The sequence below is a fragment of the Sus scrofa genome, chromosome 15, assembly GCF_000003025.6.
Source record: "Sus scrofa isolate TJ Tabasco breed Duroc chromosome 15, Sscrofa11.1, whole genome shotgun sequence".
Classification (NCBI taxonomy): domain Eukaryota; kingdom Metazoa; phylum Chordata; class Mammalia; order Artiodactyla; family Suidae; genus Sus; species Sus scrofa.
The window spans coordinates 20,456,758-20,528,846 of NC_010457.5; positions in this window are offsets into that span (position 1 = coordinate 20,456,758).

The following is a 72,089-nucleotide window of genomic DNA, read 5'->3' on the forward strand; positions in this document are numbered from 1 at the left end:
TGTTCCTCCGTTACAATGGAGTTTTCATGAAATTAACTATGCTGTTTCCCTCTCAGTAATGTCCTCTGATGAATATTTTATTTTTCTCAATTGCTGTGTGGTCGGCCTTGCTTGATATTTTGTGGTACCTTTTCAAATAACAAGATGCTCCTGAGACCTTTCAGAGCCTCTGCCGCAGCAGAGCAGAGCTCTGTGCCTTAATAAGAAATCCAGAGATCAGCCAAAGGAGCTCGTCCCTCTAAGAGCACAGAAAATGCCTAATATTGGGGTATACAGGGCGAAAACAAGATTCACTTGACCTCCCAAAGGCTATACATCAGAAATCCTCATGGCATCAGCAGAGAGAAGGAGAATAAATACAGCCCATCATTGAGATGTATGACCAGGCCAGTCGAATTCCATGACCTTGACTACTAAGAACTACAAGGACTTCCTACTTATTTCACCATAAGCATAGTTGGCTCTAGAATATTCATTATAGGCAACCTCCTCTGGCAACTCTAAGGGCTGTGTAGCTGCCTGTTTTTCTGAGGCGGGCATAAGTTCAGCAACAAGAAAGATGATACTGAAGGAGAGATAGGGGCAGGTGCAAGGCTAATAAGAAAGGGAAAAATAATGGAGCAGCTACTAATTGCCGGACACTGCTGGGTGTTTTAAAGCTATCTCATTTAATTGTCAAAATTACTTTGTATTTGAGTCATGAGCCCCATTATATATGTTGAGACCTCTGGTGTTCAGAGAGGTTAAGTAACTTGTCTAAGGAGCCCAGTGTCTAGCATTTAAATATTTGCTGATTCAGTAATGAGTGAATGACTGTTACACTGCCAATACAGGAAATCGATAAAGGAAGCTCATCTCATCTCCATTTTATAGGAATAAATATTTCCTGTGGCAGAAGGAAGGCTTAGCAAATGACATGGGAGCTTATTAAATGACATTATTGGCTTCAAATGCTGGCAGGATGAGAAGGGTGCTGTGTCCCTATTTTCCCAGTTGTGCCCTCTGCAGTCTCATCTGCTGTATTGGGAGTGCACAGCTGTGCCTGCCTTCCATTCCACCCAACTTGGTTGGCCAGTTAACCTTAAGGAGGCTCTCAGCTGAATTGCCGAATGTGATGCAATTCTACATACTGGGGACAGGAATCAAGGTCCTAAATGTTTTCTGCCTTTTGGGGCACCTCGAGGTAAGGAAAGTTAAAGAACTGGGAACTTTAGTGTTGGGAAAAACATGGGTTTTCTATTGAAATGACATGAGATGTGCCTGGCAGTCCTGCTTAGAAGCGCTTATTTCCTTTTCAGGCTCCATTTCTACTAAACCTTGTGGTTTTCCAAATTGTGCTGAGGACAAATCCCACATCCCCTTTGAAATGATTTGATTTCTGCATTCAAAACTGGTCTGGAGGGCAGACTGCTGAAAAAGCGGCTTCTTTCCCCTTGAATTAAATGCTCTTGGGCAGGGGAGAGGAGAGTGTGAGATTGTTGTGCCTGGTTGAAAGCAGGCGGGTATCTCTAGCATCCATATCAAAGCCTTCACTGCCCATGGAGACATTAATAATGAATCACGAGTTTCTTGCAGATTTTCAACTAAGCAATGTTGCTTTTCCTGTGGTTAGGCCAGTTTCAGTGTTTTTGGCGCAGTATTTTGGACATCTTCTGCCAAAATGAATGCAAAAAGAAAAAATTAGCAGCAAGCAATTCTTTTGCTTGCTCACCAGCAGTCTTTTAACCTAACAGAGTTTTCAGGTGGATATTGGTTATGAAGTCCTTTTCTTTCCAGAGTTCCCCTTGAGGCTCAGTGTGTTAAGAACTCAACTAATACCCATGAGGATACAGCTTTGATCCCTGGCCTTGAAGAGAAAGACACATGCCATAGATCCCACTTATATGTGGAATCTAAAAAACAGAACAAAACAAATAAAACAGACTCATAGATAGGACAAATGGGTGGCTGCCAGAGAGGCAGGAGATGGAGGTGGGGGAAATACATGGAAAGGATCAGAAAATACAAACATTCAGTAAGAAAATAAATAAGCCATCAGAATGTAATACACAGCAGAAGGACCATGTTCAATAATACAGTAATAACTTTGTATGGAGACAGATGTTTGCTGGACTTATCATAGTGATCATTTCATAATGTATGTAAATGTCAAATCGCTATGTAGTACACCTGCAACTCACGTAATACTGTGTGTCAACCATATTTCAATGGAAAAAAATACTCATAGTGTTTCTTATATTTTCCTTTCATAGCACTGAAGCCTAAGGCTGTTTGATAGTATGTATTTTATTTACATCTTAATTAAAAAATCCATCTCCCTGATTCATAAACTCATATAAGTCAGAACTGACTCTGTTTTATCCACTGATATGTCCTTAGCACCTAACAGAGAAATTGACACATAAAAGGTACTGTAAGTGTTTATTGAATGAATAAAAACTGGTTTCTTGTGCCACATGTCAAGTTTCTTTGCCCTCATTTTAAAAACCACTGTAGGGGATAGCTGGTTTTAGCCCTCATATTAGTGGGCACAGCCTTGCCTAGTCCTTGTATTGACTGGTTCTTCCATGTTGGCCTTAGTACACATGTTGCCTATACCAGCCCTGTCCTATATCTCTTCCCTCTCTTGATCCAAGTCAAACCCTGGGAACCTGACCGCATACCAGCTGCTCAAAATATGATTCCTGATTGTTCCCATCCTTAAGGCAGGGTTTTGAGTCCTTGCTCAAAGCCTGTTTAAATGGAACCCTTCAAAAATCCTTATATTTCTAAAGCTGTAGCATCTTGGTAGACCCCTCTGAGGAATAGTTGTAACTCTGCAGCATCAGAACAGTCAGCTAAACCTCACTCAACTTTTTGTTTTTGCTTATATGAAGAGGAAGTCCAAGTAGAAATATTTATAAATTAATCTGCAATGAAAATATGATGGTTGTTGCAGTTCACAGGAAGTCAGGCTTTTGGGTTCCTCCAAAGGCATAAAACTTAAGAATGTAAATGATATACTTTGGGAATAAAAGTATAAATAGAAGTGTGATGCATATACCAATTATGCATCCATTTAACATTCCTCTTACCCCTACTCTTACTAAAAGTCAAAGAAATCCTTTTCTCATAGAGTTCTCATTCCAAATTTTGTGAAAATTTAAGTTGTCTTACCCTTGACTCTTTACACCTCTCACTTGAAGCTGACCCTCTAGAAGAGCCTGACTCCATTTATTCCTGAAGTATCTTACAAATACTGAAGTATGTTTAATACCTCAAACATACTGATTTTGTTGCAAAGAATTCACTCATTATCCTCTTAACCCAACATGAGGTAAAGGGCAATGACAGAACAGTCAAGAATGCTACTTCAATACCTTTTCATTTTTTCAAACCAAACAATCCTCAACCTCTCATTAATAAATGTTATGTGCCAGTTGGAAAAAAGCTTCTTGGCTCTAATTTATCTGATGGCATTTTCTATCACAGTAAACAAAATATTAGTGAAAGGTTGAGCCTGCTTCTCCCTTTGCCAATTTACAAAATAAACATTTACTGGCTTGGTCATTAGAGTTCAAACTATTGAACTGAAGACAGATGTTCTTTGAACAAAGACTGAAAAGAGGAGACTGATCAGAAATTCTCAACAGAACAGAACTTAAAACATAGCTTCTTTTATCTGTCACCAGAGTTTCCAGGGGAAAAGATATGGCTCTAGATTTTCTGAAGATTCATATAGTGTATACCACCCAATGCTTCGGAAAACTTTCCTATGTGTTCTTCTAATGTACTGAAAAGAAGATCATTTCTGAGTTTAGTTTTATAAACTAAACTTTGTCCAACAAGTATATCAAAGTGAGATATACTTTGAAAGATTGATTGTTAAGGCCCTGTTCGTTTTGGGGATTCAGCAAGTATTTGAAAACAAACCAACTCAATAATGTCAGCACCTCCCAAAAAGATGTTACAATGAAATGAAAGTCTTCCTCTTTTTTTAAAAAAAAAAAAAAAAAAAAACAAACTACATGGAAAAGACAATGTGATAACTGGGGGGGGGGAGGTGTCAGTGCAGAGAATAGGAATTTTTTTTTTTTTTTTTTTTACTATAGTCAACCTCTGAAAGCATTGAGAATCTAAGTGAAAATATAGGATGAGTGGATGGATATTTTCTTCATGTCTGAGAGTCATACTAAGAATTAGGTTTGATTGGAGCTGTTGATTGCACACGGTGTTACTGAAATCATGGCTTTGTGTCTTACCCTCACTGGCTACTCAGAGAGGTGGGCAGAGAGAGAGAGAATATTTAACATTAGCACAACACGAAAATGTTCTTGATGTGTAGAATTCTACCATAAAGGTCTATTACTTTGGGAAAGCCAAGTTTCTGAGTGGTCATCTTGATTTAAAGTTTCTTTCCTTAAAAAAAAAACACAAACAAAATGTAGAGGTGGGTGAGAATAGGGAATGTGAGGAAGGAAGTTAAATCTAGAGCCATATCAGCCTTTTTTAGAATAAGAAGGCTGGAAAAGGTTAATAACACATTCCTGAGGGGTGGTCTGGAGGATGAGAATGCACCAGTCACAAGGTGACCTCCTTTTAAAAATTTTTTTTTTCACTTTTTTCATTTTAATTTTTTTCCATTTATCTATTTTATTCAGCAAGTTATTGGACAGTGATAATGCTGAAACAAACAAGGAGCCAGTCTCAAGATGCTTTATCAGAGAGAACACTTTGATAATTACCATAAAATCAACAAAGGTTGCATGCAATAGTTAGTATTAATCTGCTTGGGCTGCCGCAGCAAAATACCAGACTGGTGGCTTAAGCTGCAGAATTTTTCTTTTTAACAGTGTTTTGTCAATTTTCTACTGTATAGCATGGTGACCCAGTTACACATACATGTATAGATTCTTTTTTCTCACATAAAATTTTTTTATTACAGTCGATTTACAGTGTTGTGTCAATTTCTGCTTTACAGCCTAGTGACCCAGCCCCTCGCCCCCCATATATTCTTTTTTCTCATTTTCCATCATGCTCTACCCCAAGAGACTGGACATGATTCCCTGTGCTGTACAGTAGAACCCATTGCTTATCCATTACAAATGTAATAGTTTGCATATACTAACCCCAAATTCCCTGTCCATCTCACTTCCTCCCTACTCCTCCTGGGCATCCATAAGTCTGCTCTCCATGTCTGTGATCTGTTTCTGCTTTGTGGATAGGACATTTGTGCCATATTTTATTTATTTATTTATTTATTTATTTATTTTGTCTTTTTGCCATTTCTTGGGCCGCTCCTGTGGCATATGGAGGTTCCCAGGCTAAGGGTTGAACCGGAGCTGTAGCCACCAGCCTACGCCACAGCTATAGTAACACAGGATCCGAGCCACGTCTGCGACCCACACCACAGCTCATGGCAAGGCCAGATCGTTAACCCACTGAGCAAGGGCAGGGATCGAACCTGCAACCTCATGGTTCCTAGTCGGATTCGTTAACCACTGCGCCACGACGGGAACTCCTGTGCCATATTTTAGATTCCACATATAAGTGATATTATAAGATATTTGTTTTTCTCTTTCTGAGTTACTTCACTCAATATGAGAATCTCTAGTTGTATCCATGTTGCTGCAAATGGCATCACCTCATCCCTTTTTATGGCTGAGTAGTGTTCCATTGTATGTATGTGTGTATGTATGTGTGTGTGTGTATATATATATACATATATATATAATACCACATCTTCTTAATCCATTCATCTTTCTTTTTTTAATTATTTATTTTTTAATTACTCAAATGAATTTATCACATCTGTAGTTGTACAGAGACCATCACATTCCAATCTCACAGGATTTCCATCCCACAATCCAAGCACATCCCCCCACCCCCAAACTGTCTCCTCCAGAGACCATAAATTTTTCAACGTCTGTGAGTCAGCATCTGTTCTGCAAAGAAGTTCCGTCTGTCCTTTTTTCAGATTCCACATGTCAGTAAAAGCATTTGATGTTGGTGTCTCATTGTATGGCTGACTTTTCTTAGCATGATAGTTTCTAGTCCATCCATGTTGCAAAAAATGCCAGTATTTCTTTCCTTTTAATGGCTGAGTAATATTCCATTGCGTATATGTACCACATCTTCTTGATCCACTCCTCTGTTGATGGACATTTAGGTTGTTTCCATGTCTTGGCTATTGTGAATAGTGCTGCAGATAACATAGTTCATTGCAATCTCCTTTTTTGTTTAATTAAAACCAAGGACATCTATCTGGGTGGGGCATAAATTTACTTTGTGAAATAGCATTTTCCACTGAAGCCAAGGGATGTTTTCTGGCCATATATCTAACCTCCAAAGCTCTCTAAGAGGCACAGTTGAAAGTTGTAGTGAGAGATGCAGTTAGATAATAGACCACAGAATGGTCCATGCCTACTTGTGGCATTGTCTGAACTAGACAAAGAGAGAGGACAATCTGGAAAGAAAAGCTCCATCCCAGGAGCTAAGACAAATGGGGAAGTTTTATGAGTTCTTTCCTTCTTGTTCTTCCCCCTTTTACTTCTGTGTATATTTACAGAAAATTACAATCCTGCTCTGTATTTTGCGAGTGCATGTAAATCTACTGCCTCCACAATGTGTCACAGCCCACCATTTGCCACTGCCAACCACCTATAGATTTCCTATAAGCAAGGTTCATTCATTGTGAAAATTAGATAATTGAAACAATCTATCTGCTTCAGGCTGCTGGCTTCAGGGGTGATGCTTGCCTGTTGCCATGACAAGTAATTTTCAGAGTGCGATTTTAGGTACAGTAACTCACTAAACAATATGCTGTGGCCCCGTTCTGTTTAGCAGGAAGACAGGACGTTTTTAAGGATAAAATTATTTATTTATGTTTATTTATTGGCTTCTGGAGATAAAGCAACCTCTTGCTAATTAGTATTCTAGCCAGCCCCCTTTCTTCTGCATTATGATCATCTCCCTTGCTGCTAAGGAAACCATGATAAAAGAGTACAATTCTGTTGATGGTGGTCCTCTGGGATCCTCAGTCATCCCTTCTGGGTGGTGGGATATTGATTAAGGTGCAGAGGTCTTGAAGGGATGAAATCAGAGGAGATGGGAAATCCATAGCTTGCGTCGCTTCACAAATATGCATGTGACATCTTCACTTGGGGATTAATTATATTCTTCTATCTTCTAAGCAGAAAGAAAAGTCTTAAAATGAGAGTGACACAGGCTTGGAACATTTTTTTCCTTCTGTATTTTATAGCATTAAAATTGGTCAGTAAAATTAGGGAGGTCAGTAGAATAAGTGAGCTCTGTGAGAAATGGGACCCAGTTGCTCTTGGTCTCTGACTTGTCTTCTATGCCTGGAAGGGTTCAAGGTCCATTAAGTGTACTTGATAGATATTTTTCTGAACACATGTATGAATGAATTACTTTCTCCCACTTTATTTCATTGTATTCTAGTGTTTTCCTCCTTTTTCTTCTCATCAAAACCTGCTCTTACAAATTTATCCCCTTTTAGGCACAAGTCCCTATAACCTGCCCCATGAAAATAGGGCTGTATGTCCACATAAGGTCGGGAAATTATACCTGCTAGGTTCTATTCTTGGTAGTTGGAAATACTCACAGGAATACTAGAGGAATTTTCTCCTGCAGCTTAAGAACCTGAGTAACTTAGCCTAACTCAAACTATCCTCAGCTTTATTCATTCATTTCATTTGGTAAATATTAACTGAATATTTACTATGGGCCAGGAAATGGTCTAGACACAGCAAGTGACCAATCAGATAAAAGTCCCTATCCTATGGAATTTACATTTTAGTGGAGAAGACAGAGTACACAAATAAATAAAATATTTAGCCTATGAAATGGTGGTAAGTGCAATGAGGAAAAATAAAAAGGTGGGAGGGGTGGGGAGGATGGTGACGGGCAGTTACACTCTTAAGTTGTGTGGTTATCATTGTGGAGAGGTTTGAGCAAAGACCCTTAAAGAGGTGAGGGAGTGGATCACTGGGGAGAAAGTTACTCCAAGCAAGGGAAGCAGCAAGTGCAAAGGTCCTGAGAATGTCTGCATGTCTGGAGTGTGTGAGGAAACCAAGATGTCCAGGGCTGCTGAGTGGGTCTAGAAGGGCAAGAGTAGAAAGAGGAAAGGCCATAGGAGGTAAGAGGGGTGGGGATGGAGGTCAGGTTATATAGATCATATCTAATGGCGAAAGTGTTTTACTGGTTTTTGTCTCTTGAAAAGCTGAGAAATGTTTTTGCTCAGAACCCTGCTTGGTTCCTCTCACACATTAAAAAAATAAAATAAAAAATTAAAAAACTCTACAAACACACAGACAATTTGAAGGAAAGAAAAAGAAAGAAACCAAGACATTTCCTCATGGGGAAAATAATATCGCCTTCCTTTCAAAGATTTTTTTAAGAATAAAAATACAAATTTTATACAGCTATGGGCATTTAGTTAATGCTAAGTAAATTTTAGATCTTTGCCTTCTTTCTCTTTCTCACTTCATCTCCAAAAACCATGTTATCTGCCCACCCTACACTCGTGCTGCCATAAGCATGAAGTACAGAATCAAAGGCACAGGACAAGAAGTATTGGAGGTGGACAGGTACAACCCAAAACCTTAGTGGATAAAATGCAGTGGATTCCACTCATGAAAAAGACAAGAGAAACTAAAAGATCCCACACCAGAGGATCAAGAAAGCAGACTGGGTAGTTCCTGTTGTGGGTCAGTGGGTTAAGAACCTGACATAGTGTCCCTGAGGATGCAAGTTGGATCCTTGACCTTACTCAGTGAGCTGAGGATCTGGCAGTTGCCATAAGCTATGGCATAGTTCGTAGATGTGGCTCAGATTCAGTGTTGTTATGGCTGTGGTATAGGCTTCAGCTGCAGCTCCAATTCAACCCCCAGCCTGGGAACTTCTGTGTGCTGCAGGAACAGCCCTAAAGAGAAGGAAATGTATTTTTATTTAATCACTAATTACTATATAATATACTACAGGAACATATTATAATCTTTAAAAAGATTAAAGGGGTAAATTATAAAAAGTAAGTCTTCAATCAGCTTTTCTGCTTTAGTGATCCAGTTCCTTTTCCTGGGGACAAATATCACCCAGAAATATTGCATGTGTATAATAAGAAACTGTGTATGAAGAAAGATTCCTTTTATTTGGCAGATTTGTGTTTTCCTCTGCATTATAGTTTATAGGAAGGTGATAGCTCTTGCCAGGACATTGATTAAAACAGAGACAACAGGCTTTGATGTAAGCATTCTGATAGGAACATATTTCTTTATTGTCTTGTCATTTAGTCTTAGCCATACACTGTCACCATGATGGATGCCACCGATAAAAGTGATTGTTCCTTTAATTTTAGTATGCTTAACACTTCACTCTGGAGGAAAAGCTGGCTGTAAATAGGGGGCTCTGCCCGGTTCCTGATCACAAATTTTTGAGCCCCCTTCAAACTGGATTGGTTACTCTCTACGTTTGGTGCACAGAGTTATGCTGGGAACTCTCTTCACCATCATTCTGGTGGATCTCTTTGCTTGTTTTGCATCTCTTATTTCTTCTGTTCCATAAAATATTCTTTCCTAGTTTATTCTTCATTTCGAGGAAAAAAACTATCTCCTAGTAGGGCCGCACTTGGAGCATATGGAAGTTCCCAGGCTAGAGGTCGAATTGGAGCTGTAGCCACCGGCCTACACCACAGCCACAGCAATGTGGGATTTGAGCTGCAACTGCGACCTATACCACAGCTCACAGCAACTGAGCAAGGCCCACTGAGCAAGGCCAGGGATTGAACCCGTGTCCTCATGGTTACTAGTCGGGCTCTTACTGCTGAGCCATGACAGGAACTCCCTCCTAGTAGCTTTCTATGAAAGATATGTATGAGAAGTTAATAGCTTGAGAATGTATCAATTTGAGAATATTTTCAATATATTCTTATTCTTGATTGGTAGTCTGCCTTGGTATTGAATTCTATGTTGGAAATTATTTTTATTCAGAATTAGGAAGGCATTGATGCAAGTTCCAGTGTTGCTTTTCAGAAATCTGAAGGCTCTTTTCCTTTTAACTGGGAGAGTTAAATATCTCCTGATGTCTCCAAATGGTATGAGAAAACAGCTCTGAGTTGCTTCTGAAGCATTTTACATGTATGTATGACAATCCTGCTCACATCCAGAGTCTGGATATCTAGAAAGGACCTGAGCTTAGGATTCTCACCACAAGTTCTGCCCTTGCTTTTCCCAGGGCATTTTTTTTTTTTTTTTCCGGGCTACACCTGCAGCGTATGGAAGTTCCTAGGTTAGGAATTGAATTGGAACTGCAGGCCTACACCACAGCCTCAGCGACACTGTACCTGAGCTGCAGCTGTGACCTATGCCATGCCTTGTGGCAATGCTGGATCCTTAACCCATTGAGCAACGCCAGGGATTTTAAACCTGCATCCTCATGGGTACTAGTCAGGTTCTTAACCCACAGAGCCACAAGAGGAACTCCTCTCAGGGGATCTTTTAAAATAACCACTTGAAGTTGAGCCCACAAAAAATTAGTAGCCTCTGCCCCAACCACTTTATAAATAATAAGTGCTTGTGACTCTGCCATCTCCTGCTTGCTTGTGACTTGGGATGGAGGATTGCCCTTTCCTCAGCTCATTTCATTCCCTTCTTCTCTTTCTGGAATCTGCAATTAATAAACTTTGTGACTTTATGTCTTTCGTGTGAGCTTTTTGAAACTTGTATTCAATCAGAAAAACCCTTGGGTTTTCACTTCTCTGAAGTAGGAGCTTGGATGCTGAGGGAGCTACCTGCTGACCCATGTGGGTGGCTTGTGCATTCTCATTCAGCAGATCATAATCTGCATATTCTTAATTTAGTATACCAGCCCCTCAATCTTCCAATAAAGGGAATTTTCACAATATTATGCTTTGGTCTATTATCCATTTTGCTGGATTCTTATCGGACTTTTCAACCTGGAAACTTCTTTAGTTTTGAGATGTTTTCTTAAACTAGTTTATTCATGACTTCCTCTGTCCTTTTTCTTTCTTTTCTATTCTAGGAACTCATTTAATTTCAATTTGTTCTTCTGGGTCGGGCCTTCAGTTTTTTTATCTTTACTTTCTTATTGTCATCTCTTTGTTTATGCTCTATTTCCTGGAGATTTCTTCAAATGTATATTTTATACTTCTCTGAAACTTCTGATTCCGCTCATACTTTTATAATAGTTGTCTTAATTCATTCTCTGTACTTTCTTAGAACATATTGCTCTTGCTTCAAGGATGGTGTATCTTCTATTACTCCATTGATATTTTAAAAAATTATTCTGTTTTCTCATCTCAACAAATTTCTTCTCTATCCCTTTTAGTTCTTACATATTTTTTGTTTGATTGTGCTGTATCTACTTTTTATGTTAGAGACTCTCCTTAGATATCAAGTAATCCTCCAGTGTTGCCTGCTCATGATTAAAGATCAGGTTCTAAAAATCTATCAGAAGCTCTGAGAATGTAGCTAAGATGTGTCTTTGAGTTTTAATGTAGGGTGATCTGGATGAGTTATTTGCAAGAGAACCTCCAAGGGTTGGTATTTTCAGATTTTAATTTGATGGCAGGGGGGCCAATCATATTCTTCAGAGAAGACTCTTCTAATTTCCTGCCTAGGAGGTAGAATGTTGGTGGTTGTCTTTCTGTACTGAAATGGAGCCAATAGGCTGGCAGTTTCAGTACTCAGCTTTGAGAATGCATGCACCCCTTTCATCTCCATGCTTTCAGTGGATGGTCTGTAGGATAGGTTGGCAGGAGGATAACTTAGCCAGGGTTTCTAAGTTGAAGCCTCGAGAAGACTTTCTTTTTAGAAAATCTCAGTCTTTTTCTGATGACCTCCAACTGATTGGAGGAGGCCCGCCCACTTGGAGGCAGTATGTTTACTCAAAGTCTACTGATTTAAACATTAATAATGTCTAAAAAATGCCTTCACAGCAGCACCTAGATGGGTATTTGACCAAAAACCTGGGCACCATAGCTTAGCCAATGTGACACAAAAAATTAACCAGAACACTCTTTTATCCTCTTCATGGTAAGAATAATCTCTAAATTTCTACTTGGTTTGCAGAGGGACAATTACAAACCACAGGTGAAGAGGAGATCTTGAAATGTGATTAAACTTTGAGCTGATTTTATCAAATCCTCCTCATTTTTCATGCCCACCTTTTTACTCTCAGTTTCACAGATATCTGGTACTACCAGTTCCTAGGTCTTTTGAGGATTATCTAATATAAATTAGGTTGCTTCCTTACTTTTTTCACTGTAAGCTTAAAATTTTGTTGTCTTTCATCAGTTTGCTTTCCAGATTCCAAAATATTTATGCTGCTGCCTCTTCTGTTCTCATTGTCTTTGTGGTTCTATATCTTTTTATCTTTTTATTTTAAATTTAAAGAGGCATTATGAAGTGAATGTTTGTAACCACTCCCCCATCACCCCAATTCATATGTTGAAGCCCTAAGCCTCTATATGATGATATTGGCAGGGGAATGTGTCTAGTGAAGTAATTTGGTTTAGATGAGGGTATTAAGGTGGGGCCCCCATTATGGGATTAGTCTCCTTAGAGGAAGAGGAAGAGTGATCAGGGCTCTCTCTTTGTCTGCCTCAGTCATGTCAGGATACAGCATGAAGGCAGTTGTCTGTAAACTAGCAAGACGGTCCTCAAAAGAAACCAAATCTGCCAGAACCTGGATCTGGACCTTCCCAGATCCAGAACAGTGGGAAATAAATGTATGCTGTTTAAACTACTCAGTCTATGGTATTTTATTATAGCAGCTCATGCTGACTGCCACATACTTTGGTACTGAGAAGCAATGTGTTGTTGTAACCAATAACTAAAAGTGGTGAAAAGAGCTTTAGAGCTGGGTAATGGATATAGGCATGAGGAATTGTGAGAGGCATGCTGGAAATAGAGATGTTAAGGGCAGTTCTGGTGGGGGCTCAGAGGTAAAGGGGAAACATATTATTGGACAATGGAGAAAAGGAGATCCATGTTATAAACTGGCAAATAACTTGGTTGAAGTGTATTCCAGTGTTTATGGAAGTTAAGTGTTGAAAGAGTGGCTTCGTTCCTCCCAACTGCCTAGATTAAAATCCAGAAGAGAGAAATGAATTGTTAAACAAAATTAAATCAGAACTTAATTATTTGGAAACGTCTCTGCTTATCCATATTGTAACACATGAGGAAGCTTGTTCTGAGGTGAACACAAAGAGTGTAGCTGAGCCTTGTGTGATCAGGAAAATATTATGAGTGTGAACCATGGATCTACTTAGCCATCACTATCTAGTTGGCCATGGATCTAACCAGCAGAAATAGTCATTTGGTCTCATCTCTATTTCCCTCGATTCACACTGACAGTGTTTCTGCTGGTTAGATCCATGTCACATTTTTTCCATCCTACAGGACCAGACCATAGATTTGTTTGGCTGTAAACATGGCCTATTCTCCAAAAGAAAGAATGAATGACTTCAAAGCCAGTTCAGAGATCATCAGGGTTGGGAGTGGGGAGGCGGTGTCTCCTTGGTGTCAACCTGGGAGACCATTGTCTTGGTTTCAACAGGCCGGACAGTGGTCTTCAGAGCCTTGGGACTATGATTTCCACTTGGCAGAGCCACTGAGGTGGGACCATGGCCCCTGTGGATCTGAAAGGCAGATCAGTGAACTGAAAAGGACTATTTTCAAGCCTTAAGATTTTATGGTATTTGACTTGCTTGTCTTTGGACTTACTTGGTAGCCATCACCTCTTTCTACCTTCCATTTCTTCCTTTTACAGTGAGAATGTCTGTTCTCTGCCTGTCCTTCCATTGTACTTTGGAAGACAAAGTATTCGTCTGGTTTCTCAGGCTCAAAGCTGAAAAGAAATTTTGCCTCAGGATGATTATACCTTGGGTCTCACCTGTATTTAATAGATTATATTTCAAAGAGACTTTGGACTTTATTTTTTATTTTGAAATTGTTTTAATTAAACAGCACTGGTCTTGACTTGTTTTCTGAGTAGTTAAAGCAAAAATACTGTGCCATAAAATGACTTCTGAACCTCTTTGTATAGCCAGAAATATATTTGGTGTTGAAATGACTCCCTTGCCTCTTTTTTTTTTTTTTAAGTATAGTTGATTTACAACGTCGTGCCAACTTCTGCTATACAGTAATATGACCCAATCATACTGTATATACATTCTTTTTCTCATTTATCTTTCATCATAGTCCATCCAAAGTAATGAGATATTGGATTTTAGAATTGATGTTTGTTCTGTTGGGATAGAATGAATGCATTTTGCAGTGAGGACAGGAATTTTGGGTGGCCAGAAGCAGAATGTTATGGGCTTGATATCTGTGTTTCCCTTAAATCCTTATCCCTAATCCTCAACATGAAGTTATTTAAAGGCAAGACCTTTGGGAGATAACTGGATTTAAATGAGGGCATTAGGGTGGGGCCTCATGATGGGATCAGTGTTCTTATAAGAAGAGAGACTGGACCCTTGCTTTCTGTCCACTGTGTGAGTGTACAATGGAGAGAGTAGCTGACCACAACCCAGGAAGAGAACCCTCATCAAGAATAGAATCTTGACCTTGAACTTTCCAGCTTCTAGAACTGTGAGAAGTAAATTTCTGCTCTTAAACCATCTAGTCTATGCTATTTTGTTGGCGCTGCCCAAGTTGACTAAAACAGAGGATGTAAAATTAGGTTTGGTGTTTTAAATTCACCATGTTAACCTGGAACCTCCTTGCTGTGTTGATATTTTGGGAAGAGCAGAAATTGGGTGAAGTCCAGAGTGTGAAATACTGTTGGGAAGAAAAAGCTAAAATATGGTTAGAAGAAGGGGTTATGGATAGTCTAGGGGAAGCACGAAGATCATGGGTATCTTTTAGGTCCCAGAAAAGACAAGTGAGACTTAGTGAAGGTAAACCCCTCCTGCTTTAGCATCTGATTTATTAGACTTCCTAAGCCCGGGGAAAACTCAAAACATTTAGAAAATTGAGAGAGACAGGATATTTTCTGCTGTGAATGAACATGTACCAGAGAAGATGCCATTGCCATTTTTAAGAGAGAGTTGGATAAATTTAAAGTGGGATGGTTCGATGTAAGCCTTATGCTGGGTAATGAATGGTTCAGCTTGTCATCTCACAGCTCCTCATGGCATATTTTTAAGTACTGTACTTGCAGGTGACCTTTTACAGAGGTAAATTGCATATAAGGGGCTATAAGTGCCACATTTAATAATGCTTCAGGGACATTAGGGGGAAAGTAACAGTTATTATTCAGTGATAGGGTCCCATTATTAACTTAGAGGCTGCTGGGCAGCAAATCCAGCTTTAGCAACAGATGTCTCCTTCTGAAGCTTTAAGAATTGATCCAAGCTGGCAGAGCTATGTTCAATAAGAGGGAAAAGTTAAAAAAAAAAAAAAAAAGGGAAAAATGCATGGACTGAGATAATCTAATGGTTCACTTTGGAAAAAATCTTGATAAATGATTCACTTTTATGGAGAAGAGGCAACCTTAGAACTGGAAGGAGGTATAAGGGAATCCTAGGTTTTACCTGAGTTGATCCATTTCTGGTCTTCTCAATGCATTCTGAAGGCTGAAGTTAGTTTTCCTGGGGATTTGTTTAGTTTATCTTACATAGCTGCTAAATTAAAATAACACCCTCAGTGAAGTAAATCAGAAAGAGAAAGACAAGTACTGTATGATATCACTTATATGTGGAATCTAAAATATGGCACAAAGTCTATCCCCATCTCTTGGTATAGACCATGATGGAAGATAATTGAAAAAAAAGAGTGTGTATGTGTGTGTGTGTGTGTGTGTGCACGCGCGCGCACGTATATATGGATATATATGGCTGGGTCACTATGTTGAACAGCAGTATAGTGTTGTACCACACTATAAATCAGCTACATTCTAATAAAAATAAAAAATACTAAATAATTAAAAAGTAACACCCTCATAATACCAGTGAAAGACTTTTCAAATGGCTTTTTTTTTTTTTCCTTTCAGTTCTGTTTTTAGATTAGTGGTTGCCATAACCCCTAAGTCTCTCTAAGACCATCCAGTGCTTTCATTTCATCTACCCTTTCAGTCAGAGGTGCCGCAATTGTCACCTCATTGTCTTTATGGTTTCTGGTCAGTGTCAGCCTGACTGAAGTGTGCTTCTCCCACCTTTTTCAGGGTTTTTTCCTCTCTCAATTTTCCAGTCTCAGGTCAGAAGCTGAGCCAGAACTGAAACTGATTTGTTTGTTTCCTCCCATTCTCTTTATCACATCGTGTTGCTGAATTAAATCAAAGGAAATTTACAAGCTACAATCACTGTCCCACATCCATTGTTCTTAGTTCTCAGCTCAGCGTTCTTTCCTCACTTACATCAGACATTGAGAGTCAAAGAAATGGCCTCATAAGGGTTCTGACTCAGGGATCAAATCAGGGGTGGAGGTGGAGAAAAGTTCAGGTAGAAAAATTCTCTCTTCCTTCATCCTCTTTCAACTAAGCCAAAAGCAGCTACAAAATAAACCTGAACTACACAAGAAAACCCTTACCAGGTCTAATTTGAAAATAGTACTTAATTCCTTTGCTTTCCTCTGTCCTCTGAGAACTCTAATGCTTGAGTTAATAGATTATTATGGACCAATATTAATGAGCATGGAGGCATTTAGTCAAACCTGTGTATTCTGGTATTCTTAATAAAATACTTAATCTTGTATTTCTGTCTTGTTTCTCATAGTCCCATGTGATATCCTGAATATTTGAACTCAACTGGCATATGTTTGCTGGATGAGACATTTGAGGTGGGTGGTTTCTTGCTTGGGAAATCTTATTTACACATTATTCCATTTAGAAAGTTCTTCAAATATTCTATGAAAACTTACAGGGAAAAAAAAAGTCAAGACATACACACCCACGAAATTTAAAAGCATAAAGTGTAAACAGATGAGAGTCAAAATGATTTATTCATCACTTTAGCTATTAGATAAAACATGAATGTGAAATTAGCAAATTAAATTAGATTGATATCTCATCTGGTTAGCAGCATAGTATTAATGGCTCAGTCAAGTCCATTAATTATTTTTACGCCCCATATGACTAGATCTTATTTATAAGATGGCCTCTGAGGGGAGGAAATGCAGAGCCATCCGTTACCAACAGGCAGAGATGCTGTGACTTTTAAAGCACTGAATGAAATCCGTGAGCCACATTAACATCTGATCAGGAAAATTTGGGGTCATAATTAAAGTCACTGAAACAAGGTATGCTCTGTAAGATGGACAGCCTATTATAATGATAGCTAGAACAAGGCATCAAAATCCCTTATCTGACTTCCTCCTGAGTGTTTCCTATCAAAACTCCCACCTGCTTCCTCACTTTTTATCCTATCATTACTCAGAAAAATGATTGTACTGTGACTTGAGGTAAGGCCTTTTGAATTTTCATTAAAATAAAAAAAATCAGTATGAAAGAGAAAATATCATTATATTGTCAGTAACACCTCTCTCACTTTTTCTTGCTTAAAAAGGATCTGAATAATGGGGGAGAAATGGACTGATTGTGTCATATTGAGATTTCAATATTAAATTATATCACATTGAGACCATATGAAATTGTCATTTTTGACAAGTCCAAAAGAGTAGAATTCCAGTAATTTCACTGAACCCAACTTAGGAATAATTACACATTGATTTTTTTTTTCTGTGTCAGATACTCTGCTGTGTAAAATCCATATTTTCTAATTAATTCTCATAATAATCATATGATTAGTGCTAGTAGATCTCTATCAATTTCTCCCTACCCCTACTTCTGCCAAACTTCAAATGGACCTTGAGAGGCTGAGGGAATTTCAAAACCAATCCCCTTTCTCATGCCCTAACCTTGTATTTCCTGCCAGATTGCCTCTCCTAAGCTCTTTTTTTTTTAAATAAACACTTACAATCATATTCTTAAGATAATTGGCATTGTCATCAGACTCTTAAAAAAAAAAAAAAAACAATTTAAGGAGTTTCCTTTGTGGCTCAGCGATTAACAAACCCAACTAGGATCCATGAGGATACGGGTTCAATCCCTGGCCTCACTCAGTGGGTTAAGGATCCAGCATTGCCACGAGCAGTGGTGTAGGTTGCAGACACAGCTAAGATCCCCCTGTAAGCCAGCAGCTGTAGCTCTGATTTGACCCCTAGCCTGGGAACTTCCATATGTTGCAGGTGCAGACCTAAAAAGCAAAAAAAAAAAAAAAAAATGTTGTGTCAGTTGTGTCAGTTTCAGGTGTATAACAAAGTGGTATGAAAGATACATATATATATTCTTTTTCATATTATTATAATTATATTTTCCTTATTATATATTATATTTTTATATTTATTATTTTCTGATAATTTTCCCTATAGAGTATACAAGATATTGAATGTAGTTCCCTGTGCTATAAAGTAGGTCTTTGTTGTTTATCTATTTTATATACAGTAATGTATATATGTTAATCTCAAACTTCTAAATTATCTCTTCTTCCCTCCAGTCCCCACTCTCCCCTTTGGTATCTGTAAGTTTGTTTCCTATGTCTGTGAGTCTATTTCTGTTTTTTAAATAAGTTCATTTGTATAATTTTTTTAGATTACACATATAAGTGATATATGGTATTTGTCTTTGTCTGATTTACTTCACTTAGTAGTATAATCTCTAGGTTTATCCATGTTGCTGAAAATGACATTATTTCGTTCTTTTTTATGGCTAACATTCTAGTGTATGTGTGTGTGAATACATATACACCACGTCTTCTTTATCCAGTCCTCTGTAGATGGACACTTATGTTGCTTTTATGTCAGCATTGTTATCATCATACACTCTCAACAGTTGGGGAAAAGGAAGCTCAAGGATTTGGGGAAGGAAGAGGGTTAGCCTGTAACTGAGGCAGGACTTGAATTTGTGTCTTCTTGACTCAAAATATTGAGCTCCTTCACAATATGATTTCAGCTCTATTTGAAGACTCAGGTGCCTGATATAAAGCACAGTGAAGGTGATCTTATACATTGAGGCTGAATTGATTGAATTTACCTTAAAAAAAATCTACCTTTTTCATACTGTCAATTGAGGTGCATAGAGATGGTTGCTCTGTCCTTGTCTTCATGTGATATCAAAGGTAGATCTCAGAAACTATTGGAACAAATGCTATCATTTACATATGGAATCTAAAAAGGGACACAATGAACTTCTTTGCAGAACAAATACTGAATCACAGACTTTGAAAAACCTATGGTTTTCAAATGAGACAGGCCAAGGAGTTGGGGGATGTGCTGGGGGTTTGGGATGGAAATGCTATAAAATAAGGTTGTGATGATCGTTGTACAATTATAAATGTAATAAAATTCATTGAGTGATTAAAAAAATAAAAATTCATTGAGTGATTAAAAAAATTAAAAAATAAAAATTAAGAAAAAAAAAACTACTGTAACAAGTGGTTCTCATTGTTAGTATATTTCCATGTCACTGGGGAAACTTCCTACAAGTGAAGTATTCTGGGTCTCTTCCCTAGAGATTCCCAACCCAAGTCTGGGATGAGTCCAGAAATGCTCACTTTTTAAAACAATTATTAAAATGTAGTTGATTTATAATGCTGAGCCCATTTCTGTGGTACAGCACAGTGACCCAGTCATACATATACACACATTTCCTTTCTTATATTGCTTTGCATCATGGTCTATCTCAAGAGATTAAATATAGTTCCCCATGCTATGCAGTAGGACCTCATTGCTTAACCATTCTAAATGTAATTACTGCATCAACTAACCCCAAACTCCCAGTCCACCCCACTCTTTCCCTCTCCCTCCTGGCAACCACAAATCTATTCTCTAGGTCTGTGAGTCTGTCTCTGTTTTGCAGATAAGTTCATTTGTACCATATTTTAGATTCCATGTATAAGTGATATCATATTTTATTTGTCTTTCTCTTTCTGAGGGAATTTTCATACTTGACTTAGTATGAAAATCTCTAGTTGCATCCATGTTGCTGCAAATGGCATTACTTCATTCTTTTTTAATGGCTGAGTTGTATTCCATTGTGAATATATACCACATCTTCTTAGTCCATTCATCTGTTGATGGGCATTTAGGTTGTTTCCATGTCTTGGCTATTGCAGATAGTGTTGCTGTGAACACACAGGTGTATCTTTTTGAATTGTAGTTTTGTCTGGATCGATGCCCAGGAGTTGACTTGCTGGATCATATGATAGTTCTATGTTTAGTTTTCTGAGGAATCTTCATACTGTTTTCCACAGTGGCTGTACTAATTTATATTTCCCACCAACAGTGTAGGAGGGTTACCTTCAGAAAGGTTCAGTTTTCAATAATCTTCACCAGGTGATGCTGGTGGGAAAATTCAGGAAAAAAAAAAAAAAACAACTTGGACAAATAGTAGCCTAGTCCAACTGCCTAATTTTATAAGAAGAAAGGGAGATACTTCAGAGCTGTAAAGCTGCTAAGCTTAGTTGTTTGCTGATAGCATCAGTGCCAGGACTAGAACTTGGGTCTTTGGACTCTTAATCAAGCAGAATGTTTTTTAAACTTTAGCCACACACCCCAGAAATACACATATACACAAAGCATTACTATAGATTAAGTAGATAAAATGTCTCACATATGCATTATTTATCAGTATGCATATGAAAGCTTTTAAGCCCAATAAATTAATTTAGAGCACTACTGAATTCAAAGTATTGTTTTCATTATATGTTTTTGCCGTCATCACTCTGCAGAATTTCTTTCAAGTGTTAAATAGGGTCCTCGTAACCTGAACAGACTGGGATCCATGGTCTAGGGCTCTTTTATTAGCTCTGGCTGCTATAGCATCCTTTTTAGTGGTCAAAAGTAGATGCTGTAATTAGGCTTCTACTTGCCAGCTTGCTTAGATCAGCTGGGGACATTAAAAATCAGCCAAGGCCTAAAAGCAATCAAAGTGAAATTGGATGAAACTTTTAACAGTATCTTCAAACAGAATGTTTCCCAGAAGTCACCATATCCAGAGTAGCCGGCTTTGGAAAGCCTAACTTCAGCTTTTTAGAATGAACTTGTACATCTTGCCCTCTTCAGAAACAGACCTAAAACAAGCTCAATCCTCGGACCTGTTAAGAGACCCTATACATTCAAAAAAGTCTTGGATTCACCCAATCAAATATACACTGGGGTGGGCTTGTAGCATCAGTGTCATGTGGTGAATAGAAGGACTGAATAAGAATCTCCAGATGGAGAATATGGAGAGTGCAACATGGGGGATGGGCAGGATAGTATAAAGAATCCACTCCTCTCACAGCCCATCAGTACCATGTGAGTGGCTTGCACTTGTGAGCTCCTTGAACTTGGTGAAACGTTCACACCATGTGTGGTGCAGAACCTGCATCTTTGCAGGAGACGGGGGTGCTTGCCCCCCCCCGCCCCACCCCATCTGAGAGCATGCTGTGTTGCTCTCTGGCAATCTTCATTAGTTTATATATACTGGTTTATAAAGAATATCATAATCTTTAACTGTGCTCCTTTGCTGTCTTTTCATCAGTTGTGTCCCAGAGTCCTGTTGTCCTGTTGTGACAATCATGCATCCATATTTCTCAGGTCATACCAGGCAAGATGCAATAAAAGGAAAGGAGTAACAGGAAAAAAATAATAATGACGGTTATTTGCGTATGTCACCTCTGCCTATTTCTTCAAGTCTGTAAATCTAAGGGAAGGTCTTCAGATGCCTGCTAGTGTCCTGCAGAAATCTTTTCTACAGCCAGGTTTTCCCTCTTCAAATGTGTTTAATCTTTATTTCCTTGTCCTGTGTCTTCTTAATGTCCAATATCTATCAGCATTTGTTTTGTTAGTCTATTTGATGGGCATCTATCGTTTAGGCTTGAAAGCCTTTCTAGAAAGCCCCTCACCCCTTTGATTCAGCCAGCATGGGCTGGGTCACCTTTATTAATGTTTTATATCAGGCAACTGAGTAACAAAACATAGAGAGACTCTGATATTGGTTAAGGAGCTCAGCATTTGAGTCAAATCCTGGCCCAGTTATGTTCCAAATGTCTTGCTTCCTCAAATCCCTGAATTGCCATTGCCCCGTCTGCCTTGTCTTGAAGAATGCCACCCACCCTTCTGCTGATGCTGGCCTCCAGTGGTGTAGCTCAGTGGGACTTCTTTGTTTTACCTGGTGGCTCCCTTACATGCCTCCTTGGCTAATTGTGCTCAGAGGCCCAGGGAGATAGGGCTCCCTCTCACCCTGACATTCTCCAGTTTTCTTTCAACCAGGATCTCAACAGAGCATGAGGAGTTTTGAGGTGCAGTCACAACCAGAAAGAAAAATTAGAGGTGGTCATGGATTTGACTTGGACAGATTTCATGCAAAACAAAAATGAAAACAAAAAACCCTAAAAAAAATCCCCAAAACAAAACTGCCCTTTTCAATTCCCATATGTTAGATTTCCAAGCAAATCAGTTATTTCCTAGGAAATAAAGTACTGCATTTTCCTAGGATTTCAGAAATGACTCTGACTGCCAAATGGAAATGGCCCAAAGATCTGAACCTAACCACTCACCATGAACTGCACTCCAAAACTCGAATTCTGAAATATCATGTTACACATTTAAAAAAAACTCTCTCTCTGGTGCTTAGTACTTGGGTCACTTCTGACCAGCAATGTGGAAAAATAAAATATGCTTTTAAAAATGCAGATCATCTTCCTTTCCTCAACCTTACTTTTATGCACATCTCCTTTGGATGCTCTCTGCCTATTCTAGGACATTTTCCAAGCCTTTCGATACTTTCTGGCCCTGCCCCTACCCTGTCCTTATGTGACTGTCTACTTACAAAGAAAAAAAAAATCTAATTCCTATTAAAGTATATTGAAGACAATCACTTACCCAGGTGTCAGGGGATTATTATAAAATGAAATCAAACCAAATAGATAAACATAAAAAGACCTCAGATCTAATAGTCTTGGAGAAATTATAATGTATGTTTTTGTTTTTTAAGTGGCCTGAAAAGATTATTAGAGGCATTAATGACCATTTTTTTCAATACTGCACAACAGTCTACCTGCTTGATTTTGTTGCGTGTACTCTAGATAGACCCTTTAAAAAGCAAAACTATCCACTGGCAAAATGAATCAGACTGTTTGCAAGTATGAAAATAAAAAAAATGTGCCTGGAAATATACCAACTAAAGAACCTCTTTCTGAGAGATGGGTAAGAATTTTTGAGAACAAGATTCGTTGAAAAACAAAACTGTGCTAGGGACGAGAGATGCCACATCCTCTTGGGTTTTTGGACTCAGATATAAATTGACTGATCTAAATATAGGAAAAGTTGGTTTGTAAATTGAAAGTGCATTAGTACTTTTTACTCCTATTCCCACAGGATTGCATTGTTTGGGGGAGATATGTCTGGGGCCATATTTTGTTTGGTTTGAAAGGACCTTGAAGACTAAAGGGCAGAGTTAGTTCTGCTTTGATTATTGTAATGCCAATGTATTTTTATGCAGTGCAAGCCTGTGACTCCTAATCAGAAGGGAAATGTACTTGTTTAATGAAAGATTTTCTGGTTGAAGGAAGGAACACATGGCAACCTCAGGCCTTCTGTCATATTCTGAAATAAATGTAAAAATGTGTGTTTGCCTAAGAGGCTACATTGACTCTAGGTTTTCAGAAACAGTTTAGAAAAGACCCTCCAAATGTCAGTGGACTTCCAGAATGCATTACATCTTAATGTAGGGTCACACCAGCAGGGAAGGACAAAAAATAGATGGGCTTATAAAACGACCTGACAGGATGGCTGTGTTCTTTACCACGTCTGTCTAATAGGACATAGAAGTAAGTCAGACTCCCAGGCTCAGGGCCAAGTGGTTCCAATAGGACTGCAGGGGGCCTTGGCTTTCCTCTCCCAAACTGTTTGAACACACTGGGTTTTTATGGGAAAACAGGCCTTGTACACAGGGCTCATGAATAAGTCTTTGGTATCTGTGTGTCCCAAACACCCAACTTTCTTGAGTGGCCCACTCCACAGGACAAAGCAGCCAAGGAGCTCTCTATTCTGAAGTTAAGTTCATTAACCTCCCTTAGTGCCCTAGTCCCAGCTGTGGACTGATGGGTTCCTGGTTCTCTGCATAGCTCTTGCTCCTCTCTACTCTCTGAGCCATCCTAGGGTCATCATTTTGTTTGTTTCCAAAGAGCTGGTGATATCCTGAGCCCTTGTCCAAGAGCTTCTGACATCTGAATGTTGAATTTCCCACTGAAAATCTCGTATTATCCAAGTGTCCTATACATAAAAATCTCCAGCAACTAACTCCCTTTGGAAAGTAAGACTGTTTGTGTTTGAGCACTCTGACCTTTGAAAATTGCTTCCTTCTAGCAAGAACAGATGTATTGAGCTACCTATAGTTTCCCGTCCTGGTTCTCAGGGAAGTAAACTGATTTTTTTCAAAAGTTCACAGCAGGTAGGCACCAGAGTTAACCATGTGGCAAATGAGAAGGGTTTGGAATAGAGTCAAGTTCCCATGCTTACGTGGATATTCATTCATTCACTCAAAATATGCTTTATTGAGTTCCTACTAGCTGGCAGGCACAGTTATAATTGCTTGGTATAAGTCAGTGGACAGAAACCATGAGGAATAAGTCTAATCCCTATTCCCTAAGAAAAGCCTTTAAATCTTTGAAGTCAGGTTTTATTTTTCTTTTCTTTCTTTCTTTCTTCTTCTTTTTTTAATCATGGAATCATCTCCAGGTTCACAGGCTTAATATATCCAGTTCCTTCTGTACACAATATGATGTCATCATCCTTCATAGGGGACCTCTTTAGACGTAAAGGCCAAAAGAAAATGAGTCACATTGTTTTGTTCTTCATCACATCCCCGATGTCTGACCAATAGTAACATGATAAATAGTTGTTAAAAAATAATATAAATGCATTTTTTTTTATTTCTGGAAATCTTCTACTTTGGGCTAGAATTTGAACTGTATCTCTTTTAGCTGGGACTTATAAATTTACTCCGTGAATGGTGATAGAAATCCTTTTACAATATAGAATAAGATTGGCCGTCAAATGTTTCAAAGAAACTACACAAGGTAAGAGTAGAAGTGGACAGGCTGGTCAAAGGTAGTCATTGAAAGAAAGAATAAGCTTCCAACCATAGGCAAATCAGAGTTCTTGGAACCAGTGCATGAGAACCACAACAGATCTTAAAAGGGTTGTGGTTATTTGGACGTTTAGGTTTATCTTTGCCAAGTAAAGAACTTCACAGAAGAGCAAATCCAATTATAAAGGATTTTGTTATTATCAGCAGTGTATCTTGAAAAGGAGTTTTTACCAGCAGAACCTACCGTTTCTGTATGAATGTATTTTATTTTTTTATTTTTATTTATTTTTTGTCTTTTCTGGGGCTGTACCCGTGGCATATGGAGGTTCCCAGGCTAGGGGTCTAATCAGAGCTGTAGCTGCCGGCCTACACCAGAGCCATAGCAATGTGGGATCTGAACCGAGTCTGCAACCTACACAACAGCTCATGGCAATGCTGGATCCTTAATCCGCTGAGCAAGGCCAGGGATTGAACCCACAACCTCATGGTTCCTAGTCGGATTCGTTAACCACTGTGCTATGATGGGAACTCCCAGTATGAATGTATTTTAAATAAATATTTTTTTTCCTTTGAACTCCTAGCATTTAGTGCCCACAATTGTTTGTTTACTTACTCTTGTACTATCTTCTGGCATCTCTTAAAATATTACATTTTACATGTTTTTTGTTATTTTACTTTTTTCCCCCAAGTATTCTTTGTCTCTTTAACCAGAGTAAAGTTACTTTTTGTAGGAAGAAGTACAGTGTTTTTTGCTTCCTTGTGAGTTTTGCTTCTTTATGAGTTTCACAAAGTCAACAAGAACATTGTCGTATTAGTCAGGCTAGGCAAAAATGCTATAAAAAATAGATCCACAGACATATAATGGCTTAAATGCAATCTCACATCTTATACATCACTCATTTAACCAGGCCTGGTGTTCCTATGTATAAACATGGGAATTCAGGGCTAGCAACTTTCGTTGTCTATTTCCTTCCTCCTCAGAACTCTATGGTCTCCTACAGCAAGCTTGTAGAAGCTGAAAAAGACCTTGGCTGATCCATACCCATTGTTAGAACATGGTGCACCGACACAAACATAATTTCTCGTCAGTGTTATTGCAGGGTGGAATCATATGGCCAATTCAGAGGCAATTCAGAGACTGAGGGATGTCATCTTCTCCTGAGCAGCTACTTTCCAGACATAAGTCTGTACTCTAGAGGCAAAAATGGATTTTGATGGGCAGCTAGCTCTCTCTGTGAAACACAAAGCAGGTTTAACAAATATTTGTTGATGTATTTATATCAGCAGTAAAGATTAAATTGCTTTTATTTCTCCTTGGAACAGTGCTATTAACTGCCCCTTGGAAATTTTAGAGAATTCTGCAGTAGTGTGCCCCAGATTATGCATTTCCTCAACAATGATTTGAAAGATTGCTGATGTTTATCTAGGGAGATGTGAAGCAATTTAATATTATTAATTGCTAACAAACGGATAAGATTTACAAGAATTGTCAAAGCTTAAAGCTCCAAATAATCATTCCTCACACAGGAAAATTTATTATGCCATTATGCTTATTTCTATCAGGGTTCCTATAGTGCAATCGTTGTTCGCTATTAAATTTTTATTGCACATTTAATTTATCTTTCCCTCTAGTGGGGAAATGTATTAGAGAATTCATTTGACACTAGTATCATCTCCCCTTCTCTTTTTCTCACTCTGCCCCCCCCCCCCCGAAATAGATAGGAGTATATTTGTATCTTGGTGTTAATTATACATGAGCTGGGAAGAACAATGCTTGCCGCTGCCTGAAGGGAATTATACAGCCAGAATTAGCTTTATGGAAAACCAAGTGGACTTCCATTATAAACATCCATTTTCAGTGGTTTATAAAGAATTTTGAAAAAATCCATTTATAAGTTAAAGCTTGCTTTTCATCGATTAAAACAGAACGTAATTTCTGTTTCCAAATATTAAAGACAGATGCTTGTTAAAGGTTGAGGTTTTGGGGGGTATTTCATTTATAAAGTGCTATATTGACAAGGAAGTTTTATGCTTCTCAAGGTATACCTTTAATGTGCAAAGGTTAACAGTCTTGTTCCCTCCTTCCTGACCCAAGAGTTGTATATGGTTGAATCAAGACGAAAACAATGATACAGGACACAGAAACCACTGTTTTCCATCACCAGTGCTTTTTTCCCTAATAGGGCCTGATTCAGTAGAAATACCCCACGCTTTGGTACAGTGGAATTATACCAAAAGATTTCTAGCTCTTGGGCCTAATTCACTACAACAGAAATCAGCTTGTGTTATTGATTAATTTGAAGCTTTGGCCTCTCACAGGATTTGATAACATACTGCAACTATTTTTCTCACATTGAACAACTACTGAAGTTTTGTTTGTGTTTTGAGTAAGAGGCTGGACATGACAAAATATCAGTGATCCTATTTCTAGACTCTAAGTGAGGCTATATACATGTTTTTTTCTTCAAATTAGTATAAATATAATGCCTGCTGAACTCAGAGGAGAGCGTATAGCTGTCTCACCTCTCACAGGAAAAATCTCTGAGCCCTCCAAAGATTTCAATGTGCCTTCATCCCCACTCCACTGAGAAAGCCTTTCCCCTTAATCACACTGAATGCATTTAATCTACATACGTATTTGCCAATGACCATATTTGTCTATTTCCTTATGGATGTTGACATTAATGCCCTGGAGGACTGTGTAATTAGTTCTTCAGAAGAAATTGCATTTAGATTTGACATTTACAGGGTTTTGATACTGAACAGTAGCTTGGGGCCTAATAGTTTCTGAGTAATTTTTCCCTCTTTCCCTTATTACATGAATGTCTAACAGTCAGTTGAGGAAGACTGAGCACCCCACCAAAACTGAGATGCCTTCTTCATTCGTCTTCTGAGGGCAACTGTTCTAGAATCGCATACATTACATTCAGCCTGGCACACCATCCAGCTCAACTTCCACTTTGGTCATGACATACTTTTTTTTTTTTTTTCCTTTTTCTTTTTAGGGCCGCATCTGCAGCATATGGAAGTTCCCAGGTTAGGGGTCAGATATGAGCTGCAGCTGCTAGCCTGTACCACAACCACAGCGATGACAGATCTGAACCACATCTGTGACCTACACTGCAGCTTGTGGTAGCACTGGATCCTTAACTCACTGCGTGAGGCCCCAGGGATCAAACCTGCATCCTCATGAATACTAGTCAGGTTCTTAACCTGCTGAGCCATAATGGGAACTCCGGTCATAACATACTCTTGCAGGCCTACTCTCTACAGTCTTTCTGTCAGCCTCAGAACCTCCTGGGGCAAACTCTTCTTTTCTGATTGTTAGTGATTATCATCAGGTATTATGCCAGAGTGTGGTATCACTTCTCAGAATGCCCATCAGCACACAATGCTTAGTAATTATTCAATAAATGTTGTGTCAGTATTGTGTAACACTTTTTTTTTGAGGTGAGTAATAATCACTCTATTTTTATTTTTTAAAAATTTTATTTAAGTATAGTTGACTTACAACGTTGTTATAATTTCTGCTCTACAACCAAGTGATTCAGTTAGACATATACACAATCCATTCTCTTTCAGATTCTTTTCTACACATAGATTATCACAGAATATTGGATAGAGTTCTCTGTGCTATATGCAGATCTCCACTGGCCAGTAATTCCATATAACTCAGTGTATATATGCCAATCCCAAACCCCCAGTCCACCCTCCCTCACCTGTCTCCTTTGGTAACCATAAGTTTTTCAAAGTTTGTGAGTCTGTTTCTGTTCTGCAAGTAAGTTCATTTGTATCCTCTTTTTAGATTCCACATATAAATGATATCATTTGGTGTTTGTCTTTCACTGTCTAACTTCACTTAGTATAATAATTTCTAGGACCATCCATGTTGCTGCAAATGGCATTCTTTCTTTCTTTTTATGGCTGAGTAGTATTCCACTATATATGTGTACCACATCTTCTTTATCCATTCCTTTGTCAATGGACATTTAGGCTGCTTCCATGTCTTGTCTATTGGAAATAGTGCTGCAGTGAACATTGGGGTGCATGTATCTTTTTGAATTATGGTTTTCTCCAGATAGATGCCCAGAAGTGGGATTGCTGGATCATATGGTAGTTCTATTTTTTTACTGAACACTTTGACTGATCTGTTCCAGAGACTTAGGAGACCCTTCTCCGTGAACTGATTCTCTAGCTCCCTCCTGCAAGATCCCTCCACACACACACACACACACACACACACACACTCCCTCTCTCTCTCTCTCTCTCTCCCTCCCTCCCTCCCTCCCCTTCTCTTTCCCTCTCTCTACCTCTCACTCTCTCCCACCCCAAACTGGTATTAACACTGTTCACTGGTTAAAACTAACTGAAGCCTACTCGAACTGGTCCAGGATGAAGGAGGTGATTATTTTAAGAATGGAATATGGTACAGAGGTGGAAGAAATGGCAAGTCAGTGATTGAGACTGCTCCTTCCATCTTTCATGGGCTTCTGGGAATTCCCATCTCAGACTTTTTCCATATATTTGCTTTATTTTCTTAGTTTTTCTCTGCAGAACAACTTTCTCAAGTTCTCCTTTTCTGCTTCTAAATTAATTTACTTATAAGTGAATTGGTTCTGACTGCAACCTTGACTCTCTAGGAATATTTGGATTAATCACACACCATCAACTGCCTTCGGTCTTCATGTAATTTTGTTCAAATTCTTAAGTTCAGCCTGTGGAGATAATCTGTAGCCTCCCATCTGACAGTCTTCTAGTCAGGGTCAGTTAAAGGTAGTTGATGTTCTGAAATTCCACTGGGTTATTTATTAGGGCTAGGTGATTTCCTTTATTATATAATTTTAAACCATCATTAGTTTCATTATTTGAGGATTTATTAAAGAAAAAATAACAAGAACTGCAGAGAAGCGGGAGAAGTTTCATAAACGTTTTCAGGTAAAAAATGAAATAAGGGAGGATCTTTTTCCACCTGTTTCTCCTGTTCTGAAAATTTTCCTGTGTTAGATCTAATTTATTTTCTGAATTTAACTTAGCAGTATAATTTGTATAATAGGAAACCATTTTTACCCCTCCTTTTGCTAAGTAAATATTGAACAGATTTTTAAGAATATTAGTTTCGAAGGTTATGGAATGCTCCATCTGCCTTGGGTAACTGTATCTTTCAGGCTGGCTGTGGCTGCAGCTGGAACTCAGAGCAAATTCTGACCCCCAAATCATCTCTAAAGGCTGTGTTTAGGAATTGGCCCAATTTCATGTGGAAGGTAATTTACCCTGGCTGCCCTGAACTCTCTTCCCCAGGTCAAGGAGAGCCTTGGGTAGAAGAGAAGCTATCAAGACAAAGGGTGGGAGAAGAGGAGAGGCTGTAGCTGACCAGCCTTTGTCTCTGTTGCCCTCCTACAGTTAGTTAGAGGAGAAAATAGACCCCTGGACTGAGCAGAGGCTGATCCTTTGCCAGGTTGTTCTGCTTTATAGCTCGATTTCCTCCAGCACTCCTCCACTCTGGAGCCATGGAATGGCTTCAGATTTGATTTGGCAGCATTAATCTAAAGAACATGTTTAATGGCCTGGGCATGGGTATTTACCTTTTTTTGTGTGGGGAGAAGCTGCTGACCTTTGTTTGCAAAAGCCTTGCTTCTGCCTGGAGCCCAGATTGTCTTCCCAGATGCTTTGTGTCCGCAGTGTTGGGCCTCCTTCCCTAGAGACAGACCCTGTCCCTCAGAGGCATTCTAAGTCAGGACTACTGCTTGCTGTCAGCGAATGTGTGTGTGGCCTGAGAGGAAGGTGCAGCAGCTCCAGGCAAACTGTCTTCTTGGCTATCTCATGGCTGCCTCACAGGTCAGACTTCTCTGCTCCCCAGGGGAAGCAACTCTTCAAGAGGGGCAAATTACGCACTAATGATGGATTGCATTTGTTGGGAATGCCTGGCTGATGGTGCTGTCAAGTGCACTGAGAGCTGCTGTCATCAGAGGAAGGAGAATGAGCAAAGGGTTCACCTTAGAAGCCAAGCATTTTTTCTTCCCACTTTTGGTGTCACTTGCTATTAGTGTCCATTGTGCATGGCCATGTACCTTTGCTCTCCTGACTTCTCTGATACTGTCCAGGGCTACCCACGCTCTTTTCCCAGGTGACAGTTCAGACTTGGAGTCTTGATGCCCTCTTTAATTCCTTCTTGTCCCACAGACTTAATACCCATTGTCACTCTCATTTCTTTCTCATGGCATTACTTTCTGGACCACTTTGTTCTCTCCTTAGCCAACATTCTCTTTCAACTCTTGCAACAAGGAGAGAAAAACAACCAAGGGCAGCAGTAAGAGGAGATTGTTATGTAAAAAACAAATCTCCACTACTTCTTTCAGAGGTGATTCTGAAATAAGGCTTTTTCCCTGAGGGAAGCAGGTCAAAGCATTATCACTTTTGCTAATTTCTTTCTCTGATGGTTTACACGGTGGTTTCCTGAGGCACTGCTGCCAGGTATAGAAGAAATTATCAATAATAATATAACCGCTCCACCCCACTTTGAAGTGTTTTAGATTAGAAGTTGAGTTGAAAAAAGAACTAGGAGTTCCCATCATGGCACAGGGGAAACGAATCCGACTAGGAAACATGAGGTTGCAGGTTTGATCCCTGGCCTTGCTCAGTGGGTTAAGAATCTGGCGTTGCCATGACCTGTGAACCTCCATATGCCACGGGTGCAACCCTAAAAAGAGACAAAAAGACAAAGAGACAAAAAACAAAAACAAAAACAAAACAAAAACAAAAAAAAACAAAACAAAATAAAACAGACAACAGAAAAGGGATCGTTGGAATGGAAATTCCAGCCACTATACAAGGTTTATGTTGTCTCATCTCCATGAAACCACTGTTTTAGCTCCACACACTAATATTTTCTTCTCTGAAGTCCACACATCCTACCTGTGAGATATGTGAATTAAATTACTATATAGCCATGGATTGATTTCTTGGTCTTTAGGTCTTTAAATACTGCAGATTTTTTTTTCTCTCTAAATTGAGGTGTAAGGGCTTGGGGGTCTGAGGCTGTAACTTACCTGAAATAACCTAAGAATGGGGTGGATTGAGTCTTGAGCAGTTTTTCCGACGTTCAAGCAAACTCTAAAGCAAGCATGGGAAAAAGCATATTGTTGTAGTATTATTAATGTTGTTTTGAAAAGCATTAGTGATTTATTTATGCCTGCAAATCATTTTAGAAAAAGATTTGGGAAATCTCATCTCTTTTTCTATCTCCATACATACAAGAGAATGACTTTTTTTGGGGGGGGGGCAGTGGAATGAGGTGTTCCCATGGACATGTAAGTTCCCAGATGCCACAATGGGGACCCAAGCTGCGCAGTGACAATGGCAGATCCTTAACCCAGTGCTCTGCAAGGGAACTCCTGCAAATGATTTTCTTTTTTCTCTTTTTAGGGCTGCACCTGTGGCATATGGAAGTTACTAGGCTAGGGGTCAAACTGGAGCTACAGCTGCTGGCCTGCCACCACAGCCATAGCAATACAGGATCCAAGCTGTGTCTGCAACCTACACCATCGCTCCTGGCAATGCCAGATCCTTAACCCACTGAGTGAGGCTAGGGATTGAACCCATATCCTCATGGGATCCTAGTTGCAAGCTTCCCAGCATTCCCCCAGTGCATGCTGGTTGCTTGTAGTTTAATAGAAGTTGTTCCATGAAGCCTCAGAACAGTGCATCATGAAGTAGTATTTTTCTTGCTGAAACCAATAGTACAATTTTTTTGTGTGTGGTTTGTATGTCAATAAGCATTGGTAATCAACCCAGTGGAGGGCAGTTTGGATAAACCACCACTAAATTTATGCATGTGTACTTGAGTAGAATGTCATAAAATCTTGCCCAAGAGGAAGCTTCAATATTTGTGTAAATATTTAGGTACTAGAAGTATCTCATTTGAAATAACTGCCAAAAAAACGATCAAGATTTGTGATCATGTGTCCATACTGGGAAATTAAAAAAGGGGCAGTGCAGATCTTATCCATAACTGCAGATCTAAAACCATCTCAAGAATGGACTTCCCGCTGTGGCACAGCGGGTTAAGAATCTGACTGCAGTGGCTTGGGTCACTATGGAGATGCAGGTTCAATCCCTGGCCAGGTGCAGTGGGTTAATGGATCTGATGTTGCCACAGCTGTGGCATAGGTCACAGTAGAGGTTTGGATTCAATTCCTGACCTGGGGCAGCCATATTCTGTGAGTGAGGCCATAAAAATAAAAAAATTAAAAATTAAAAAAAAAACTATCTCAAGGAAAAGAATAACAAAGTATTTGTTAACAATTTTCCATGAACCCACACTTTTAGGAAATTGGATTTGTTGTTTTGTTCATTTTGTATTGTATAGTATCTTGGCAGCATAGTACTAGATGGTCTCATAAACTTTCAGAACGTGGGGAGCTGGGGAGAAAAGGGCATACCTTGGAGAGTATTTACTAAATTATGGTGGGTGAAGGGAAAGAAGGTGTTTGCTAAAGAAAAGTAGGACAAGTCTGTTGATAGGAGAGAAGGCAGGAACAGAAAAGAAGAAAGAGAACAGGGAAAGGAGAGAGGAAAGAGAGGGAACAGCATGGACACAAGAGAGGTAGGGAGAGAGAAAATGGGGAAGGAAAAAGACATTCAAAATCAGCCTTGAACAGTGGTCAGCAACTTGACTTTCATGCAGAAAGCTGACAGAAATAAATTCTCCTCTTCAGAGAACAGGAGGTAAAGAGAAAGCAAAGGGACTTTGCCCTCCCTCTCCCCATCAATCTTTCTGCCTTGTAGGTTTTCTCATGCCTCACTGCTACAGGTGAACCACAGGTGGATGGCAGTCCTTCCAAAGAAAGGGCAGGAGAGAAGTGTTTGTGTTCCACAGCACTGGAGACAGGGCCCAGAGTGGCTGGGTTACCCAGGGGCTTGTATGCACTGATAAAGAATTTGTATTTTGTTTCATAGTCTATATGGAACCATTGCAGAGTTTAAAATATGTGAATAATGGGATCAGATTTTCATCTTAGAAATATTCCTTTGGCAGCATAATGGAATGTTGATTGGAAAAGGCATTTGCCTTAATTCTGCCTCCAAATACTTTGTGATGAGCCCTCTGATTCTGGGTACTTCATGCCACCCTGAAATCTTTCTCTGTCCACTGTTTCTCAAAGAACTGTCTTATAAGAGGTCAAAAGTACAGCAAAGAACATATAAGGCTACTTTTCCTGAAACATAATTTAAAGTCAGCATGGCATATCTGAAGCTTCAGCATCCTGGGTTAACTCTGGATGTGGAACCCATGGATATGGGGGGCAGCTGTACCATGCTAGTTTATATGAGAGGCTTGAGCCCCCAAAGTTTTGGTATGGGAGGTGGGAGGGGGGGTCCTGGAACTGATCCCTATTGGATACTGAGGGATACCTGTATATTGAGTCTTTTCCTTCTCGGAAAGTTTCTTAAGTTCCTCATTCCTAATAGGAGAAGCCTTCCACATTAGCCCATTGTCTATGAACTTGTCACTCTGATGTCACCCTGTACCCAAGGTACTTCAAATCCCTCTTTCTCTAAATTCCTTTCTCTAGTGAAATTAGTCTACTTATTCCCCAAATAGGCCTGTAATGTTGATGCTGCTTTCTCTTCTTGGGATGCTTTCTCCACTTGTCTTCTAAGCCAAGGAATACCTAAATTTTAGGTTCCTATCAAATGTTTTCATTGCTATAAAGGCAAAATAAAGTAGAAATAACCTGCTCTCTAAAAGCCGATGTATCTGCATTCAATGCTAGCTTTGTTGTTTGTGGAGTCACTGACAGTACGGGTCACAACAGGTTGTAGATACGGATACAGTTGAATTACGGAACATTTGCATCACCACTAGGATCTTCTGTTAACCATTTTAAAGCCACATTCACTTTCATCTCACTCCAATCACTTCCTTGACTTCTGGCAACCAGTAATCTGTTCTGTGTTCCTATAGTTGTCAGGGAAGGGAGGTTTAAGAATGTTATTTAAATGGAATTTAAAATAATGTAACTTTCAGGATTGGATATTTTTTCACTCAGCATGTTTCTCAGAAAATTCTTCCAGACTGTTGCATGTATCAATATTTCATTCGATTATACTCCTCAGTTATGTCTTCCATGGTTGAATTCTATGGTCAACTTTTCACCCATTAAAGGACATTTGAATTGCTTCCAGTTATGGCTATTACCAGTACAGCTGCTCTGGATATTTGCATAAACATATGCCTTCATGTTTCTGGGATAAATACCCAAGAGTGCAATTGTTGGGTTGGGTGGTTTTTTTTTTTTTTATGTAAACTGCCAAATTCATTTTCTTTTATTTTATGATGATTTTTATTTTTTCCATTATAGCTGCTTTATAGTGTTTAGAATATAGTGTTCTGTCAATTTTATCATTGCTTATCCATTCCAAAGGCAATAGCTTGCATCTGTTAACCCCAAATTCTCTACCCATCCCACTCCCTCCTCCTCCTAACTGGCAACCACAAGTCTGTTCTCCATGTCCATGATTTTCTTTTCTGTGGAAAGATTCATTTGTGCCTTATATTAGATTCTAGATATGTGATATCATATGGTATTTGTCTTTCTCTTTCTGACTCACTTCACTCAGTGTGAGAGTCTCTAGTTCCATCTGTGTTGCTTAAAATAGCATTATTTTGTCTTTTTTATGGCTGAGTAGTATTTCATTGTGTATATATACACATATCTTCTTAATCCAGTCATCTGTCAGTGGACATTTAGGTTGTTTCCATGTATTGGCTATTGTGAATAGTGCTGCAATGAACATGTGGGTGCATGTGCTTTTTTTTATATTATTCAATGAATTTATTACATTTGTAGTTGTACAGTGATCATCACAATCCAATTTTATAGGATTTCCATCCAACAACCGTAGCGCATCCCCCCACCCCCCAAACTGTCTCCTTTGGAGACCATAAATTTTTCAAAGTCTGTGTCAGTGTCTGTTCTGCAAAGAAGTTCAGTCTGTCCTTTTTTCAGATTCCAGATGTCAGTGAAAGCATTTGATCTTGGTGTCTCATTGTATGGCTGACTTCATTTAGCACGATAATTTCTAGGTCCATCCATGTTGCTAAAAATGCTGGTATTTTGTTCCTTTTAAAGGCTGAGTAATATTCCATTGTGTATATGTACCACATTTTTCTTTCTTTCTTTCTTTCTTTCTTTCTTTCTTTCTTTCTTTCTTTCTTTCTTTCTTTCTTTCTTTCTTTCTTTCTTTCTTTCTTTCTTTCTTTCTTCCTTCCTTCCTTCCTTCCTTCCTTCCTTCCTTCCTTCCTTCCTTCCTTCCTTTCTTTTCTGGGGCTGCTCCTGTGGCATGTAGAGGTTCCCAGGCTAGGGGTCTAATTGGAGCTGTAGCTGCTGGCCTATACCAGAGCCCCAGCAACCCCAGATCCGAGCTGTGTCTGAGACGTATACCACAGCTCTTGGCAACGCCTGATCCTTAACTCACTGAGCAAGGCTAGGGATTGAATCTGCATCCTCATGGTTCCTGGTTGGATTCGTTAACCACTGTGCCATGACAAGAACTCCTGTACCACACCTTCTTGATCCACTCCTCTGTCGATTGACATTTAGGTTGTTTCCATGTCTTGGCTATTGAAAATAGTGCTGCAATGAACATCAGAGTACATGTGTCTTTGGGAGTCATGGTTTTCTCTGGGTAGATGCCCAGGAGTGGGATTGATAGATCAAATGGTAGTTCTATTTTGAGTTTTCTGAGGCATCTCCATCCTGTTTTCCACAGTGGTTGCACCAATTTATAATCCCACCAACAGTGTAATAAGGTTCCTTTTTCTCCACACCCTCTCCAGCACTTATAGTTTGTAGACGTTTTGATGATGGCCATTCTGGCTGGTGTAAGGTGGTACCTCAGAGTGGTTTTGATTTGCATTTCTCTAATAATGAGTGATGTTGAATATCTTTTCATGTGTTTTTTTGCCATATGTATGTCTTCTTTGGAGAATTGAATGTTTAGATCTTCTGTCCATTTTTTGATGGGGTTGTTTTTTTGGTGTTGAGCTGCAGAAGGTGTTTATAAATTTTGGAGAGTAATCCCTCGTCATTTGATTCATTTGCAAAGATTTTCTCCCATTCTGTGGGTTGTCTTTTCATTTTGTTTAGGGTTTCCTTTGCTTTGCAGCAACTTTTAAGTTAAATTAAGTCCCATTTTCTTATTTTTGTTTTTACTGTAATTACTCTAAGAGGTGGATCTGAGAAGATGTTACTGTCATTTATGTGAGAGAGTGTTTGGCCTATGTTTTCCTCTTAGAGTTTTATAGGGTTTGGTCTTATATCTAGGTCTTTCATCCATTTGGAGTTTATTTTCATGTATGGTGTTAGGGAGTGTTCTAATTTCATTCTTTTCCATGTGGCTGTCCAGTTTTCCCAGCAACACTTATTGAAGGGACCGTCTTTTCTCCATTGTATATTCTTGCCTCCTTTGTCATACATTAGTTGGCTATAGGAGTGTGGGTTAAATTCTGGGCTTTCTACTGATCTATATGTCTGTCTTTGTGCCAGTACCATACAGTTTTGATGATTGTTGCTTTGTAGTATAGTCTGAAGTCAGGGAGCCTGCTTGCTCCATCTCCATTGTTCTTTCTCAGGATGTCTTTGGCTATTCTGGGTCTTTTGTGCTTCCAAACAAACTTTAAAATATTTTGTTCGAGTTTTGTGAAAAGTGTCCTTGGTAATTTGATAGGGCTTGCATTGAATCTTTAGATTGCCTTAGGTAGTATAGTCATTTTGATAATATGAACTCTTCCAATCCATGGGCATGGTAGGTCTTTCCAACTTTTGTGTCGTCTTTGATTTCTTTTATCAGTGTCTTATAGTTTTCAGAATACAGGTCTTTTGTGTCTTTAGGTACGTTTACTCCTAGGTATTTTATTATTTTGGAAGTGATGGTAAATGGGATTGCTTCCCAAAATTCTCTTTCTGATCTTTCATTGTTAGTGTATAGAAATGCTGTCAATTTCTGTGTATTAATTTTGTATCCTGCGACTTTGCCAAATTCATGGATGAGCTCTAACAGTTTTCTGGTAGAGTACCATGTCATCTGCAAAGAGTGAGAGTTTTACTTCTTCCTTTCCAATTTGGATTCCTTTTATTTCTTTTACTTCTCTGATGGCTGTGTCTAGGACTTCCAAAACTATGTTGAAAAGTAGTGGCTAGAGCGGACATCCTTGTTTTGTTCCTGATCTCAGCAGGGGGAATTCTTTTAGCTTTTCACCATTGAGAATGATGTTAGCTCTGGGTTTGTTATATATGGCCTTTATCATGTTGAGGTATGTTCCCTCTATGCCCACTTTCTGAAGGGTTTTTATCAGAAATGGGTGTTGGATTTTGTCAAAGGCTATTGAGAGGATCATATGGTTTTTATTCTTCAGTTTGTTAATGTGGTGTATCATACTGATGGATTTGCAGATATTGAAGAACCCTTGCATCCCTGGGATAAATCCCACTTGATCATCATGTGCAATCCTTTGGATGCGGTTTGATAGTATTTTGTTGAGGATTTTTGCATCGATGTTCATCAGTGAAATTGGCCTGTAGTTTTCTTTTTTTGTGGTATCTTTGCCTGGTTTTGGTATCAGGGTTATTGTGGCCTCATAGAATAAGTTTGGGAGTATCCCTTCCTCTGCAATTTTTTGAAATATTTTCAGAAGGAGAGGTGTTATCTCTTCTCTAAATGTTTTATAGAATTTGCCTGTGAAGCCAACTGGTCCTGGACTTTTGTTTGTTGGAAGTTTTTTAGTCACAGTTTCAATTTCAGTTCTTACGACTGGTCCATTCATCTTTTCTATTTCATCTTGGTTTTAGTCTTGGAAGATTGTGCTTTTCTAAGAATTTGTCCATTTCTTCTAGGTTTTCTATTTTATTGGCATAGAGTTGCATATAGTAGTTTCTTATGATCCTTTGTATTTTTGTGAGGACCGTTTTTACTTCTCCTTTTTCAATTCTTATTGTATTGATTTGTGTCTTCTATCTTTTTTCTTGCTACGTCTGGCTAAGGGTTTATCAATTTTGTTGATCTTTTCAAAGAACCAGCTTTTTGTTTCATTCATCTTTTCTATGGTTTTCTTCGTTTCTATTTCATTGATTTCTGCTCCAATCTTTATGATTTCTTTCTTTCTACTAACTTTAGGTCTTGTCTGTTCTCTCTTGAGCTGCTTTAGATGTAAAGTTAGCTTGTTTTATTTGGGCTTTTTCTTATTTCCTGAGGTGGGCTTGTATTATAAACTTTCCTCTTAGAACGGCGTTTGCTGCATCATATAGGTTTTGGAGTGTCATATCTTTGTTGTCCTTTGCTTCTAGTATTTTTTTAATTTCCTCTTTGATTTCTTCATTGGTCCATTGGTTGTTTCATAGCATGTTGTTTAGTCTCCACATGTTGTGTTTTTGGAGTTTTTTTCTTGTGGTTGATTTCCAGTCATATGGAGTTGTGGTCGGAAAAGATGCTTGATATGATTTCAATTTTCTTAAAGTTACCGAGGTTTGATTTGTAGCCCAGGTTGTGATCCATCTTAGAGAATGTTCCCTGTGCACTTGATTTTTTTTTTTTTTTTGTCTTTTTGCTATTTCTTTGGGCTGCTCCCACAGCATATGGAGGTTCCCAGGCTAGGGGTCGAATTAGAGCTGTGGCCACGGCTTATGCCAGAGCCACAGCAACGTGGGACCCGAGCCACGTCTGCAACCCACACCACAGCTCATGGCAATGCCAGATTCTTAAGCTACTGAGCAAGGGCAGGGACTGAACCTGCAACCTCATGGTTCCTAGTCGGATTCATTAACCACTGCGCCACGATGGGAACTCCCCCTGTGCACTTGAGAAGAATGTGTATTCTGTTGCATTTGGGTGGAATATCCTATAAATATCTCTTAAGTCCATCTGGTCTAATGCTTCATTCAGGGCCTGTGTTGCCTTATTGATTTTCTGTCTGAATGATCTCTCCATTGCTGTAAGTGTGGTGTAAAGTCCCCCACTCTTATCGTGTTATTGTCGATTTGTTCTTTTAAAGTTGTTAGCAGTTGCGTAGTATATTGTGATGAACCTATGTTGGGTATGTAGCTATTTAAAATTGTTATATCTTTTTCTTGGATTGATCCTTTGATCATTATGTCCTTGTCCCTTAAAATATTCTTCATTTTAAAGTGTATTTTGTCTGATATGAGGATTGCTACTCCAGCTATCTTTTGATTCCCATTTGCATAGAATATTTTCTTCCGTCCTCTCACTTTCAATTTGTATGTGTCCCTAGAAGTGAAGTGGGTCTCCTGAAGACAGCATATATATGGATCTTGTTTTTTTATCCATTCAGCCAGGCTGTGTCTTTTGGTTGGGGTGTTTAGTCCATTAACATTTAAGGTAATTATTGATATGTATGTTCTTATTGACATTTTACTGTTGGTTTGGCTTTGTTTTTGTTGTTCTTTTTTCTTCCCTTCTTCTCTTGTTCTCTCCTTTTGTGGTTTGATGACTATCTTTAGTGTTGAATTTGAGTTGATTTTTCTTATGAGTTTGTGTATCAGTTGTTGATTTTTCGTTTGCAGTTATTCTGAGGTTTTGATATAAGAATCTATATATATATATGAGATTGTTTTAAGTTGTTGGTCTCTTAATAGCAAGTGCATCTCCAGTGTCCTGCATTTGTACCCTCCTCTTCTCATGATTTCTGATTTTGGTGGCATAATTGTGCGTGGGTGATTTCATATCTTTACTGTATATATACCTTTACTGATGAGCCTTATCATTTGTGATATATTTTTTTTTTCTGGTTGTGGCCTTTTCTCTTCTATATAGAGCAGTTCCTTTTGTTGTAAGGCTGGTTTAGTGTTGCTGAATTCTCTTAGCTTTTGCTTATCTGTGAAGCTTTTGAATTCTCCTTCAAATCTGAATGAGAGCCTTGCTGGGTCAAGTAATCTTGGTTGGAGGTTTTTTCATTTTATCATGTTAAGTATATCATGCCACTCCCTTCTGGCCTGCAGAGTTTCTGCTGAAAAATCTTCCGATAACCATGTCGGGGTCCCCTTCTATGTTACGTGTTTCTTTTTCCTAGCTGCTTTCAATATTTTCTCTTTGTCTTTAATTTTGGTCAGTTGGATTAATATGTGTCTTGGGGTGTTTCTCCTAGGGTTTATTTTATATGGTACTCGTTGTGCTTCCTGGATTTGAGTGAGTGGTTCCTTTCCCATGTTAGGGTAGTTTTTGGCTATTATCTCTTGGAATATTTTTTTCTGTCCCCTTTTCTCTCTCTCCTTCTTCTGGCACCCCTATGATATGGATGTTGGTGCATTTAACGTTGTCCCAGGGTTCTCTGAGACTCTCTTCATTTGTTTTCAATCTTTTTTCTCTTTTCTGTTCTGCATCCTTGATTTCCACTAATCTGTCTTCCACCTTGCATATTCATTCTTTGCCTCCTGTATTCTGCTGTTGGCTGCATGTAATGAATTTTTTATTTCAGTTATTGTATTTTGCATCTCTTCTTGTTTAAGTCTTATATCTTGTATCTCTTTGATCAGTGTTTCCTGTAGGTTATCCTTCTTTGCCTCCAGCTTATTTCCAATGTCTTGCATCATCCTCAGCATCAACAATCTAAAGTCTTTTCCCTGGAGGCTGAGAATCTCCTGATCACTTAGCTGATTTTCTGGGCTTTTTTTTTTTTTTTATCCCTCATTTGAGCTATTGTTCTCTGTCTTTTCATTTTTATAGGTTTTTGGTGTGGTGACCTTTTGACAGATAATAGAGTTGTAGCCTCTCTTACTTCTGGTGTCTGGCCCTCTTATGGCTGAAGTTGGTATGGGGGCTTGCTGTAGGCTTCCTGATGGGAGGGATTGATGCCTGCCCTCTGGTGGCTGGGGCTTTGTCTTTGGATAGGATTAGAGGTGGCTGTGTGTCTGGGGGGGTCTTTAGGAAACCTGTTTACTGAGGGGCGGGGCTGTGATCCCACCCGGCTTGTTGTTTAGCCTGGGGTTTCTCAGCACTGACTGATGAATGGGCCAGATTTTCCCAAAATGGCAACCTCCAGAGAAAGGCACAGCTGCTGAATATTCCTAAGAACTTTGATTCCAATGCCCTTCCCCCAAAAGAAGGCACATTCACCCCTGTTTTCCCAGGAGGTCCTCCAAAAACTTCAGTCAGGTTTGACCTAGATTCCTATGGAGACTTTGCTTTGCCCTGGGACCTAGTGCACATGAAAGTGTGTGTGTTCCTTTTAAGAATGGGGTCTCTGTTTTCCCCAGTCCCATGGAGCTCCTGTGCACAAGCCCCACTGGCCTTCAATGCCAGATGCTCTGGGGTCTCTTTCTCCCAATGAGAGATCCCAAGGCCTGGGGACTTGACGTGGTACTCAGAGCTCTCACTCTTGTAGGTGAGTGTCTATGATCCAGTTACTTACCAGTCTGTGGGGCTTTCCACCTGGGAGGTATGGGATTGCTTTTATCACATAATCACCTCTCCTACCTCTTGATTTGGCCTCCTCTTTGTCTTCTGGAGTAGGATATCTTTTTTTATGGTTCCAGTCCATTTGCTTGAAGTTTGCTCAGCCTTTAATTGTGAATTTTGTTGTTTTTAGGAGAGAAGTTAAGCTCCAGTTCTTTTATTCCACCATCTTAATCCCATCTCGCATGTGTCTTTTTCAAGGAAAGTTTTATTTGGATATGTGCCCAAGAGTGGGATTGCTGTCATATAGTAGGTCTATGTACAGTTTTCTAAGGTACCTCCATACCATTCTCCATAGTGGCTCTACCCGCTCACATTCCCACCAAAAGTGCAGGAAGGTTCCCTTTTCTCCACACCCTCTCCAGCATTTGTTATTTGTGAACTTATAAAAAATGGCCTTTCTGACTGGTGTGAGGTGGTACCTCATAGTAGTTTTGCTTTGTGTTTCTCTAATAATCAGTGATGTTGGGCATTTATTTCAGGTGCATGTTGGCCATCTGTATATCTTCCATGAAGAAATGTCTATTCACGTCTTTTGCCCATTTTTCCATTGTGTTGTTGGCTTTTTTGCTGTTGAGTTGTACAAGTTGTTTGTATATTCTAGAGATTAAGCCTTTGTCCATTGCATCATTTGAAACTATTTTCTCCTATTCTGTAAATTGTCTTTTTGTTTTTATGGTTTCCTTTGCTGTGGAAAAGCTTGTCAATTTGATTGGTCCCATTGGTTTATTTTTGCTTTTATTTCTGTTGCTTTGGGAGACTGACCTGAGAAAACATTTGTAAGGTCGATATTAGAGAATGTTTTGCCTATGTTCTCTTCTAGGAGTTTGATGGTGTCTTGTTTTACATTTAAGTCTTTAAGCCATCTTGAGTTTATTTTTGTGCATGGTGTGAGGGTGTGTTTGAGTTTCATTGATGTACATGCAGTTGTCCAGTTTTCCCAGTACCACTTCCTAAAATGACTTTTTTTTTTTCCTATTTTATATTCTTGCCTCCTTTGTTGAAGATTAATTGACCGTAGGTGTCTCAGTTTATTTCTGGGTTCTCTATTCTGTTCCATTTGTCTGTATTTTTGTTTTGGTACCAGTACCACTCTGTCTTGATTACTGTGGCTCTATGATATTGCCTGAAGTCTGGGAGAGTTATGCCTCCTGCTTGGTTTTTGTTCCTCAGGATTGCTTTGTCAATTCTGGTTCTTTTGTGGTTCCATATAAATTTTTGGATTGTTTGGTTCTAGTTCTGTGAAAAATTTCATGGGTAATTTGATAGGGATTGCATTGAATCTGTAGATTGATTTGAGCAATATGGACATTTTTAAAATATTCATTTTTCCCACCCAGGAGCATGAAATGTCTTTCCAGTTCTATGAATTCTCTTTAATTTCCTTGATTCACATTTTGTAGTTCTTAGCATATAAGTCTTTTACACACTTGGGCAGGTTTATTTCCAGGTATTTAATTTTTTTGGGTGCAATTTTAAACGGTGTTGTATTTTTGTATTCCTTTTATAGTATTTCGTTGTTAGTATATAGAAATGCGACTGATTTCTGAATGTTAATCTTATATCCTGCTACTTTGTTGAATTTGTTGGTCAGTTCAAGTAGTTTTTGGGTGGGGTCCTTAGGGTTTTCTATATATAGTATCATGTCATCAGCATACAGTGACAGTTTTACCTCTTCTTTACCAATTCAGATACATTTTATTTTTTTTGTTTGTCTAATTGCTGTGGCTAGGACTTCCAATACTATGTGGAATAACAGTGGTGAGAGTGGATATCCTTGTCTTGTTCCAGATTTTAGTGGGAAGGCTTTCAGCTTTTCTCCATTGAGTATTATATTTGCTGTGGGTTTGTCATGAATGGCTTTGATTATGTTAAGGAATGTTCCCTCTATACCCACTTTGGTTAGACTTTTTATCATGAAGGGATTTTAGACTATGTCAAATGCTTTTCCTACATCTCTTGAGATGATCATTTGTTTTTTGACTTTTCTTTTATTAATGTGGTGTATGACATTGATTGATTTGCATATGTTGAGCCATCCTTGTGAACCTGGGATGAATCCCACCTGTTCGTGGTATATGATCTTTTTTATATATTGTTGGATTTGGTTGGCTAAAATTTTGTTGAAAATTTTTGCATCTACATTCATCAAAGATATTGGCCTATAGTTTTGTTTTTTGGTGGTATCTTTGTCTGGTTTTGGTGGTGTCACCGAATGTCTTTGGGAGTATTCCTTCTGCTTCAAACTCTTGGTAAAGTTTAAGGAGGATGGGTATGAGTTCCTCTTGGTATGTTTGGTAGAATTCTCCTGTGACGCCATCTGATCCTGGGCTTTTTTTTTGGTTTGTAGGTGGTGTTTTTATGACATATTCAGTGATCGGTCTGTTCAATTGATCTATTTCTTCTTGATTCAGTTTGAGCTGGCTGTAAATCTCTAAAAAGTTGTCCATTTCTTCTAGGTTGTCAAATTTGTTGGCATGTAATTGTTCATAGTATTCTCTTATGGTATTTTTGTATTTCTGCAGTATCCATTGAGATTTCTCCTTTTTCCTTTGTTATTTTGTTTGGGTTTTCTCCTGTCCTCTTCTTGATAAGTCTGGCCAGAGGTTTGTCAATTTTGTTTACCTTTACAAAACCCAGCTCTTGGCTTGATTGATGTTTTTCTATTGTTTTTTGAATCTCCATTTAATTGATTTCCTCTCTGATCTTTATGATTTCCTTCTTTCTACTGACTTTGGGTTTTGTTTTTCTTTTTCTAATACATTTAGGTGGTGGGTTAAGTTGTGGATTTGAGATTTTTCTTCTTCTTTGAGGAAGGCCTGTATCCTAGTGAATTTCCCTCTGAGCACTGCTTTTGCAGCATCCCATAGATTTTGAATGGTTGTGTCTTCATCATTTGTCTCGAGCTATTTTTTAATTTCCTTCTTGATTTCCTCATTGACTCATTGGTTTTTTAGTAGCATGTTGTTTAGTCTCCCTGTGGTTAGTTTTTTTCTCATTTCTTTTTCTGTGGTTGATTTCTAGTTTCATGCCATTGTGGTTAGAGAAGATACTTGAAATAATTTCTATATTCTTAAATTTGTTGAGGTTAGCATTGTGCCCCAGTATGTGATTGATCCTTGAGAATGTTCCATGTACACTTGAGAAGAATGTGTATTGTTTTTTTTTGGATGTAATGTCCTGAAGATATCAACTGAGTCTAACTTTTCTCTTGTGTTTTTTTAGGATCTCTGTTGCCTTATTGATTTTCTGTCTAGAGGATCTGTCCATTGATGTGAGTGGGGTGTTAAATTTCCTACTATGATTGTATTCTCATCAATTTCTCCTTTTATGTCTGTTAATATTTGTTGTAGGTATCTGGGTACTACTATATAGGGGCATATATATTGATGATTGTAATATACTCTTCTTGAATGGATCCCTTAACCATTAAATAGTATCCTTCTTTATCTTTCTTGATGGTCTTTGTTTTAAAGTCTATTTTGTCTGATATGAGTATTGCAACTCCTGCTTTCCGGTCTTGTCCATTGGCATGAAGTATCTTTTCCCATCTCCTCAGTTTCAATCTGTGTGTGTCCTTTGCCCTAAGATGAGGATTTTGTAGACAGCAGATTGTAGGTTTTTGCTTTTTCATCCATTCTGCCACTCTGTGTCATTTGATTGGAGCATTCAGTCAGTCCATTGACATTTAAGGTAATTATTATTAGATATTTATTTATTGCCATTTTAAACCTTGTTTTCCAGTTGATTCTATGGTTTCCCCTGCTTCCTTTCTGTTTTTGGTTGGATGATTTTCACTTATTTTATGCTTGAGTATTTTTCTTTCTAGTTTTTGCGAATGTAATGTCTGGTTTTGATTTGTGGTTGCCCTGTTTTTTAAGTATGTTAACTCTTTCCTGTATTTTCTTTCTTTAGCCTAATAGTCATATAGGCTCAAACACATTATTAAAATTTTAAAAAATCTATATTTTCTTACTTTCCTTCCCTGCATTCTGTGATTTTGAAGCCTTTTTTTTTTTAACATCTTCATGTTTGTCATTTTGCTGTTCCTTGTGTTTATCATCAATTTTACAATATTTTTTTCCCTCTTTAAGATCTGTATGCTGGTTTATTTAAGTGATAGCTTTCCAATTATGGTTTCTTCATCCTATTTCCTCTTCATTCTTTTTTGATTTAGAGAAGCCCTTTCAGTATTTCTTTTAGAATGGGTTTAGTATCGCTGTACTCTTTAAGGTTTTGTTTGTTGGAGTAATTCTTTATTTCTCCTTCTATTTTAATTGATATTCTTGCTGGATAGAATATTCTATCTGCAAATTTTTCATTTCAGAACTTTCAGTATATCCTGCCACTCCCTTCTGTCCTGTAGTGTTTCTGTAGAGAAATCAGCTGATGACTTTATGGTGATTTCCTTATAATTAATGCTTTGTTTTTCTCTTGCTGCCTTTAGAATCCTCTCTTTATCTTTAACTTTTGCCATTTTTTATTATAATATGTCTTCGTGGGGGCCTGTTTGGGTTCAACTTGTTTAGGACCCTCTCTGCTTCCTGTATCTTGATATCAGTTTCCTTTAGATTTGGAACGTTTTCAGACCTAATTTCTTCCAATATATTTTCAGTCCCCCCTTTTTTCTTCTCCTTCTGGAATTCCTATTATGTGTAGATTGACTCACATTATTTTATCCCATATTATATTATCCCACATTGCTTTCATGTTTTTTTCATTTGGTTTTCTGTCTGCTGTCCTGATTGGGTGATTCCATTATTCTATCTTCCAAGTCACTAATTCGTTCTTCTGCATTATTCATTCTACTTTTTAGTACCTTTAGCTCAGTTTGCATTTCTACAAATGAATTTTCTAATTTTTCCATGTTCCTCCTTATATTTTTCTAATTCCTTTCCAAAGGAATCTGTGTTACTGTTCATATCCACTCTTAGTTCCTAGATATTCAGCTTTAATTCCTTCAGTATGTTCACTACCTCTCTTTTGAACTCAGTGTCTGTCAGCTGCAGAGGTCTGTTTCATTGTTTGTTGCTTTGGGTGAATTCTCCTGTACTTTTCACTGGGAATGATTCCTGAGCTTATTCTTTTTGCTTATGTCTTTCTTTTTCTGTGAGTTTAGGGAAACCAAACTATAGTCTTGGTGGGCTACATCTATGCAAGAGCCCCACTCTGTATTTTGTGGGAGGTTACTATTTATTTTTGGCATGGGAGTTTGATTATTTGCTGTATCTTTCTTCATTGTGAGCAGGCTGTTATCCCTAGGGTGCTCAGGGAGAAGGAGGCAATGGGTAGGGCTAGTAGTCAGTGCCTGGTTGCTGGGCTTTTAACAGCAGCAAGTATTTGCAGGATGGGGGTGCGGGCTACTCCTAGTTGCAGGGCCCTGGGAAGTGATAATGAGCCTAGGCAGATTTATAAGGTGACCAGAGCATTTGGCAGTGGCAGTAGCAGGGTGTGTGAGTTCCCAGGGGAGTGAGAGCCACAACAGGTAGTATTCGGTTGCAATGCCCTCATTTGAGGTGATTTGAGCCGCAAGTGGTGAGACTGTTCAAGGACCCCTACTCGTAGTGGGCCCTGCCCACCTCTGGAGCCAGTGATAACTGCAGTGGTTTGCCCCCACTAGCTGCAGACCATGCAAGAAGCACCCCGTCTCACTTAGCCTAAACAGGATGTGCTTCACAGGCTGCTCCTAGTTGTAGGATCCTGGGAAGTCACAGAGATCAAGCATATGGGCACTGCCTGGAGTTTTGGCAGTGGCAGCAGTAGGGCTGGTGTTTTCCCAGGGGTGAGAGCAACAACAGGTGGTTCTCAGTCACATTGCCCTCCTCTGTGGCACTCCTGAGATGATTGAGGCTGGAATTGGTGCCTGTTCACGGACCCCTATTGGTGGGAGGCCACACCCACCTCTGGAGTCAGAGATAATGGTTTGCCCCCACCATCTGTAGGCCATGCAAGAAGTACTTCATCCCGCTTATCCCCCACAGGAGGTACTGCACTAGCTACTCCTAGTTGTAGGTTCCTTGGAAGGGACAGTGATCAAGCATCTGGGCACTCCTCAGAGCATTTGGTAGTGGCAGCAGCATGGCAGGTGTTCTCCCAGGGGAGTGAGAGCAACAACAGGTGTTGTTCCATTGCAATGTCCTCCTCTGTGGTGCCCTCTGATGTGGTTGAGGCTGCAAGTGGTTCTTGTTCAGGTATTCCCAGTGGCGATGGGCCACATCCAGCTCTAGAGTCAGAGGTAACTGCAGTTGTTTGCCCCTGCCACCTGAAGACCATGCAAGAAGCACCCCGTCCTGCTTAGCCCATGCAGGAGGTGCTGCACCAGCTGCTCCTAGTTGTAGGGTCTTGGAAAGGGACAGTGATCAAGTGTCTGGGTGCTGTCCAGAGCATTTAGCAGTGGCAGCTGCAGGGCAGATGTATTCCCAGGGGGAGGTGAGAACAATAATGTGTGGTGTTTGGTTGCAGTGCTTTTCTTTTTTTTTGGTCAACCCCCGAGGTGACTGGGGCTGCAGATGGAACCCCCTCACAGGTCCCCAGTGGTGGCAGGCCACGCCTCCCTCTGGCCTCAGAGATGACCACTGAGGTCTGTCCCTGCTGCCTGTAGGTCACATGATAGGCACCACATCACACTTAGCACCCCGCTTCCACCCCCGCTACCCTCAGCCCACACAAGAGTTACCTGGCCACTCTTAGCCTGTGTAAGAAGCACCTGGGCTCCTGTAGCCTGAGCAAATGGCTTCTCACCACCCATAGCCTGCACCAGAGGTGCCCCACCCTCTGAGAGCCTGAGAGAGCTCTTGCGTGTGCAGGGAAATTGCTGTGGCAGCCCGCCCCTCCTCCTCTTGCCCTCCCCAACAATGGCGCCTTGCTTCTCTTGCCAGCCCAGACCTTCTCCCAGGATTTCTCTGCTGTGGCGTTCCACTCCCCAGCCTGACACCGTTCCCCCGCCTGTGGCAAAGTGCTTCTTAGCCTCTCATGCTGTCCCCATGCAGCCAACCTAGTCCTCTCTCTGGGACTGAGCTCCAGAGCCTAAGTCTCAGTGCCCAGCCCCCGCCCCAGCATCTCAAGCTGTGGTGTCTGGGTGGTGGTGCAGATAATCTGTGTGGCTCTCACTCTACTTTGTCCTCCTCAGTCCAGCTGCTGTGCTTTTCTCAGTGATTTTGAGGCCCCTCTATCTTGGCTGATCTCCAGGTCAGTTAGGTGTCTTCCCAGGGTATGGGTTTCTTTTTTCCTTCACAGCTTCCTGTCAGGAATTCTAGTCCCATCCTGATTCCTTTTCTCTCTCTTTTTCTTTTGTTCTACCCAGTAGTGTTGAGAGTTTTTTGCCATTTTTGGAGGTTTAAGTTCTTCTGCCAGCATTCAGTAGATGGTCCATGTGAGTTGTTTTACATGTAGATGCATTTTTTTTTTTGATGTGTTTGTCAGAGAAGGTGAGCACGACATCTTACAGCTCTGCCATCTTTCAAACTCATTTTCATAGTAGTTATATCATTTTTTTTTTTTACTAACAGTGTATGAGTGATTCCATTTCTACTTATCCTCACTAGCATTTAGTGTTGTCACTATTTTTAATTTTAGCTGTTCTGATGGGTATATATATCGAGACCGCATTGTGGGTTTAATTTGCGGTTAGTAGGTGGCTAATGATGTTGAACATCTTCTCATGTGCTTATATTCCATCTGTATATCCTCTGTGGTGAAATGTATCTTCATGTCTTTTGGTCTTTTGCCCATTTTCTAATTGGATTGTTTGCTTTTCTGGTTGAGTTTTGAGCATTATTTTTATGTAATCTACTCCTTTATCAGATATGTGGTTTACAAATATTTTTTCCTATTCTCTTTTTCATTCTGTTACCAGGATCTTTCCCAAAACAATTTTTTTTTTTTTTTTGTCTTTTTGCTGTTTCATTGGGCCGCTCCCACGGCATATGGAGGTTCCCAGGCTAGGGGTCGAATCGGAGCTGTAGCCACCGGCCTACACCAGAGCCACAGCAACGCAGGATCCGAGCCGCGTCTGCAACCTACACCACAGCTCACGGCAACGCCAGATCCTTAACCCTACTGAACAAGGGCAGGGACCGAACCCGTAACCTCATGGTTCCTAGTCGGATTCATTAACCACTGCACCACGATGGGAACTCCAACAATTTTTTTTTTAATATTTCAGTTAAGGCCCAATTTATCAATTCTTTCTTTTTTATCAGTTGTGACTTTGGTGTTAGGTCTAAGAACCAGCCTTAGATCCTGAAGACCTTAAAGTACTCATGTTTTTGTGAAAAGTTTTTTTAGTTTTGCATTTTATATTTGTCTATGATCCATTTTGGTTTATTTTATTTTATTTCATTTATTTATTTATTTATTTTTATTTCCCCAATGCATTATTTTTTTTCTACTGTACAGCATGGTGACCAGTTACACATACATGTATACATTCTTTTTTCTCACATTATCATGCTCCATCATAAGTGACTAGACATAGTTCCCAATGCTACACAGCAGGATCTCATTGCTAATCCATTCCAAAGGCAATAGGCTGCATAGTCAAGGAAATTAAAGAAGATGTAAAGAAATGGAAAGATATTCCATGCTTCTGGGTTGGAAAATTTAATATTGTAAAAATGGCTATACTACCCAAAGCAATCTACAGATTCAATGCAATCCCTATCAAATTACCCATGACATTTTCCACAGAACTAGAACAAATAATCCAGAAATTTATGTGGAACCACAAAAGACCCAGAATTGTCAAAGCAATTCTGAGGAACAGAAACCAAGTAGGAAGCATAATTCTCCCTGACTTCAGGCAATATTACAGAGCCATTTTTAGGGCCGCACCTGTGGCATATGGAAGTTCCCAGTTTAGGGGTTGAACTGGAGCTGCAGATCCTGCCCTACGACACAGACACAGCAATGTGGGATCCTTAACCTACTGAGCTAGGCCAGGGATCGAACCTGCATCCTCACGAATACTACTCGGGTTTGTTACCACTGAGCCACAACAGGAACTCCTTGAATTAATTTTTATATGAGATATGATACTTTGGAGGTGAGGCTCACTTTTTTTTCTGATATCTAATTTGTTGAAAAGACTATCCTTCCCCCATTAAATTAGTTTTTTTGTTTGTCAAAAAAATAATTTGTGCGTATCTGTGTGGGTCATTTTCTGAGTTCTGTATTCTGTTTCATTGATATATCTATCTCTGTCTCAATACCATGTAGTCCTGGTAACTAAAACTGTACAATAAGTATGGAAATCAAGTAGACTGATTATTGCCAATTTATTCCTATTTGTCATATTTGTTTTAGTTATTCTAGTTCCTTTGCCATTCCACATAAAATATAAAATAGTCTTGCCCATATTTATAGCAATCTTGTTAAGATTTTGATTGGAATACAGTAAACATCCTTCTGTATGTCAGTTTGGGGAGAACTGATGTCATTACTTCATTGTCTCCTAATCTATAACCATGATTCTTGATTTATTTAGGTATTTTTGATTTTTTTTGTTTTGTTTTAGTTTGGCCTTTGGCTGTACCTGCAGCATGCAGAAGTTCCTGAGCCTGGGATTGAATACAAGCCATAGCAGAGACAACCCTGAATCCTTAACCACTAAGCCACCAGGGAACTCCTGATTTTTTTCTCATTAGCAGTGTATAGTTTTTAATGTGTAAGTCTTATACATTTTTTTTTTTTTTTTTTTGCTTTTTAGGCCTGCACCCGAAGCACATGGAGGTTCCCAGGCTAGGGGTTGAATTGGAACTACACCTGCCAGCCTACACCACAGCAACAGCAAAGCAGGATCCGAGCTGTGTCTGTGACCTACCCCACAGTTCATGGCAACGCAGGATCCTTAACCCACTGAGCAAGGCCAGGGATCGAACCCACAACCTCATGGTTCCTAGTCGGATTTGTTAACCACTGCGCCACGACGGGAACTCCTTATACATGTTTTGATAGATTTACATGTAAATCATTTTTGAATGATTGAAAAATGACACTGCCCTTTAAATTTTGGTTGCACATATTGTCATTATTACTTCATAGAAATGCAGTTGAATCTTGTGTATGGATCTTGAATCCTATCTGAGCTTATCAATTCTAGGAGGTTTTGGGGAAAAGATTCCTTGGTTTTCTAGGTAAGTGATTTTTGTCATCTGCAAATAAGGCACAGTTTTACTTCTTCATTTCCAATCTGAATGCTTTTTCTTTCTTTCTTGGGCTTATTGCCCCAGTTAGAACTTGTTGCACTATTTTGCATAGAGTGATGAAACTCCTTGCCTTGCTCCTGGTCAGTCTCACCATTATGCACAGTGTTTAGATGTAGGTTTAATGGATGCTTATGGTCAAGCTGAAGAAGTCCTCCTCTGCTTAATTTTTTTTCTTTCATTTATCTCTTTTTTTTTTTTAAATCATCAGTGGGCATTAAATTTTGTCAAGTGCTTTTTCTGTGTCAATCAATATGATCATGTGATTCTTATTCTTTAGCCCATTAATAAGATGCATTACACTGATTCTCAAATGTCGAATCATCTCAAATGTCGAATACTAAGAACTAAATATTAATAGTTATGTGTTGCTGAATTCTATCTGCATATCTTTTGTTAAGGATTTTTACATACATATGTATGGCATTTGTCCTCACTTTTATTTTCTATACTGTCTTTGCTTGGTTTGGTATCTTTGTAAAATGAATGGGAAAATGCTCCTCTTTTATTTTCTGGAATTAATTGTGCAGAATTGGTGTTCATTCCTCATTAAACATTTGGTAGAATTTTTTTTAGTGAAATTATATGGGCCTGAAGACTTCTTTTTTGAGGGCTTTTCAAATTATCTGTTTTATACTGATGAGTTATGGTAGTTTGTGTTCTTCAAATAACGGATCCATTTTGTCTGGTCATCAGATTATGTCTAGAATTGTTCATAGTATTACCTGCAAGGTCAGTAGTGATGTCTTCTGTTTTATTCCTGGTATTGGTAATCTGTATCTTTTCTCCTTTTTTCCCTTGTTAGCATTGCTAGAGATGTCTCAATCCACTTTTTATTTCATTGATTTTCTCTATTGTTTTTCTCTATTAAATTTCTATTCTTACCTTTATTATTTCCATCCTTCCACATGTCTTGTGTGTCTTGTGTTTACTTTGCTTTTTGCTGTTTTTTTTTTTTTTTTTTTTTTTTTTTTTTTTTTTTTTTTTTGTCTTTTTGTCCGTTTTAGGGCCATACTTGCGGATGTAGACATAGGGAGGTTCCCAGGATAGGGGTCCAATTGGAAGTATAGCTGCCAGCCTACACCACAGCCACAGCAACACTGGATCTGAGCCGTATCTGTGACCTACACTATAGCTCATGGCAATGCCGGACCCTTGACTCACTGAGCAAGACCAGGGATTGAACCCACGTCCTCATGGATGCTAGTTGGATTCGCTAACTGCTGAGCCACTGTGGGAATTCTTGCTTTTTGCTGTTAAGTAAATTTATATTATTGATTTGAGATTTTTCCTCTTTTCTAATGTATGATCTAATTGCTATCAATTTCTCAGCATTATTTTACCTGTTTTCCAAAATTTCTGATATTTTGCATTTTTATTTCATTCAGTTAATTTTTAAAAATTTCCCTTAGACTTCCTCTTATGTCCATGGATTACTTAGAAACATTTTATTTCGTTTCCATTTATTTGGAGATTTTACTGTCTTCTATTACTGAATTCATTTTTTATCCCATTGTAGTCAGAGCAAATACTTTTGTTGTCTGTATTTCCGCATATGGCCTATGTTTCTGTGTTTTGATTTCCTGTAAACATTTGAAAAATATTATCCTAATTTATTTACTTTTAATATGTTTTACTTTTAAGATTTTTTTATTTTAAAACTATACTTAGGCTTCCAGTTTAAAATAGTGTGTAGAAAAGACCTGCTTTTCTCCCCTCCTTTCTGTCATTCCCATTAAAATTACCGGGATAATTTTTAAAAAGGCATAGAGCCAGAAGATCAAAGAGGCTCATTCACTTATGAGAGATCTTAATAAATTGCCGGAAGACAGAAAACAAATGAAAGACTGTTGTCTGTTGATGAAATAGAGAAGGATGCAGACTAAATACATGTAGGAATTGCTTAAGAAGAAAGTGTCTTTCTGCCTGGCAGAGTTTCAAGAAAGTTACAAGGGTTAAAAATTTGGAAGGTAGGGAGTTCCCATTGTGGCACATTGGAAACAAATCTGACTAGTAACCACGAGGTTGTGGGTTTGATCCCTGACCTTGCTCAGTGGGTTAAGGATTAGGCCTTGCAACAAACTGTGGTGTAGGTCACAGATAAGGCTCAGATCCTGAGTTGCTGTGGTATAGGCAGGCAGCTGTAGCTCCAATTCAACCCCTAGCCTGGGAACCTCCATATGCCACTGGTGTGGCCCTAAAAAACAAAAAAACAACAAAAAATTTGGAAGGTAAAGAGAAATGAGATATTGCTTGACAACAGTGGATTTGAGGGTCAATGCATAGAATATAGTTTGGCATCCCTCATTTATGCCTGGTGCTCAGAGTCGAGGCATCTCTGGCATTTGCCATTTTTTAAGCAGTCCTCTCCAGTGGCCAGATGACTTTCATCCTATCTTCTCACTGTGAAGCTATTTCTGTTGACCCATGGTGTGTGCTGAATGTCAGTCTACAGACCTCCTCATTTGTGAACACAAATCACAGTGATGGAAGACAGTTGAAGAAAACTTAAAGCTTGAAGGAAAAAGGAGGACAGGACTTTAAAAGATCCTATAACTCAGCTGAATTCATCTCTTTCACAGAGTGGAGTTTAACAATATCAAATATTGAAGAATCAAGCAATAAAACAATATGTTTACATGGAAAATATGTAGACCAGAAACTATAAAAACAAAACTGAAATAATTGGAGTTCCTATTGTGACTCAGTGGTTAACAAATCTGACTAGCATCTATGAGGTTGCTGGTTTGATCCCTGGCCTTGCTCAGTGGGTTAAGGATCTGGGGTTGCCGTGAGCTGTGGTGTAGGTTGCAGATACAGCTCAGTTCCTGCATTGCTGTGGCTGTGGCATAGGCCAGAAGCTGTAGCTCCAATTTGACCCCTAGGATGGGAACCTCCATATGTCACAGGTGCAGCCCTAAAAAGCAAAAAGCAAAAACAAAACAAAACAAAACAAAACAAAAAAACCACAAAAAGCCATGAAAAACAAAATTGAAAAATGCTCTTAGCTTTTGAAGTCTGGTTGAATTGCAGTGATGAAGTGTTCTTTTAATTAAAAAACCCTTATGTTGTCACCTGAAACTAATGTAATGTTGTAAATCAACTACAGTTCAATAAAAAGAAAAAGTGAGTATTATTGATGTCAGCAATTACAAGTACATATTATAATATTAAAAGAGCTCTGCCCATCAGTTTGTTGCTTAAATTGTTGAAGGTAATAAAATTGTATTACTTAAAAATCCTTTTGACTTCTTTTTTTTTAATGGGTATTTTAGACAAAAACTAAATATTTAATCTGTAAAACAAATTTATAAACAAAAGAAAAGAATGCCAGGAGACAACATACTTCCTGTTTTATTGTTCTATTTTTTAAAGTTTTAAGATAAAACGATCCTAAGAGCAGGATCTAACAAAATATCTGGCACATAATAGGTGCTCGAAAAGCAGTTGTTGAATGAAGTTGTTAGCTAGTTATTTAAAAAGTTTTAAACTTTCCCCCTCTCTTTTACATATTTCTTAGTTTTTGTTTAAATATTTTAAACTTTTAGGTCTGGGTTACTATTTGTGTTTTTATTATTGTTTTATTTATAGCTTGCAGACTCAATGATTAATTCACTTTAGTGATAATAGCTCATTTTTTAAAAACCATAATAAAAAAACACAACTTCTTCATTCTTGAGTGTTTAATTTTCAGTAACTTTTCCACTGGCTGGCCTACATCTTTTAATATTTTTCTCAGAAAGGATATTTGGGTATTCAAATTTTTACACCATTATATAAATAAAAATTTTTAAAAATATGTGGCCTTTCCCTACAAATGGCAATTTGAAATAGTATCTTTGGTTAACAACTTTTTACCTCAAACGCTATACTGTCCTTTATTTTCATATTGTGTAAGGGCAGTCTGCATTCAGCTAGAATATAGTTCTTTTGTGGCTTACCTGTCGATGCTTGGATGCCTGTAGGATTATTTCTCTAGATATGAAATTTTAAACTTTTATCAGGCAGTCTATTTTCATTAAATTTTCCAAATTCTTTGTGAGCACCTTTTGATTTGCCAAAATGAAGTAGAACAGCAATAACCCCTGAATTGATTATCACCAGCTGTTCATCTTCTTCATTTGGAAATGCCTTGTTTTTCTTCTTAAGAGAAAGAGTTTTTTTTTTTTTTTTTTTTTTTTTTAAAGGGCCACACCCATGGCATATGGAGGTTCCCAGCCTAGAGGTCAAATTGGAGCTGTAGCTGCTGGCCTACACTACAGCCACAGCAACACGGGATCCTAGCTGTGCCTGCAACCCACACCACAGCTCACGGCAACCCTGGATCCTTAACCCACTGAGCAAGGCCAAGGGATCAAACTAGCATCCTCAAGGATGCTAGTCAGATTTGTTTCTGCTGAGCCACTATGGGAACTCTGAGAAAGAGTATTTTTTGAAAAAGTGAAAGTGGCTTTCAGATGTGTGTGTGTGGGGGGGGGGTTGTAAAGAATCATGTCAAAAAGGATATAAACTTCATAGCTCTATTTTATTACCATGGCTTATTAACAGGATGACTTTTCCTTTAGTTAACTACCTATAAGGGAAGCCAATACATACGGAATGGCTGTGATTTCTAGTCCGAGAAATGTACTCAAGGTATGCCAAAGAATTTGATAACATGTAAGTGGAAAAGAAAAAAAATAAATAAAAACCCTCACATACAGTTCCACAGGCTGTGCCCACTTGAATACTCTATTTTTAGCCTGAGTGTCTCTAGTAGTCTTGGTACTTTTGGAGTTATCTTTCTGTCTGTCACTGAGTCAAAAATAAATTCACCAAAGGCAGAGACAATATCCACTAATCATCTGCAGTCCACATAGTGAGATACATTGAGGGTGCTCAATTAGTTTTGACTGACAGATGTGCTAATCATTGGATAGGAAGTCTTAAAGAGTGTCCCAGCTTGAACCTAAGCTGACTCCACCTCTAATTCAAGCACGTTTTGAAATGTTTCTCGTGGAGATGTACAATGAGCCTTCTAGGCCTTTGACTGTGAAGTTCCTAGGTTCTTGCTCTTCACAGTGTGGTTTGGAGACTAGCAACATTAAAGTTACCTGGGAGCTTGTTAATGATGTAGAATCATGGGTCCTCTCCTATCCTACTGGATCAGAAACTACACTTTACCGTTTGGTAAACACTGTTCTTGGACGGTGTCTGTCCAACAAATACATCCCAAAGAAAGGACTGAAGTATGCACAGAGTATTGCCAGATTCTGGACACTCTCTGGCTTTGTTCTCATGGGTTGGATTGGATGAGCTTGATAATTTTAACCAGGGGAAGCTGCAATCTCAGTGGGCTTTGAGTCCTGCAGTCTTGCACAGCTTTGGCACATGCAGCTTTGACACCTCCAGGAGACAGCTCTCAAGCACTTGGCTGTGCTAGGATGCCCATGATATTGGCATCAGTGGACATGCTGGCATCAGGGCTGGGCATCATCTGTATAGCAGCTGCTCTTGGCTTTGCAGCATCAAGAAGCTTCAACCCAGCAAGCTGGAGGAGCATAAAGGAAAAGTACTGTCGACTTCCTTTTGCCAAGAAAGCTAGTTTTTGGAGCACAGTCTCACTTTCTACTTCGCAGAGAAAATGGAGCCATCAGATGGCTGGCCTGTCATTTACAAAATTGCCTTCATCTGCATCCATTTTCCCTTCTTTTTACTTTTACACCTATGTATGTTCTGATTTCATGACCTTTTGCTTTCTTAAGGATCACATTCATCCCCTTAATCTTCTGTATTGTTAATACTTCTTTAAATACTGATCCCTTTTAGTTAGTTAATATTTAAATCTATTATTCTCTTAAAACAATAGTTCCTCTGATGCCATCTTTTACACTGTTAGGCTTTCTCCTTTTTTTTTTTTTTTTAAATGGAATGAGCACAGGAGTATTTTTATACTCTTAATATTACTTTTTTGTTTAATTTATGCTTTTTTCCTAGTTTTATTGAGATATAATTGCCCCATAACATTGTGTAACTTTAATGTGTACAATGTAATGATTTGATATATTCCTCCTTTTAAAAGATATCCTTAAAAAGTTGTTGCAACCATTATTTTATTTCTTTATCTTTCATTTGTTTTATTGTCACTGATTTGAAGCTGTGATATATACCATAATGTAGAAAAGTTATGTAATAATCCATGTACGAATGACTAAATAATGTAGATTAAATTTTCCTGTTTTTCAATTTTAGAAGAATAGAGTCATTGTGTGTATATATATATATATATATGTACATGTGTATATGTATATATATGAATACATACACATATTTATCTCAATTCTTTTATTCAATATTATGTTTATGACATTCATCCATAATGTTGGGTTCAGCTATAGTTCATTTTCATGTAGTATCATTTGTGTTCTATTGTATGAATATATTGATTCACTTATCCATTCCTCTCAAAGTGGACACTTGGCCTGATTCCTGTTTAGAGCTATTATGAATAATACTTTTGTTAATATGTCTGTCCAAGTATCCTGGTTTACATTATGTAAAAGTTTCTGTAGGGTGTATTCCTGAGAATGGAATAGGTCCCATATTTTTAATTTACTTGGTAATGCCATATTTTTCCATTCCACTCACTGTGATGTTCCTTTTCTCAGTATTCTCACCAACATTTGATAGAGTCAGACTTTTTACCCTTTGCCAAGACAGTGAATGCATAGTGCTATTTAATTATAGTGTTAATTTTTATTTTCCTGATCACACATTAATCTATACTTTTCATGTATGTTGGCTAGTTATGTAAGTAGCTATTCAACCCACTTACCCATTAAAAATTAGATGATCTATTTCGTATTAATACGTAGAAATTCTTCTTTTTTTTTTCTTTTTTTGCTGCAAATACCTTTTACAAATGTGAATGTGTATTCTTTTTTTTTTTTTTTTTTTTTTTTTTTGTCTTTTTGCCATTTCTTGGGCCGCTCCTGCGGCATATGGAGGTTCCCACGCTAGGGGTCTAATCGGAGCTGTAGCTGCCAGCCTATGCCAGAGCCACAGCAACGCAGGATCCGAGCTGCATCTGCAACCTACACCACAGCTCACTGCAACACCGGATTCTTAACCGGCAAGGGCAGGAATCGAACCCGAAACATCATGGTTCCTAGTCAGATTCGTTAACCACTGAGCCATGATGGGAACTCCTGAATGTGTATTCTTATGATCTTTGTGAACTTAAGTTTTTCACTTTAATGCAGTTGAGTGTATCAGTGTTTTCCTTTATGGATAGTGTCTTGTTTAGGAAACTATTTTAACCAGAGCTGATGAAATATCTTTATTAAAATCTTTATGATTTTGCCTTTTACATTAGATTTTTAATCTATTGAACCTGATGGTTATGTAGGAAGTGAAGAAGGGGTCCACTTTAATTTGCTCTATATGAATATTCAGTTGTCTAAAAACCATTCCTTGTAATATCTGTCATTTCCCCACATATTCACAGTGCATATTAACTGTCATGTATCAATATAGCTTATGGATGAGTCTATTTCTTTGCTCTTTATTACATTGCTATATTTGTTAATTATTACCATAGTTTAAATATAATTCTAATATAGAGTAGAGGAAGCACATCCAACTTATTTTTCTTCTTTAAAAGGGTCTTAGTTTTCTTTGGCTCATTTGCACTTCACTATATTTTAGAAGATACTTTTTTTTTTTTTGGTCTTTTCTAGGACCACACCCATGGCATATGGAGGTTCCCAGGCTAGGGGGTCTAATTGGAGCTGTAGCCACTGGCCTATGCCAGAGCCACAGCAACATGGGATCCGAGCCGAGTCTGAAACCTACTCCACAACTCACAGCAACGCCGGATCCTTAATCCACTGAGCGAGGCCACGGATCGAACCTGAATCCTCATGATTCCTAGTTGGATTCGATAACCAGTGAGCCAAGATGGGAACTCCTAGAAAGTACTTTTTAAACCTTGTAAAAGTAATCGGACTAGGCTACTGCATGGCACTGCATTAAATCTGCAAATAAATTTGAATGTAATTGACATTTTTATTTTTATTTATTTTATTTTTTAATCAGAATTTCTTTTTTTATTTATTTTTTGCCATGATAGTTGGTTTACAGCATTCTGTCAATTTCTGCTGTACGGCAAAGTGACCCAGTCGAACACACACACACACACACACACACGCACACACACACACACACACACACATTCTTTTTCTCACATTATCCTCCATCATGTTCCATTAGAAAGGGAAAGACAAGTACTGTATGATATCACTTATATCTGGAATAACTGATGTTTTTTAATGATGTTTCAATCCATAAAATAATATCTCTCTCCATTTATTTAATACATGTCAACAAAGTTTATATATATGCCAAATAGTTACATATATTAAGTTTATATATACCAAATATTTATATATTATATAAATAAAATATAAATATACATAAAGTGCTACACATATATTTTTAGCCTTTTTTAAAGATTTGATACTATTGTTAACAGCATCTTTTTAAAATTTTTATTTTCTAGCGGTTTGTTCAGGTATTCCGAATATTAGTTTTTTTCATAAACTCATTTTGTATTAATCAATGTTGTTATAATCACATATTATTTTAAATAATTTATTTGTAGCTTATTTTTGGATTTTATACATATGCAATCATGTCATTTGTGTGTAGACACCATTTTTATTTTTCTTTTCAAATTTTTATACACTTTTAAAAAAGAAGTATAACTGAAAAATTTGTAAGATATTTAAAGTGTACTGTGTGATGGTTTGGTATATGTATACATTGTAAAAATATTTGCACCATTAATTAATACCCATCACCTTACATTTCTACCCCCTGCTTTTGTGTGTGTGTGTGTGTGTGAACACTAAAGTCCCACTCTAAGAGAATTTCAATTATACAATTATACAATATAGTGTTATCAACTATAGTCACTGCATTGTATGTTAGATCCTGGGACCTTATAATTGAAAGTTAGTTCCCTCTTAGCCTCTTCCTAATTTCCTCACTTCCTTATCCCCATCCCCTGGCAACCATCCTTCTAATCTCTGTTTCTAGAGGTTCATTATTTTTAGACCCATATAAAATTAATACTATGCATTATTTCTTTTTCTCTATCTGGATTATCTTAGCATGATGACCTCTGCATTCATTCATAACATTGCAAATAATATTTCTTTCCTTTTTAAAGCTGAATAATATTCCATTGCATATGCCACATTTTTAATCCATTTATCCATCAGTGAACTTTTAGGATGTTTCTACATCTTGACTATTCTGTATAATGCTTCTGTGAACATTGGAGTACAGACATCTCTTTGAGATAACTCTTTAGTTTCCTCTGGGTATACACTCAGGAGTGGGTTTGCTGGATCATATTCTAGTTCTGTTTTTAATTTCTTGAGGAACTTCTATATGTTTTTAGTAGTTCTGTACCAGTTTACATTCCCACCAACAGTGTATGAGTATTCCTGTGTTTCCATGTCCTCGCCTGCATAGTTGAGAGTGTGCTAAAACCCTTCAGTGTCCCCAAAGGGGATTTACAGTTAGCACCTAGATGCAGGCAGGTTGGAAGCTGAGCCCTCAGGCAAGGGCAAGTATGTAATCAAACCCCCCCCCTTTTTTTTTTGTCTTTTTGCCATTTCTTGGGCTGCTCCAGTGGCATATGGAGGTTCCCAGGCTAGGGGTCTAATCGGAGCTGTAGCCGCCGGCCTACGCCAGAGCCACAGCAACGCAGTATCCGAGTCCCGTCTGCGACCTACACCACACTCATGCAACACCGGATCCTTAACCCACTGAGCAAGGGCAGGGATCGAACCCGCAACCTCATGGTTCCTAGTTGGATTCGTTAACCACTGCGCCAGACGGGAACTCCAAGGTGGGCACTTTTGCCTGCTCCCTCTGGGCAGTGCCAGGGGATATAGCTGCTCCAGTAAAGTCTGCTTCTTTGTTTCTCCACTCCTGTGGGACTTGTGAATGTTTTAAGTCTCGTTGATTACCAGAACTAGGTGATTTTGGGGCCTTTTGGTCTGGCAGTAGCTGTAAAAGTTGTGGTGCTAGATGTCAGACAAGCTCCTTCCAAGGAGCTGGAAACTTTCTTTTACTGTTGGAGCTAAGGAGGAGGTGGGGGAAGTGCCTGCTGGCTCTTTTGGGCCCCCAGACCATCACGTACCTAGACGGGTGCTAATTAGAAGCTGGACCTTCAAGTAGCAGCTTTTAAAGTATGTGGTCAGCCCTTTTCTGGGGAAAGACTGGATGATGGGCATTTTTCACCAGCTGCCTCTGAGCTGAGAACTGGGGGGTTGGGGGTGGCAGCTGGGAGTACTCTCATTTCCTTTAACAGCTGCTTCTTTGTTTGCTTGGGTCCTGTGGGACTTATAAATTAAGTGCTGTTGGCTTTCAGAGCTAGATGATTTGGGAGCCTCCAGTGGGTAGGTAGTAGCTTTAAAAGCTGGGGCACTAGATGTATGGTCCAAACCCTTAGTTTTTCAGGGAAAAGCTTGGGGTGCCCTCCAGATTATGGTACTGTGCTGGGGGTAGGGTGTCCAGTCAGTGTGGATCAGCCTTTCCTACTCATTTTGGTGTGGGTATTTTCTCTATATCTGATATGTAGGATTCACTCATTTAGTTTCTGGATTTCCCTCAGATGGAATTGTTCTGAATTAGTGGTGAATTCATTGTGCCCATGGGAGGAGAGGAATTCTGGCACCTCCTGTGTCACCATCTTGGTCTGGAAACCCTCAGTTCTTATCTTACTACATTGGATTGGATCTCCAATATGATATCAAATTAAATGGTGATAGTGGGAATCCTTGTTTTATTTCTGATATACAAGAGAAAACTTTTAAATAGGATGTTTTCCTAAAGTATTTTTTTGTTTTTTGTCTTTTTGCCTTTTCTAGGTGTGGCATATGGAGGTTCCTAGGCTAGGGGTTGAATCGGAGCTGTACCCTCCGGCCTACACCAGAGCCACAGCAACGCAGGATCTGAGCCGCATCTGTGACCTGCACCACAGCTCACGGCAACGTTGGATCGTTAACCCACTGAGCGAGGCCAGGGATCCAACCTGCATCCCCATGGTTCCTAGTTGGATTCGTTAACCACTGAGCCACGATGGGAACTCCTAAAGTTTTTTTTTTTTTTTTTTTTTTGATATATATTTTGTTTGGATTTAGAAAGTTCCTGTCCAGATGAATTTCCAAAATTTTTCCTTTTTTAAAATGATTTTTTTATATTTACATATTTTTGTTAGATTATAGTTAATTTACAGTATTTTGTCAGACTTTTGCTATGCAGCATTGTGAGTGACCCAGTTTACCCACACATACACACACACAAAGAATATAAAAAAGAATATATATATTCTTTTTCTTATACTATTTTCCATCATGGTCTATGCCAAGAGAATGGATATAGTTCCCTGTGCTCTACGGTAGGACCTCATTGCTTATCCATTCTAAATGTAATGGTTTGCATCTATTAACCCCAAACTTTCTGTCCATCCCACTTGCTCCCTCCTCCTTCGTGGCAACCACAAGTCTGTTCTCTATGTCTGTGAGTCTGTTTCTGTCTTGTAAATACGTTCATTTGTGCCATATTTTAGATTCCACATATAAGTGATATCATGTATTTGTTTTTTCTCTTTCTATCAATGAATGTATGTTAAATTTACTGAGCCTTCTTTCATAAGAAACTAAAATAATTGTATAACTGTTTAGTAATCTGTTACTGTGGTGAGTGTATTAATTTTCTGATGTTAAAAACAAAAACTTGCATTATAAGTCAGGTTTTTTTAAAAAAAATAGATTGATGAGATTGCTTTGTTAACATTTTATTTAGGATATTTGCATGAATGTTGATTAGTAAAACATATCTGTAACATTTTATTTAAGATTTTGCATGAATGTTGATTAGTAAAAGATATCTGTAACTTTTCTGCTTACACTGTTCTTCCTGTACTTTCATATCATATCTATGCTGGCCCTATAAAATGACTTGAGGTGTTTCTTCATTTTCTATACTTTTCCATTCCTCTTCTATGCTTACTATGTAACATTTAAATTATTTTTAAAAATTGGTAGATTTCCATGGTGAATCATTTATTTGGGCTTTTAGTTTTTTTGTGGGAAATTAAAAAATTACTGATCTACTTTAATAGCTATAGGGCCATAGAAATTTTCAAACCCTTATTGATTTTGTTTGGATAAGTTATTTTTTTTCTTGCACTGTGTAATTTAATTTTTAAAAATATTGGCATAAATTTAATTTAATATCTTCTTATTATCCATTTAGTGTCTCTAGTGCCTGGGATGATGTCTCTTCTCCCTTTGCATTGGCTAATTGTCTTTTTCTTTATTTTTTTTTTCTATACCTTTTACTGGTGTTTTATACTTTTTTAAATTAATCTTTTAAAAAGACTGTTGATCATGTCTGTTGAATGTTTGCTTTTGTCAAAACTTTCTAGTCATATTTTTATTATTTTCTCCTATGAAGTTCATTGGTTTAGTGTGCTGTACTTTTTCTCATTTTTTTGAGATGGTATCACAGATTGGATTCTTCGACCCACATATTGAGATGAAGTTTGTTATGCCTAATGGGAAGAAGCAGAATTTAAACAGAAAGAGAGGCTAAACTGTGATGCAGGCTCTGTAAGCCTGATCAACTTGGTGGGGAGTTCTGGAGAAAATACTGCACATCAGATTATGGTCTTTGAGTGTTGCATTGGGTTTTCAACATTGGCTTGGCTGTTAAACACCTTCTTTACCTAGTTATTAGATATGAGCATGGCCTTACTGTAGGTGGCTCTCTGCAGCTGAGGCAGACCCTGCAGGAGCTGACAGATGAAGACTGTCTTCTGACTGTTCTACCCACAGCTGGGCAGCAACTCCTTCCCTGAAGAAGGATCTGTTTCAAGTGGATGGATGTTAATTTTCACACATTATTATTTTCTAATATATGCAATGTTTGGATATTTCCCTCCAATTTCTGCTTTATTCACATCCCACAAATTTTACAATGTAGTGTCTTTTTTGGTTACTATTCAGTAAAAACACATTAAATGTTTTTCTTTGCCCTATGATTTCTTCTCTGACATATTGGCATAACTAGAGGTATTTAATTTATAAAGTACATAGTGTTTTTGGTTTTTTTATTAATAATTAAGTTTATTAATAACTTAATTATTATATGCTTGTGAATATAATCTGTATGATTTCATTCCTTCAAATTTGTTGAGACTTGTTTTATGTCCCAATATTGGCCATTTTTGTAAATGATGTACTTAAGGAGAATGTGTATTCTTTTTTTTTTTTTTTTTTTAGGGCTGCTCTTGCAGCATATGCAAGTTCCCAAGCTAGGAATCAAATCAGAGCTACAGCTGCTGGCTTATGCCAGAGCCACAGCAATGCAGGATTGAAGCCACATCTGCAACCTAAACCACAGCTCATAGCAATGCTGTATCACCGGCCTACTGAGTGAGACCAGGGATATAACCCACATCCTCACGGATACTAGTCAGATTCATTTCCATTGCACCACAATGGCAACTCCTGGTATTTGTCTTTCTCTTTTTGACTTACTTCACTTAGTATGAGGATCTCTAGTTGCATCCATGTTGCTGCACATGCCATTTTTTCATTCTTTTTTATGGCTGAGTAATATTGTGTATAAGTGCCATATCTTCTTTCTCCATCCATCTGTTGATGGACATTAAGGTTGTTTCCATGTCTTTGCTGTTGCGAATAGTGCTACAATGAACATAGGGGTGCATGTATCTTTTTCAGTGAAAGTTTTGTCTAATATATGCCCAAGAGTGGGATTGTGGGTCATATGGTAGTTCTATATTTAGTTTTCTGAGGAACCTCCATACAGTTTTCCATAGTGGTTGTACCAATTTATGCTCCTACCAACAGCGAAGGAGGGGTCCCTTTTCTCCATACTCTCTCCAGCATTTGCTATTTGTAGACTTAATGATGGCCATTCTGACTTATGTGAAGTGGTACCTCATTGTAGTTTTGATTTGAATTTCTCTAATAATTAGTGATGTTGGGAGTTCCCATCATGGCTCAGTGGAAACAAATCTGACTAGGAACTATGAGGTCGTGGGTTCGATCCCTGGCCTCACTCAGTGGGTTAAGGATCCAGCCTTGCTGTGAGCTGTGGTGTAAGTTGCAGACACAGCTTGGATCTGATGTTGCTGTGGCATAGGCCTGTGGCTGTAGCTCTGATTCATCCCCTAGCCTGGGACCTTCTTATGCCGAGGATGTGGCCCTATAAAGCAAAAAAAAAAAAAAAAAAAATGATGTTGAGCATCTTTTCATGTTCCTATTGGCTATCTGGATGTCCTCTTTGGAGAAATGTCTGTTTTGGTCTTCTGCCAATTTTTTGATTGGGTTGTTTTTTGTTTGTTGTTGAGTTGTATGAGTTGTTTGTACATTTTGGAGATTAGGCCCTTGTTGGTTGCACTGCTTGCGAAGATTTTCTCCCATTCTGCACGTTTTCTTTCTTTCTTTTTTTAATGGTTTCCTTTGCTATGCAAGAATCTTGATTTTAATTAGGACCCACTGGTTTATTTTTGTTTTTAGTGTCATTATTCTAGGAGATGGATCAAACAAGCTGTTAGACATGGAGAACAGACTTGTGTTTCCCAAGGGATGAGGGAGGGAATGGGATGAATGGTGAGTCTGGGATTAGTATATGCAAACTATGACATTTAGAATGGATAAGCAATAAGGTCCTACTGCATGGCACAGGGAACTATATCCAGTCTCCTGGGATAGACCATGATGGAAGCTAGTATGAGAAAAAGAAAATACATACATGTATGACTGGGCCACTATGCTGTACACAGAAACTGACACAACACTGTAAATCAACTATACTTTAGTTTGGATACAAGAATGAGCTAAATTACCTAGGGAATGGGATTTGTGGCCAAGGAAGTAGCAGGTGGAATGTTTTACCATGTGGCTTTCTGAAGAGAGATCTGTCCAGATCTCTGTGGATGATGGAGAAAACACATGCCTGAATGAAAGAAGGAGGGGAGTTTCCATGATATGAGAAGGAAGAATGCAAAGTAGAGGGGAGACCAGAGTGCTTGGAAGGTAAACTCTGATTCTATCCAACCCTACTTTCTCCTTTCTGGAAAACTCCATGTTCTTCAACTGTGAAAAAATATGACTTCTATTTGGCAGTGTAAAGGTGGGGTTTCCAGTTTGGGACATCCTTCTTCAAGGAATATGGGGAAAGTATCTGGAAAACAGCTAAAGGATTAAAGTATCCGAAGTACATTGTTCATCTCCATCTACTGTCAAGCTGCTAATAATAATGTCACTTGTTGGATGGATTTTCCTCTCGATGTCAATGTTTTTCCTGTGCTTTCTTTTTTTAAAATTTAAAATCGAAGAAGAGTTGACTTACAATGTTGTGTTAGTTTCAGATGTGCAGCAAAGCGATTCAGTTATACATATATTCATTCTTTTTCAGATTCTTTCCTCATGTAGGTTATTATAGAATATTGAGTAGAGTTTCCTGTGTTTTTCTTCTGCCTGTATCCATGTGTCCTTCTTTCAGTTCTGCCAACCCCAGGAGGGAAGGGAAAAGCAGTAAGAAAAAAAAAAGTAGATGCTTCTGGCTTTAGGAAATCTGAGAGAACCTGAGGCAAAGGCAAAATATTTGGGAGAAATGGGCTTTGAGGAGTAGGACTCATCCCATATAGAGAGAAAATTTCTCAGCCTGGAAAGAGGGTGGGAACAGGAGAGATAGTGAGAGCAGCATTTGGTGGGTCCCAGAGAAAGGGCCTTGCTTATTGTTCATCTGACAGGAACATGGAGGCATACAAAACCCTAACAATTGGAGAGGTTCTGTATTTTCTTTAGGCAAAAATACCTCAGAAAAGGAATGACTGCTAGGCATGGTAGACAGGGCCATAGACATCTTATGTAGGTTTCTTTTTGGGCAGGGCTTGGAATTAGCAGAGGCACCATAGAATTAAGGAATTACAAAGATGGGACCTAGGAGGGTATCACCAATGTCTGATGACTAAAATGCAACTATTTCAATGCTTACTGATGGAAGAGATACCTGTAGCTAACCCACACTTGGAGTGACATGAATGGTTTCCCAAATTAGAGGCAACCTTAAGGAAAGAACAGAGACCGCAAACTAGCTGAAATTAGCTTCCATCACAAAGGATGACTAGGAGCTCAGAATACAATTTATAGGCACAACACACATCACTGTTTTTAAAAAACATTACATGCAAGTTGATTGATTAAACATGCATCATTTCACACAATGCTCACAGTATCCCAGGTAGAAGTGTATTATATCCCTCCCCTAAACAGGAAACAGAGCCAGAGAACTTACAGAGCTTTCTAAGATTTGAACTCAGAGATGTACTATACTGTATTTCATACTCTTTAATTATTATGTGCCTGTCACTTTCTAAGTAGCTCCACTCTTTTGTATCCAGTTCTGGTCACTTGATTCCACCATGTAGTTATCATTAGATTGGTAAGTGTTTCTCTGAATCATAAGGATATTGGAGAAATAAGTTATGGCAATTACTTATTCTTTAATATAAGTTTTTGAAAATTGTCAGTTAACCAATTTTTTTTTGGTTAATCTGTTTTGCATAAAGCATTTTGTCATGGGTCCAAGATTATATTATGAGTTTAAGAAATTAGGGAGTTCCCGTCATGGCTCAGTGCTTAATGAAACTAACTAGTATCCATGAGTACTCGAGTTCTACCCCTGGCCTCACTCAGTGGGTTAAGGATCCGGTGTTGCCGTGAGCTGTGGTGTAGGTTGCAGACACAGCTCAGGTCTGGCATTGCTGTGGCTGTGACGTAGGCTGGCAGCTGTAGCTCTCATTCGACCCCTAGCCTGAGATCTGCCATATGCTGTAAGTGCAGCCCTAAAAAAAAAAGACAATAAAACAATCAACTATATGGGAAAAATATCCATAATCCACAGGGAATTTAATCCAGCAGTGGTGTTGGGGGCAGAGAGAGGTGTACATATGCAGTGGAGTCTTGACAGGTGGTGGGCTGGGTGTGGAATTAGTCACCTTTAAGGCTGCCAGAGGAGAGGGCTGGTGTCAGAATGTGCACATTTTAAAATTCTGTCACTGAAGGGCAATTGATTGTAGAGGATTTTATTGGTGTGTGAATTGAGGATGGGGTAAAATAGGGGCCTATTTTTAATTTATTGTCATAATTAAATGATTAAGTCTAGAATATGGTGAATGAATTAAAGTTCAAATGAAGAGTTTGAAGGAAGTAACCACATTTTTAATAGTTTCATAAAACCATAGTCCACAATTTCAGGAAAAAGCTCTTACATGCTAGGGTAGCAGATTGGATGCGAGAATAGGACCTCACTGTTAGACACACATTTAACCATTTATGAAAGCAGGGAAGGGCTTTCAGAAATTTTGAGTTAGGGACACAGAGGTTAAACTCAGAGCACTTCAAGGCTCTCTGGTTTCCTCTCTCTGGTTGCATCATTGTTCTTTATTGACTGTTTTTATAAACTCACACTATTTCAGCTAGGTTAAGAAAAGCAGTTTCTAATCCTGGCAGAACAGATTAGGACTATTAAACCACGAGCCTGCTCCTTGAGACACAGTATGGGGCTACCTTCCGGAACATCCTACTACTGACTCTCATCCTGTTCAGAGTGTGTTAAGACACTCAGGGTGACTTTAATGTCCCCCATAGATCTGTGTTTCTTTTATGCTGAATAAGATGATCAGCTTGATTTTTTCCAGAGTGGATCTGAGATTTGGCTCTGTGGGGTGAAGAAGGTTGGGTGCAGATCTGTGAAGATTTCCTTGATTCTTTGGTTAGAGGTAACTATTCCTTTCTCTGTGATCCTGCAGTACTTTATATATGTTTGGTTTTTCATGATTGCCCTTATCACAGCCTGATCTGTATTATGTATGCTTGTTGGAGACCATTATCAAGAGCTTTAATTATCCCAGCACTACTTACTCAATTCTAATTTCAGTACTGTTTCTTTTGGAAATCCTTCTCCCTTATTCCATGTCATTTCATTAGGGCTACCAATTGCAATACCAGATTTCTCCCCTCATTGCATTGAGGTGTAAGATTCAGGCTTGACCAATCAGAGGACAATATTATCTTGGCCTTAGTGATTGGCTCATGGGTGAAATAATAATCCAAGAACGGCCAATCAGAGCTCTTCCCTGGAATTTTTTAATATATAGATACTGGGAGACAGTCTTTTTTCCTCTTGGAGTGTAAGCTGGAGGAATGTGACTGTAAAACTAATTATGGTCCTGTCCCCTAACTTAGGGGAGGGTCTGAGGGAATAAGGTCTGAGAGCAGCTGTAAGCCAAGTGAGAGGTAGAAAGAATGAGACTCAAAATTGTTACACTATTTGAATCCCTGGATGCAGTTTTTCCTGAAGCTAGGTTCTCTTTGTTGTTATAATCATATTTGGTAATATAAATCTTTATTTTATTTATTTGTTTATTTATTTATTTATGTAGTCTTTTGTCTTTTTTTTTTTTTCTTTTTTTTAGGGCCTCACCCGCAGCACATGGAGGTTTCCAGGCTAGGGGTCTAATTGGAGCTGTAGCCTCTGGCCTAGGCCAGAGCCACAGCAACGTGGGATCTGAGCTGAGTCTGCGACCCACACCACAGCTCATGGCAAAGCCAGAACCTTAATACACTGAGCAAGGCCAGGGATCGAGCCTGCAAGCTCCTGGTTCCTAGTCGAATTTGTTTCCGATGTGGCATGATGGGAACTCCTATAATTATTTTAAACTCAAACTAGAATATAAATCCCTTGAGTGAGGGCAGGGGCTTATATTTGTATTTTCTTTCTTTGCTGTAATTATGAAGGCCTAGAACAGTGTCTGGCACACAGTAGACACTCAGATGATACATGTTTAATGAATATTTGCAGTGGAATGAAGCAGGAAAAACATGGTATTTATGCCTTTACAACTATGTTATGAGATTCTTGAAAAAAATTCAGGGAGAATTTACCATAGAGTTTTGGGAATTGAAGCTAGTTTATAGGGCTGTGGTGTAAATTTGCTGTCGTTCTGTAAATGTTTTATTTTTAAATATAACACACAGAAAAAGTGCATAAGGCATAAATAAACAATGTAATGGGATGAATTATAAAGTAAAACCTGTGAATCAACATGCAGGTCAAGAAAGAAAACATTGCCAGCATTCCAGAAGCTCTCCATATGTTCATTTTGGAATATCTTTACCTTTCTCTACCTGGTAGAGGTAACTGCTATGCTGAATTTTATGGTAATTATTTTCTTGC